Source organism: Trematomus bernacchii, unplaced genomic scaffold, assembly GCF_902827165.1.
Source record: "Trematomus bernacchii unplaced genomic scaffold, fTreBer1.1, whole genome shotgun sequence".
Classification (NCBI taxonomy): Eukaryota; Metazoa; Chordata; class Actinopteri; order Perciformes; family Nototheniidae; genus Trematomus; species Trematomus bernacchii.
This window is the reverse complement of record NW_022987532.1, coordinates 41,812-108,788: the sequence shown is the minus strand read 5'-3', so window position 1 is coordinate 108,788 and position 66,977 is coordinate 41,812. Positions and strand designations below refer to the sequence as shown.

General features: G+C 40.8%; 3 protein-coding genes and 1 long non-coding RNA gene across 5 annotated transcripts; 2 read left to right on the top strand and 2 right to left on the bottom strand.

Moving 5' to 3' along the window:
* The first annotated feature begins 19,656 nt into the window (after positions 1-19,656).
* Positions 19,657-28,295, top strand: LOC117476123. Its single transcript, XR_004555242.1, has 4 exons — positions 19,657-19,694; positions 20,130-20,173; positions 20,340-20,367; positions 27,838-28,295. It is a non-coding gene; the product is annotated as an uncharacterized LOC117476123 (long non-coding RNA).
* Positions 28,296-38,373: 10,078 nt separating this feature from the next.
* LOC117476118 (transmembrane protein 198-like) lies at positions 38,374-45,235 on the top strand. Its single transcript, XM_034122492.1, has 4 exons — positions 38,374-38,524; positions 40,397-40,969; positions 43,398-43,525; positions 45,014-45,235. Exons 1-4 carry the CDS (start codon positions 38,374-38,376, stop codon positions 45,233-45,235), a joined length of 1,074 nt encoding a protein of 357 aa, XP_033978383.1.
* Positions 45,236-47,922: 2,687 nt separating this feature from the next.
* On the bottom strand, positions 47,923-55,699 carry LOC117476124 (matrix metalloproteinase-19-like). The gene is made up of 9 exons (XM_034122501.1): positions 55,601-55,699; positions 55,119-55,207; positions 54,913-55,037; positions 53,477-53,689; positions 53,031-53,276; positions 52,331-52,423; positions 49,497-49,661; positions 48,479-48,606; positions 47,923-48,206 (listed from the first exon to the last, which is right to left on the bottom strand). Exons 1-9 carry the CDS (start codon positions 55,697-55,699, stop codon positions 47,976-47,978), a joined length of 1,389 nt encoding a protein of 462 aa, XP_033978392.1. The 3' UTR covers positions 47,923-47,975.
* Positions 55,700-58,852: 3,153 nt separating this feature from the next.
* pym1 (PYM homolog 1, exon junction complex associated factor) lies at positions 58,853-63,700 on the bottom strand. 2 transcript variants are annotated; one of them, XM_034122491.1, is made up of 3 exons: positions 63,621-63,700; positions 60,823-60,916; positions 58,853-59,711 (listed from the first exon to the last, which is right to left on the bottom strand). In XM_034122491.1, exons 1-3 carry the CDS (start codon positions 63,676-63,678, stop codon positions 59,231-59,233), a joined length of 633 nt encoding a protein of 210 aa, XP_033978382.1. In that variant the 5' UTR covers positions 63,679-63,700; the 3' UTR covers positions 58,853-59,230. The 2 variants fall into 2 exon arrangements, with proteins under 2 accessions (XP_033978382.1, XP_033978381.1); XM_034122490.1 differs by having other exon boundaries at positions 63,609-63,682.
* Positions 63,701-66,977: the final 3,277 nt, after the last annotated feature.

Below are 66,977 nucleotides of genomic sequence, written 5' to 3'. Positions count from 1 at the left end.
AATCTGTTGAATATACATCAGTAATTACATTTATATTGTGAGCCGAGGTGCGAGAAGTACTCAGATCTTGAGTAAAAGTAGAAGTACTCAGATCTTGTACTTGAGTAAAAAGAGATAAGATCTTTATTAATCCCTGTGGGGAAATTCTGGAGTTCAGGCAGAAACAGAGTGAGAGGGAAAAACAGGACAGAACAGATTCAAACAGGGATAATATGAAAGATCAAATTAAAATGATATACAGGTAAGTAACTGTTAAAACAAACTGTTAAACAAACTGTTAAACAAACTGTTAAAACAAGAAATTAATCAAATTAACCCATCAATTTTTGAATCTGGATTGTTAAATATATATATACAGTCTATGGTGCAGATACTAATGCAGGTCCAAGTCTTTTTGAAAACGTGTAGATGTCATGTGCCGTACGGGTTACAGTTGACTGAGTTACAGTCCGCTCAAAAACCATTGGAACAGCGAGGCTAGTTGCTTTATGTTTGCTGTACACTGAAAACAATTATATGTTTGACATCAAAAGATGAATATGAGACAAAAGGTCAGTATTTCAGCTTTTCATTCCAGGTATTTACATCTAGATCTGTTAAAAAACTGAAAAGATTGCACCTTTTGTTTAAACCCACCCATTTTTCATGTGAGCAAAAGTATTGTAACATGTGACTGACAGGTGTTTTTTGTTGCCCAGGTGTGTCCTGATACATTGATTATTCAAACAATAAATAGCACTGCATGTCTACTCTCAGTTTTAGCTTTAGGTGTTGGGATAAAAGCATCATACAAGTGATGTCATGTGATTTAATGTGATGTAATTAAGGAAGACAAATGTCTGTGGTGTGAAATGTTTATGAGGGCAATCTTATATTAAAACTAAGCACTCCTCTCTCCTCCAGCCGCAGATTGTGACCAATTATTGATGTTTAGCTCGGATGACGGCGCGTATTCAACTGTTCTGATAAAAACGACTCTGTAGCTCGTTGTCTACCTTGGGGAAAAAAGTCTAACTTTTATTTTGAAGGCCTGATTTTCTAACGCTGTGCATGCAGTAGGCGTTGGACTGGAAGCACCAGAGACCATAAACGGTTTAGAAAACTTCAAATCAGAATCAAGATTGTTGCCGGAAGTCCCCACGGAGAATAACTTTGCGGTAGAACTATTCTTTATACACCCATGGGTACAACTTCAGATACAAATTAACACAATGAAATATGACCCCCGGTTTGATGATTGACAGGTCACAGAACAATGGGGGCTATCTACCCTTACCCACAATTTCACACAGACTCTCTCCTCTTTGCTCTTCTCTCTGTGAGGAGCAGCAAGCTGTCAGAACAAAGTGAAAAACAAACAATGGCTTAAAATATTATTAATATGTCAGGGAGTAATAGACTTATTTTCTTCTCAGAGTGTACCAGAATGCGTAGTTTATATGTTAGTATTTCTACAAATCTCCTGGGAGAGAATCCCCCCAGACCCCCTGCTGGGGTTGGGTTTTCAGCATGTGTGCCTTTTTGTGTTATACAGTTCAACTTTGAGTCCATCATCTCATTAAACCTTTTTTAAAGCATACTTTAGTTCTGTGAAGGGATATAAGGGATGCACTGTACTTCACTTTAGTTAATAATGTATGCTGAAAAGCGTATATATTACAGCACCATTTTTTGTTGAATAGATTTGAGTGGTTCAAAATTTCGGGTCGCGATTTATTGACAAAGGAAAAAGTGAGTCCCGAGGCCTGACCAGTTGAGAACCACTGCCCTAGGGGGCTCCGTATAGTATAGTATGTTGAATATTTTAAAAATACTACATAGTATAGTGTAACCCCCGGTTACTAAAAAAATGTTAGACCCCTTTCTCTTGTTTTATGGCTTTGCAATAAAAACAGACTTATACAAATACAAATAATGTATTTGTTTTATTGATAATTAATAATTAATTTTATAACTAATAATTATTTAGAAACTAAAATACTCACTATAGATCGAATAGAATATTGTGATTTCTTCATGTAAGTCTGGAAACTAGTGTGATTAGTTAAATCATCTGTCATTCTAAAAGTCTGACTGCACCCAATCAACATTTAGCCCCGTCCCCTTTCCCCATCTACCAGGAAGTGACAATGCAGTTTTTAAAATTATATATAGCTTAAATACTAATAATTAACTAAAACCTCACTTAAAATTAATTGGAATAACTAAACATAAATAATAACAATAAATTATAGGAACAAAATATGAATACAAATTAACAGGTAAAAGCCAATGGAACCAGATACTCTCAAATATCATAACAAAAGGTACATTTATTATTATTTTGGTAAGAATTCTGTGAATTGTTGTATTTATTGCTTTTTCCTAAAAATATGCTGAATATCTTCCCAAAGAAAAGACAATAAATATGAATTGTGTGTGACCCTTTCACACGTACCTGCTGTCTTCCTTCTCCTTTGCTGCACAGTAACCATCTTCTCCTGAGCGACCTGGATCTTCTGATGCGCTGCCCAATGTTCTTTACATTTAGTGGAACTGATTGATTGATATATTTCTGTGCTCAGTACTTACTTGTTACAATAGTATATCGAACATATGCAAAAACAAATGACATAGCATAGTATGTTGAATATTTCTACGTCCCTTACTTATAGAGTTTGCTAAACCAATATCCTGATCCAACCTAGAATTAGAGTAAACCTTTGTTGTGTATTTTGGGTTTGGGATACCTTCTATAGATGCTGAAGCCATCGTTAGCATTACAGATCGCCTACCAGCAGGGTAAGATTACATAATGGGTTACACTAGCAATGCTAATTCATGCTAACTTGAAAGCTAGGTGGTGAATCTGAAATTAAAAATGTTGTTGACGGCCTGATAACATTTAAATATTGTCCTCTTGCTGGAGCTTGACCAACTTTTTATTTGAATCATTCCAGATTTGGAGGACATTCAGACGTCAGAACATTTGATTAAATTAGTTTTCTTAAAATAGTTTTCTGTATACAGTATATTTGAGAAATATCAAACCATCAAAAAATGGATCAGTCCAGCTCAGGCATCAATGGTTCACTTTTTTTTATTTTATTTGTTGCTTTTTAACAGCGCTCAATGGTGGGTTGAAATCATTAGATAATCAGTTTTAAAAAGGTCTATTAACCTCTTGATCTAACTATAATTTAAACACAGTTGTGATCTTAAGTCTTAAGTTAATTGTGAAGAATAAATATGAATGTGGTTGAAACCTCAACATGCAATGGCTCCCTGGTGCCAATAACAAAAAAGGCCATTTATACTCTGGGAAAATACAGTAATATATGCAGCAGGGTTATTCATCCAGAAACACATATATATAATAGGGAACAATTGAATGCACCGTTAACACAAGAGTCTTCAATACCTACACACTTTAACTAAAGTGAGGTATTGAATGCAGGATGTTTACTGGGTGATTTTCACACTGTGGTTTTAATATGTTTATTTAAATAACTTTGTTGAGCTTGTGTTTAGCTCTATTTCCATCTCACTGAACATAGTCCCTGTGTGTGAACTGGTTCAGCTGATAAGGCTGGTTATGAATCAGAGGAGGAGCTGCAGACAGGTGAGGGTGTTAAAGTCCAAATATTAATTCAGACTGCCAGACGCCATTTTACACCTGGACGGAGCAGGAGGAGAACAGGGTGAGTGTTAACACCAGGATCTGCTTTCTAACACATTATTTACTCTGTTTTACTGGAAGTCAGAACATCAGCGCCCTAGAGTCCAATGAGACTTCTACAAGTGGTGTAAACTGGTTTTATTTCCTGTTTTCTGATTCATCAAAGCAACATAACATGTGACAGCCCAGCGCAGTCAAAATGGGGAGCGTCCTGTCTGAAGTCTGACTGATTTGATGTGTTTGAACCACGTTTATTATTAACTGATTTAAACCAGTGTGTTATTATAATGTGTGTGTGTGTGTGTGTGTGTGTGTGTGTGTGTGTGTGTGTGTGTGTGTGTGTGTGTGTGTGTGTGTGCGTGTGTGTGTGTGTGTGTGTGTGTGTGTGTGTGTGTGTGTGTGTGTGTGTGTGTGTGTGTGTGTCTCCAGTGTTACTGGTTTATCTCTCAGACTGGAGAAGATGAGTGGTTTTAAAGATGAGGAAGAGGACACATCTTCAGTCTCCAGCTGTCTGTCTCTGAAGAGTGACCGGTCTAGAGATCAACCTATAACCTTCAGTAATGAACCTGGACCTTCAGACACAAAGTAAGAGTTTCTGCTGTAACCTGACCAGGGGTCTCATTTATAAAGGGATATACGCTCAAAAAATGGCGTACGCCAGTTTCTACGCAATGTTTGCGATTTATAAAATACTAACTTCACGTAAAATGTGCTGTCCTCCACGCAAACTCTAACCCATGCGTACGCACTAAGCACACAAACGGGAGAGACGAGAAACTGCGACACCGTTGGCAGAAGGAAGAATGGAGAGAAATATGTGGAAATAATACCAGAAATAAAATGTTACCTCTCATTTATCAAATATGAAGAATTCATTTTCAAACATTGATTAAAGCCAATCTTAAAATGATTAAACAAACGCCTGTTTGAGACTCCTCAGTGCACACAAAAACATCACTTGGAGAAATAAATAAATACGGATATGCTATTTAAAACCACCTCGAATATGTTGTGTTAATGTTATGAAATGTTTTCTCATAAATGATGCGGTAAGCAGGAGGACAGAATTATGTCTAACTGACGCCGTTTTGCATTTCTATAGGTTGTAGATACGAGCATGGTTTTATATACTATCACGTTTAATCGTGTTTTATGCCGTTTGCCAAGACTTGATAAGTCGCTCGTAAAACACAGGAGGTATGGAAACTAAGAACACCATATGTGGTAAACAGCTAATATAACACAACACATTGTATTTCCTTTAACTGGTGGATTATGGATATATAGTTGCTGATCGACAGCTGGAACACAAACCACCAAATACAACAAAATAATTCAGATCCAGTCGTCATGACTACACTCCGGAGGGATTCCCCGATCATTTCTTACAGTTTCTCATCAAGGGGGGGGTCTCCTGTCCCCGGGACAAACACACTGCCTGAGGAAGGTTATGTGTATTTTTTTTGTCCTTAACTTTTTTCGGACCACTTATTTATTTATTTTGGTGACGATCCGACCTCCATGCTGCTACTCTGGTTCAAACTGCATCCACCAAACAATATGATTTATCTCCACCTCCCCAAAATAACCTAAATCTGACACGGTGTGAGATGTCTTTTTTAGCTGTGCTGTCGTCATTTCCTGCGATCTTCTTCATGCAGTCAGAATGAATGAATGAATGGGCGTTTCTTTGACTATTTATAGGCAAATATGGGCGTTTCGAGTCGATTGTGATTTATCAAGGGAAACAGGCGTAGGGAGTGCCGTACGCACTTCCCTCGCCGGTACGCAATGTTTTGTGAATCGGAAAATGTCGGAAAATTTCTGTACCTATTTTTTTGCTTTGTACTACGTAAGCAACCTTCCTACGTCAATCCTACGCAAGGCGTTATAAATGAGGCCCCTGAAGAGGATCCAGTTTGTATGTTATCTGATAATCTAACCTGTTCTTTAATGATCGCAGTAAAGAAACTTAGTAACAGTACAGTAACAAAGTTTAAAGTCTTGATCCCTGGCGTCATCAGCGATAGTAAATAATCTACATACAGACAGAAGTCAAAATGTGCTCTCTGAATGAACTGATGATGTTTAAAACATGTGTTGTTTCCACAGACAGAGAGCAGAGTCTCCAGTCCCCAGCTGTCTGTCTCTGAAGAGTGACTGGTCTAAAGATCAACCTCTAAACTTCAGTAATGAACCTGGACCCTCAGACACAAAGTAAGAGTTTCTGCTGTAACCTGACCTGAAGAGGATCCAGTTTTTATGTTATCTGATATATCAAACTGTTCTTTAATTAGTAAGCTAACATAATTTGAGGATATTTCAACATGCATTTATATTATCATTGTATCAGTGGCATAACATAGTTTTAAATGGCACACATATTATATATATATATCCTTTATTCAACCAGGTAAAAGACTCATTGAGATTAAAATCTCTTTTACAAGAGCGACCTGGCCAAGAAGGGCAGCATGAACAAAGTTACAACAGATAAAACACAGACAAGACAGGCAGACGAATACAGCTGTAAAACACAACTGAAATGGCACATTAGCCAGTCAATATGCAAAATACAAGAAACTATTAAAAAAAAAAATTGGATATATGAGCACTCACATCTACCAATGGTGTCGTGTTCTCTGTCCTTTAAGATGGACCTGAATTCCCCAGAGGTGATAAAAAATGTTTCTGCTCCTTCTGTCCATTATTCCAAGCAGTGGGGGCAGCATATTTAAAAGCTGTTTTACCTAGTTCTGTTCTTACTTTAGGAACCAACATCTGAATAAAATCTTGGGAGCGCAGTCCATATAGACTTTCTCTTTTACACATAAATGTGCAAATGTAAAAGGGAACCAGCCGAAGCAGAGATTTATAAATAAAACCCAACCAATGGGCGAGCAGACAAAGATGGCCAATTAGCAGCAGCATATAAAGTGCAATGGTGTACCCGATATCCGCATCCAGTAATAAAACGTAAAGCACAATGGTACACAGTATCCAAGCTCTTTAGGCACTGGTCAGAGGCATTCATGTATAGCAGATCACCATAATCCAATACAGGTAAAAACGTTGCAGATATTAAATGTTTCCTTGTCTGGAAGGAGAAACAGGATTTGTTTCTATAATAGAAACCTAATTGTATTTTTAGCTTTGAAACAACATTTTCCGTGTGTAACTTGAAAGACAAGTTCTGTTCAATAAGAAATCCCAGATATTTGTAAGTAGTGACCCTCTCAATGTCAGTCCCTTGAACAGTACACATCTTGGGCAGAATAGAAGGTAACTTTTTGCCATTTGAAAATATCATCAGTTTGGATTTGTCTGCATTTAATACTAACTTGAGTTGATATAAATGGGTTTGAATAACATCAAAGGCAGACTGGAGGAAATCAGTCTGAAAGCTGAGCTCCGTGGAGGTGCTGTTTCCTTGTTAGCGATACACAGCGAAACACAGCCAAACTCATCCTGAGCACACACAAACTCACAGCCGAAGTAAAAACAATAAGTGTGGCTTGACATTGAATAAGAAAAAGGTTGATAAACGCTGTGAGAATGGGTCTGCAGAGAGAATGGGTCTGCAGAGAGAATTTCGCCGTGATCCCAACTGTCTGTTATCAGCCTGCAGCCAGGGAGGAGAAATCAGCAGAGCTGCCTGCACTGAGTGTTTGTGTGTGAGGAAGTCCGTCAATCAGCGGGGGCTTAATGTAACGGCTCCGCGGACGTAACGTAACGGCTCCACGGATTGGTCCATTTGGTTCCGGGTACCGCATGACCGTATCGTGTCATAGCTCTGGGCGTGGCTACTGGGTATCCACACGTCACAATGCCCAGTAAGAACATGAGAAAGTTCCAACGAGGCATTTTGGGGAGGTCTTTTCTGTGTTAGAGTTTTACTCGCTACAGGGTGTACTTTGAGGGTTTTTGACTCTGCAGACCGTTTACATGCATAAAAACCTTCATAACACACAAGGGGACGGGTAATAACCGGAAAAGCATGACACCTCTCCTTTAAGACTGTTCATGGATACCATGAGCAAGATTTTTGACCAGACATCACCCGGGAGAGAGTCAGCGAGAGCCCTGGTGAACATCAAGCAGTGGCAGAGGAGAGTTGCGGATTACGCAATCGAATTCCGTACCCTGGCAGCGGAGAGTGGGTGGAACTCGGCGGCTCATTATGATGCGTTCCTGCATGGGTTAACGGATCCCATAAAGGATCAGTTAGCTCCATTTTAGCTGCCTGAAGAGTTGGACTCGCTCATCGCCATGGCTATCCGGGTTGACCAACGTCTAGCTGATAGACATCGGGAAAAAGGAAGGAATGCAGTATCCACTCCACCATTCAGACGGGAGTTACAGAGGGAGCACTACGCTTGGCAGAGGAATTCCCAGACTTCATCTCCAGAGCGACCAGCGCCCCCTATCGCCGCGGAGGAACAGATGCAACTCGGAAGAGCCAAACTCACCCCGGAGGAGCGTCAGCGCCGTCTACGGGAGCGGCGGTGCTTCTACTGCGGCCAGCAAGGTCATGTTCTGGCAGCCTGTTCGGCAAAAGATCAGGCTCATCAGCAGGAAGGAGGACGCTGGTGAGCCGAGTGACTTCCTTCGACCCTCCATTCAGAAAATTAATGCAGGTACAAATAAAACTTGGTGATAATACTATGACTCAGGATGCATTAGTCGATTCTGGGGCTGATGATTCCCTCTCGCCTTCTCAGAGATGTTTTTGATTCAGTTGGAGCAAGTATTGTATTACTTTTAAACACCTCTCTTAGCTCAGGATGTGTCCCAGCTGCCTTCAAACATGCCGTGGTTAAGCCACTACTTAAAAAGAAAAATCTCGACCCCTCCATTCTCGCAAATGTTAGGCCCATCTCCCAGCTACCTTTTTTATCAAAAGCCCTGGAGCGTGTAGTCTACGCCCAGCTGCAGTCTTTTTTAACCATCCATGGAATCCATGAAAAGTTTCAGTCTGGCTTCAAACCCATGCACAGCACTGAAACAGCCCTTTTAAGAGTTTTTAATGATCTGCTCCTAGCCGCCGACTCAGGTAGCCCAGCTGTCTTGGTGCTGTTAGACCTGACAGCTGCCTTTGACACTGTGGACCATAGCATCCTGCTGTCACGGCTTGAACAGTCCGCTGGCATCACAGGCTCTGCCCTTGCATGGTTCAGGTCCTACCTGACAGACCGTAGCTTCTCAGTGCAGCTAGGTGCCTTCTCCTCTGCCAAAGCCCCTCTTACCTGTGGGGTTCCCCAAGACTGAATTCTGGGCCCCATCATTTTTCTACTGTATATACTGCCCCTAGGTTCAATTCTCACAAAACATAATATTCCCTTCCACTGCTACGCTGACGATGTACAGATCTATCTGCCTCTCAAAGCAAATGTCAAACACTCACTACAGCAGTTGATGGACTGCTTAGCAGAGATAAAATCCTGGCTGAGCAAAAACTTTCTCAACCTCAACGAGAGCAAGACTGAGGTCATCTTTTTTGGACCGCAACCTCCAGCCTCTCCGGTTGATATTCTGGGCTCTCTCAAAAAAAACATCCTCCCCTCGGTCATGAACCTTGGAGTGACCTTCACTAGCACTTTTAAATTCGACAAGCAGGTCAGCACCCTAGTCAAATCCTGCTTTTTTTAAATACGACTATTGGCCAAAACCAAGTCGTATTTATCTTTTAATGACTTAGAAAGGGTTATTAACGCCTTTGTAACCTCGAGACTGGATTACTGCGACGCTCTGTTTGTGGGTATGGACCAGGCCTCAATTAAACGCCTACAGCTAGTCCAAAACGCTGCTGCACATTTGCTGACTGGCCACAAAAAGCGTGACCACATCACCCCTATTCTGGCCTCACTACACTGGCTTCCAGTTCGGTTCAGAATTGATTTTAAAATCCTTTTATTTGTTTTCAAAGCCCTAAATGGGCTGGCTCCGGCCTATATAGCTGAACTCCTCCAGCGCTACACCCCAGCCAGAGCTTTAAGGTCTGCTGACCAGCTGCTGCTGGTAGTGCCCAAGACCAGGCTTAAAACCCGAGGGCACCGAGCCTTCGCAGCAGCTGGCCCTAGGCTCTGGAACACTCTGCCCCTCCATGTGAGGTCGGCCCAGACCCTAGGGGTTTTTAAATCTACACTAAAAACACACTTCTTCTCTCTGGCCTTCTAGTTAGAGCGGAGCACGACTCCTGACTTTTCCTTGTGTTTTTATTTTTATTTTGTTTTTTATATATATCTGTTGTAATTTATTGTCGTTTATTGTGATTGTAGTAATGTGTTTTTATTATATGTACAGCACTTTGGCTCGACCAAAAATCGCTTTTAAATGTGCTATATAAATAAAACCTGATTTGATTTGATTTGATTTGATGAGAGCTTGTTAGACTGGGAGCTGGCTAAAAGTTTGAACTTAAAGGTTGTCCTTTTAGATCAGCCATTAGAGGCTAGTGATTTGGACGGCCGCCTTTTATGTACAGTCACTCATCGCACTGAGCCCATGGTAATAGTCCTAGATCAGGAACACCGTGAGCAAATTAGTTTTCATTTATTTAACTCTGCTCAACATCCTCTCATTTTGGGGTACCCTTGGCTTGTTAAACATAACCCTCACATTGACTGGCAGACAGGAAAGGTTAAAGGGTGGGGGGATGAGTGCTCTCGTTCATGTTTAATCAGTGCTACAGATTTGAGAAGATTGCACAGATCTAGTAACATTAAGCAGGGGTCAGGTAATAACAGTGTCACTTCTTCTGAACCTTCTGACTTTCCTGACTTGTCTAAAGTTCCTGTGTGTTATTTAGACATCAAGGAGGTGTTTAACAAAACATGAGCTACTTCATTGCCTCCCCATAGACCGTACGATTGCCACATAGACCTTCTGTCGGGCTCTACTATACCCAAGGGACGGTTGTACTCTCTCTCTGGGCCAGAAAGGGAGGCCATGAAGGAATATATCGGTTATTCACTCAAAGCTGGCTTGATTCGGACGTCTTCATCCCCAGCAGCGGCAGGTTTCTTTTTCGTGGGGAAAAAGGACGGGACATTGAGGCCCTGTATTGATTACAGTCCACTTAATCAGATCACGGTTAAGAACAGATATCCCCTTCCACTCATCTCTATGGCATTTGAACTGTTACAAGGAGCTAAGATATTCACCAAACTAGACTTAAGGAATGCTTATCACCTTGTGCGCATCCGGGAGGGGGATGAGTGGAAAACAGGTTTCAATACACCTACAGGACATTACGAATATTTGGTGATGCCTTTTGGACTTTGTAATGCACCTGCTGTTTTCCAAGCTCTCATTAACACTAGAACCCCCAATCGGGTCAATTTGACCCAGAGCTGTTTTTTTATTGTGTGTAACTTTTTTTCAATAAAATATTAAAGTCTTCCAGTCCGTGACTTTTCCTGAAAGTGTGTTATGTAGCACCCTATGTTGTTAAAAATTGTCAATATGAAGTCAGATTGAAGAAATCGCCCCAAAAATTGCCATTTATACCTATTTCCGCCCAGCGGGTCATATAGACCCCACCCCTTTTCATATAAACATGACGTGTTGCTATAGCAACGCCTTTTGTCTACTGCGGTTCCTTATAGATTGAGAGATAGATTGAGAGAGAGAGAGATAGATGGATAGATATATTGATAGATAGTTATAGATAGAGAGAGAGAGAGACATAGAGACAGTCTGTAGTGAAGGAGTGCGCTCCCGCTCACGGGAGACTGCTCGCGCTGCGCTCCGCAGCAAACAGCTGTGGGGCGAGTTGAAAGTACGTTATGCTGGCCGCGGTGTCTAAATAATGCTTCCGGGCCAGCGGGCCATTTATAATGTCGAGCCCTGAGAGTCCACAGATTATATTGGTATACGTTTCATCCCTGTGCGATCAAAACTCACTGTTCAATAAAAGAACATTTGACCTTGAAAATCAATGCATTCTAATAGCGGGTCAATTTGACCCAGGTGGCGGTTTTAGGTATACAAAATCTCTGGCGGTTCTAGTGTTAATGATGTGTTAAGAGATTTCCTGAATATTTTCTGTTTTGTGTATCTCTATGATATTCTCATCTTTTCTCCAGATGAGAATACTCATGTTAACCATGTTCACCTTGTTCTTCAAAGACTCCTGGCTAACCATTTGTTTGTGAAAGCCGAAAAATGTGAGTTTCATGTCAACTCAGTGTCATTTTTGGGCTTTGTGATTTCCCCTAACAAAGTGGAAATGGACCCAGCAAAGGTCAGTGACGTGGCAAATTGGCCAACGCCAAGCTCCAGAAAGAAAGTTCAGCAATTCTTGGGGTTTGCTAACTTTTACAGACGTTTCATACGCAATTTCAGTGCCATTGCCTCTCCTCTCCATGCCCTTACCTCTCCCCATGTTCAGTTTGTGTGGAATCCACAGGCAGAGAAATCTTTCCTGGAACTGAAGAGGAGGTTCACCACAGCTCCTATCCTGACTGTACCTGATCCCAACCGACAGTTTGTGGTGGAAGTAGACGCCTCCAACGACGGCGTTGGAGCTATACTGTCCCAGAGGTCAGCGGGGGACAACAAACTTCATCCGTGTGCCTCTCTCTCCCGTAAGCTATCTTCTGCTGAGAAGAATTATGACGTGGGAAATCGGGAACTGTTGGCTGTGAAGATTGCTTTGGAGGAGTGGCGGCACTGGTTGGAGGGAGCGGAGCAGGATTTCCTGGTCTGGACAGATCACAAAAACTTGCAGTACATCAGGAGGGTCAAGCGTTTGAACTCCAGGCAAGCCAGGTGGGCTTTATTCTTTAACAGATTTAGCTTCACTCTGTCATATCGACCTGGTTCACAGAACGGAAAACCGGACGCACTCTCCAGAATGTTTGATCCTGAGCCAGTTCCCAAGACTCCAGAACCCATTCTGCGACCAGACCGGGTGATCGTTAGTGTGACCTGGCCCATTGAAGTCAAGGTAAAACAGGCTAACTGGGAGAATCCTGTCCCTAGAGGGTGTCCTCAGAATCGCTTGTTTGTTCCTGTGACACTTTGTTCTCAGGTGATTCATTGGGCCCATACATCTGTTCTTTCCTGCCATCCTGGAACCAAGAGGACCCTTTTTATGGTGAAACACAGATTCTGGTGGCCTGCTATGTGGAAGGATGTTGCAGAATATGTGGCAGCATGTCCTCTGTGTGCTAGGAACAAGACGTCTCGTCAAGCTGCGGCAGGTCTTCTCCAACCTCTGCCCATTCCCAACAGACCATGGTCGCACATTGCGTTGGACTTTGTGACAGGATTGCCTGTGTTTCGTATCCATGGTTTCCCAATCGATGTCGTTTCAGACCGAGGCCCACAATTCGTGTCACAGTTCTGGAGGGAGTTTTGTCGCCTGATCCAAGCCACTGTGAGTCTGTCATCCGGATACCATCCCCAGTCAAACGGTCAAGCGGAGAGAATGAATCAGGAAATGGAGACCTGTCTGAGATGCCTGGTGTCCCAGAAACCTACCACCTGGAGTAAACATCTGATTTGGGTTGAGTATGCACACAATACCTTACCCACATCAGCCACCGGAATCTCTCCTTTTCAATGTGTCCATGGTTACCAGCCTCCATTGTTCCCGGAGCTCGAGCAGGAAGTCACGTACCATCAGTACATGCTCTGGTTCACCGCTACCGCCAGGTCTGGGCGGGAGTTCGCCATATGCTGCAGAGAAATGCGACCCGCATGAAGATTATGGCCGACCGAAAACGACGTCCATCTCCAAGGTACAAGGCCGGACAACGAGTGTGGTTGTCCACCAAGGATCTTCCCCTTCATGTCGCCTCCAGGAAACTGGCTCCCCGGTTCGTTGGTCCATTTCCCATTTCAAAAGCTATCAATCCTGTTGCTGTTCGCCTATGTCTCCCAAAGTCCCTCAAAGTCCACCCCACGTTTCACATCAGCAAGCTGAAACCGGTCATAGAGAGCAGACTGGTCCCCGCCTCCACACCACCTCCACCTCCCCGGTTCATCGACGGAGGTATTGTCTATACAGTGGAAAAAATACTGTCTGAAAGAAAGAGGGGTAGAGGGAGACAGTTCCTGGTCGACTGGGTAGGGTATGGACTAGAGGAAAGATGTTGGATCCCAGGCAGCTTCATTGTCGACAAGTCCCTGATCGCAGATTTTGACAGACAACGGTCTCAGGCATCAGGGACGTCTGGAGCCGTCCGTAAAAGGGGGGGTACTGTAAGGTTTCAGGGTTAGTGTCCTGTTAGTTGTTGTGTTGTGTTCCTAGTGTTTGTTTAATTCTGTCTTATTTTGGTAATGACTCTACCCTCTCGTTTCAGGTGTCTGCACTTCCTGTGTGTCACCTGTCAGACTGATTGTTGTCCCCGCCCCTGATTGTGTCCACCTGTGCCCCATTACCTAATGTGTGTGTGTAAATATAGCCCTTCTCTCCCTTTGTCTTGTGTTGGTTCGTCTTGTCTCTTCATCGTGTCCATGCCTGTATACCAGAGACCTGTATGTAAAACCTAGTCAAACCTAGAGATTCTATTGAGAGTCCTAGTTGATCCTAGTGATCATTCTTGAAAACGTTGTAGTCTTTTATAATAAAGAACATTCCAAAGACAACGGAATCGTGCATCTGAGTTCCTATGAGCCCATCGTGTCAGATATTAATAAATGCTAACTAAAAACTAAATATATCGTCCAAAACATTATTTACTACGTTTATGATATGTATTATTAAGATGTTTATTAATAATAGCAATAACCTGGTGAGTTGGTTGTGTTTAGCATTAGCGAATATAACAGAGTTTTGTGTGATTACATGTAGAGTCAATGCAAAGACCCAGATCCGTGCCTGGCAACACCAATAAAGTGAAGAGGTGAAATTCATGTCACCTGCGTATTCGTGCAGCGTGACACATTTAAACTTGAGTGTGAAGTTTGTGACGCTCTGCCCATTGGTGAGAATCAGCTCCACTAATGTGACGTGCTGTAAATGATGTGTTCATCTCCACAGAGGGAAGAGGAGAAGTCCTGCCAGTCAGACCAGCTCTGTACGAGGTAAGAGGCCGAACACATGCAGCGTCTTATTCCTCTTCCTGGTTCATTTGTGTTTGAACAGGTATACTGTTGTAGAGCATAGACAGTAAGCTGTTTATAAAACATTTAAACTCAGTCTGTTTGTTGTTGTTTTATTGTTATAATTAGATTCTCAGAGCATTTCCCTCATTCTCTCACGTTTCCTTCTCTTCCAGCAGATAGTGGTCTGCAGGAGGTTTTAGATGAACATAGGCTCAGTCTGAGGAGGAGATGTGAACGTGTGACTGAAGGAACTGATCAAAGTGAAACCCTCCTCAACAGGATCTTCACTGAGCTCTACATCACACAAGGCCAGAGTGAAGAGGTTAATACCCAACATGAGGTGAGGCAGCTGGAGACAGCTTCCAAGAAGAAGACCCTCCATGACACTCCAATCAAGTGCCAGGACATCTTCAAAGCCTCACCTGACCAACAGACTCACATCAGAGCGGTCCTGACCAACGGAGTCGCTGGAGTTGGAAAAACCTTCTCAGTGCAGAAGTTCACTCTGGACTGGGCCGAGGGTTTGGGAAACCAAGATGTCAGTCTGGTGATCCCGCTCTCCTTCAGGGAGCTGAACCTGATCAAAGGTGAGCAGTACAGTCTTCTCAGGCTGCTCCATGTTTTCCATCCAACCTTACAGAAGGTCACAGCAGAGCAGCTGGCTGTCTGCAAAGTGCTGCTCATCTTTGACGGCCTGGATGAAAGCAGACTTTCTCTGGACTTCAGAAACAATGAGGTTGTGTCTGATGTCTCACAGCAGTCCTCAGTCAACGTGCTGCTGACAAACCTCATCAGGGGGAAGCTGCTTCCCTCGGCTCTCGTCTGGATAACTTCCAGACCTGCAGCGGCCAATCAGATCCCTCCTGAGTGTGTGGACAGGGTAACAGAAGTACGAGGCTTCACTGACGCCCAGAAGGAGGAGTACTTCAGGAGGAGATCGAGTGATGAAGACCTGTCCAGCAGAATCATCTCTCACATCAAGAGCTCCAGGAGCCTCCACATCATGTGTATGATCCCAGTCTTCTGCTGGATCACTGCTGCAGTTCTGGACCACATGTTGACTACAGACCAGAGAGGAGAGCTGCCCCAGACCCTCACTGACATGTACTCACACTTCCTGCTGGTCCAGACCAAGAGGAAGAAGCAGAAGTATGAAGAGGGACATGAGACGAGTCCACAGCAGCTGACGAAGGCTGACAGGGAGCTTCTTCTGAAGCTGGGGAGGCTGGCGTTTGAACATCTGGAGAAAGGAGACATCATGTTCTACCAAGAAGACCTGGAGCGCTGTGGTCTTGATGTCACCGAGGCCTTGGTGCACTCAGGAGTTTGTACAGAGATCTTCAAAAGAGAGAGTGTGATCTTCGAGAAAACAGTCTACTGCTTTGTTCATCTGAGCATTCAGGAGTTTCTGGCTGCAGTCTACATGTTGCACTGTTACACCAACAGAGACACAGAGGTACTGAAGGACTTCCTGCTGGGATACTTTAACAACAGCAGAGATCAGGATTACCCATCCCTGGATGTCTTCCTGTGGAGAGCCATGGAGAAATCCCTCAAAAGTGAAAATGGCCACCTGGACCTGTTTGTCCGCTTTCTCCACGGCCTCTCTCTGGAGTCCAACCAGAGACTGTTAGGAGGCCTGCTGGGTCGCACAGACAACAGACCAGAAACCATCCAGAGAGCCATCAACAACCTGAAGAAGATGAACAGTTATTTCTCTCCTGACAGGAAGATCAACATCTTCCACTGTCTGACAGAGATGAAGGAGATCACAGAGTTCCTGAAGTCAGAGAACAGATCAGAGAAGGAACTCTCTGATATCCACTGCTCTGCTCTGGCCTACATGCTGCAGATGTCAGAGGAGGTTCTGGATGAGTTGGACCTGAATCAGTACAACACATCAGATGAGGGACGACGGAGACTGATTCCAGCTGTGAGGAACTGCAGGAAGTTCAAGTAAGTCCAGATGTGATTAACTTTATAAACTAATGTGGATCAGGAGTTTAATTACTCAAATAAACACTATAACATTTCTGCTGTTTAAATACTGAGAGAGCAAAATAAACCAACACTGTTCTTCTATTTATTTATAATAATAGTTAAACTGAAGCGTTCCTCTCTTCATATTGAGTGATGGAGGCGACATGTCAAACACATGAAGGACTTGAGAGGTTTCTCAGCATGTGATCACACCACACAGCAGGACTTACAGTTATCACAGAAACATGTTATTATTACTTTCTTTGCTTTTTTCTTTGCTTTTTAAGAAAATATTCACAAAGCATACATAACCAAATAAACACATCTAAGTACATAGATGAACTACATAACAGATGACAAATCAGAAAAGACATAATAGGATAATTGCATTAATAATATTACAAATGAAAGAATGGATACATTATGAATACATTATGAATACTCAGGTATACATTAATTATATTCACTATATTGTTCTATACTGACCCATTCCTCCCACCTTTCCTCAAAGATATGCATTTGGTTTCTAATCTAGTTGTTTTCTCCGTTACATAGATTTCATTTACTAAGTTATTCCATTGTGAGTTTACTAAGTTATTATCTTTTAGACACTTCCTTGTCATTAGTTTGATGATGGCTTTTCTAATGACCAGAAATAGATAGGAATCTTTCTGTATCTCCTCTGGTGTTTCCCCAGTGATAGGGACAATGGGTTTTTGTTGAGAGAACAAGATATTGGACATTTCTCTTCAAACTGTTTCCCAGAAGTCTCCCAACACATCACAGGCCCAGAATATATGTGTCTGGTTTCTGCTCAGCGCATTCTCTCCAGCATTTTGAAGTGAGGGTTTGTTTGTGTTCACTTTGAATCTGGGGTGTCTTAAAGGATGGAGTTAAAAGCTTCATGTGTTTTCTTTCCAGTAGTTTGAGTTGGTTGTGTTATGAATGTTTCTGCACATTTGTTCCAAATCTGCAATCCCATAGTTTCAACATGTGGTGGTATTTGTTCAGTTTGTGAGGAGGGAAGTCTTGATCAGTTCATTTCTTTCAAGAAGATTACATCTTCATATCGTTTTTGATTACGACAGACTTCCCTCCAAACCTTAAGTGAAGCAACAACCCTTTTTTTAATGATTACTTTCTAGTAGTTTCTTTGTCATTAAACACGTTTTGATCACAATGTGTTAGAGTTTAAAATCAGATCTATATCATTTCCCACCAATAACAGAGTTATGTGTTAATGCTGATATACTGGGAACATCTGATGCTATCAAGTTGAACATATTGAAACTTTATTGGTTTGTTAATTGTGTTTGTGTGCGCAATAAATGTTCAGATGCTCAGAGAAGCCAAAGCATCCTTCATCCATCATTCACATCCACATATTAACTAACATTTAAATATGTACATCTCTAATATTGTCAAGTGATTTATTTAATTTCTGTTTCTTTTGGTAACAGTCAGTGACAGCAGGAGCACAGACATGTGATCAGATCACACTGACAACTCATTACACTCTATGATCATATATTATTATATATTATAATAAATGGACTAACAGCAAAGGTCTATCAGAACATGTCAAATCTTTTTTCATCAAATGCTTGATGTTAATATAATGTTTCCTCTTTTTAATGTTGTAATATATGTTTTATTATAGACTTGGTGGCTCTGGACTCTATGGACCCTATGAACTCTCAGACACTGTCTGTGAAGTCGTGGCCTCAGCTCTGAAGTCTGACCCCTCTCATCTGAGAGATCTGGACCTGAGTGAGAACACTCTGAAGGATTCAGATGTGGAGATGCTGAGTTCTGGACTAAAGAGTCCAAACTGCAGACTGGAGGCTCTCAGGTCAGTTCACTGACTGCACTTCATATTGATCTGTTTGTGTTTATGATTTTCTGAATTTGAACAAATACAATGTTATTGTTATTTGTTCCGTTTTTGCTAATGACTGCATATTGATCAGAGTAACAAAGAGAAGGTGAATGTGTGAGGGAGAGTGTTTGAGCTTCCACAGACTCACTCTGTGCTCCATGAGTCAGTGGAGATGCTGTCAGTACTGATGAGCTGTGAGGGAGATGAAGGAGTTGTTAAACATCTGATCAAAGTTAAAGTTCCAGATTATCAGTGGATTGTTTCTGCATCATCTCTGACATTAAAACCCTGTTTAACTCTGAACAGATTATTAAACTGTGAGTTATTTCAAACAGGAACATTGTTTTCTAAACTTACATCATGTTTTCTTTATTCAGACTGGAGCGCTGCAGTTTGTCAGAGATCAACTGGTCTGCTCTGATCTCAGCTCTGAAGTCCAACATCCATCTGAGAGATCTGGACCTGAGTAAGAACAAGCTGAAGGATTCAGGAGTGGAGCTGCTGAGAGATCTTCTGGAGAGTCCAGACTGCAGACTGGAGACTCTCAGGTCAGTTCACTGACTCTCTGTTACTGCTGGAGATCTCACATGTTCACTTTGTGATTGAACCTCATTTATATTCATTAATAACTTCCATCCATAGAGTTGTACATGTCCTTATATTCATATTTCATTTTGAAAAGTAAGAAGTAAGAACTGCAGACATACATGTTGACTGTTTCTTAAAGTAACTGTAATAGATGTTAGTTGTAAAAAGTAAATCTAAGTATTTAATATTTAGTAAACGATAACGTCTGAATAAAGGTCATCTGAAGTCATTTTAGTTTTACATGATAAAGTTCACTTTCTGAAGTAGACAGATGTTTCTGTTCAGATTCATTTAAATGTTGAGTAACATCTGATTGGATTATAAACAGATTCTTATCCTCATCATGTTTTCTTTATTCAGACTGAAGGAGTGCAGGTTGTCAGAGATCAGCTGTTCTGCTCTGGCCTCAGCTCTGAAGTCCAACATCCATCTGAGAGAGCTGGACCTGAGATGGAACTACGTTCTGCAGGATTCAGGAGAGAAGCTGCTGAGAGATCTTCTGGAGAGCCCAGACTGCAGACTGGAGACCCTCAGGTCAGTAAGGGGTCTCTGCTGGTTCAGCAGTATTGTATGAAACACAGGGAGGTGTTTCTCTCACTGGGGAATCACAACAGATCAGTGATGTTACCCACTGACTGCAGGCTCTTTCATTCTTCCATCAACTATAGAAGGCCAGCTGAAAATGCAAAGCCACATTTAGTAAGTAATCAACTTTCCACCAGACATATGGGATTTGACAGAAGAGTGGAAAAGGTAGTCTGTTTTTGATGGGATGTTTTGAGCTCCTTGACTAATGACTGTTACTTCCTGTAATGCAGCTGAGAGCTGTGGCAGTCAGTCGTAGTGTTTGCAGAGAAGATATGATGGGATGTAAAGCATGAGATCAGTCAGGACTCTGAAGCTGACTCAAAGAACAAACACTTATTTTAAACTGGATCCATAACTGTTGGATTGTGTTCATCCCTACAGGATCAGAGGTCATGAGACGATCAGAGCCAAGATCCAGAAGAACTGTGAGTACTGAATATCCTCCATTCATCAAGATATGAAACTCTTTCATGGAGCATGTCCTCAGAGGAAAACAACACTCTTGTTTCTCTCTCTTCATCATTTTGGCTGTTTCTCTCCATGTTTTATCATCATTATCATTATTCTCTCTCTCTTTCCTTCTCCTCTCAGGTGACAGGAAGTGAAGACAGACTGAAAGGTGAGAGGTCGTACCAACTGAAGTTTATTTATTGAGGTTTCACCACTGAACAACATGTAGTTATTGCTCAGTGTTTTTCTGGGATTCAAATCTGCAAACTCAGGTTTGATTTGTTCTCAGTTTATTTATAACGGGGCGAGTTTGAAGCACTCAGATCTTGTACTTGAGTAGAAGTAGAAGTACTCAGATCTGGTACTTGAGTAAAAGTAGAAGTACTCAGATCCATGGGCGTAGGAAGCATCCTGAATGTGGGGGGGACATTTTTAACGGGGGGTGTGGGGGCGAAAAAATATATAGATTTCCTGTATTCTGGTGCATTTTAACAGGTGGTTTGATACTTTTATGTGGCTATACTAGCATGAGGGAAATGATGGGTACATTTTGTAATTTCATCCAGTAGTAAAGAAAGGAAACATATTTGATTATTAATTCAGAGCTGTCTTTGAATTAATAAAAAGCAGTTTAAATGCCCATTTTTTTATACAACAATAAATATTTGTGAGTGCATTGAGAGATATTGTTGTGGAGAGTCATTTATATATAAATCGCAAAATACATTTGTGAATCCTTCTGTGAGCATTTATTAATATTGAGACTGATCTGACTCCATACAGATGTTAAGTTCACCTAGGAATGGTATCATTGACTTAAATGTTCAAATAAATGTTGCTCTTCTGTCTATATTGGTCATATGATGCCCCTTGACTGAAATGTTTCCCGTTCAATATCCCCACTGATTTCCTTAAAATCCTGGGATGAGAGTCCACATCACAATTTACTCTCAACTGTCATTTCCCTTTCATCACTCACCTCAGCAATGGACCTCTCTCCACTGTCCCTGCATTCTGCCTCTGACTCACTCTCAAGTGCCTAGATGTCAAGAGAGGTGGTGAAGTGACAATTATTTATTGAGCAGTATACTCTTTCACATTGAATCATAACAAGTCATACTGAATGTAAATACAACTGACTCTAAAGTAAGTCCCAGTCTGTGACATTGGACATTTTGAAGACTCAAAGTCCCAAGCAGTAGGTAGACTATTCTATGTAATGTGCACAGAAAATAAATAGTTAACTGAATACTGGGATGGAAATAGCCTATAAGCACTCAGTAAAACATAAACACACACAAAAAGCTTCTGAATGATAAGAAGTATAATTAAAACATAATGCACATTACCATTTTGAGAGAGAGTACCTAAGTTAAAGAACTCAGAAAAGAATCTCTTATCGAACTGAGGCTCCAGTAAAACACACTGACTGCGTCTCTACATGGACATCAGTAAGCCGTTTATGAGTATTATCCCGGTTATGATCATATTGGGGATATGGTGTTTACATGAGCACAGAGAGATCGGGTTATTCATGTTCCCTGTTTACATGATAAATACTAGTAACCTGGCATTTCGATGCCTTTTCTCATCTAAACTATTCAGTATTTGTATCTCTCTATCATGACATAAAGACGAAACTCCTCTCCAGAAGTGAGACGCCGCCATCACTGTTAACTGATTAACTGCTACCAGCTGATGACTTACTTTCCTCTTCTTTGAAAAAAATGTTCTTATGTCCATGTTGTCTGGGGGAGAAAACATATCAAACCAAGAGATCGTCAGCTTTGATTTTCGCTGTATTAACCATTTCCTGAACATTTGGTGTGTGTGCCTTACCTCCGCTACCGGCATCGCTTCATACAACAGATCTGAGCTGTCCAACTATGACAACACTCCTTGAACATGCGCGCGCTATGTGAGAATCTGCCTTGGTACAAAGTAGCAGTGAAAACATGGTACGGAGTTTCATTGATTTGGGCATTCTCTCAATAAGCAAGTGGAATGGATTTCATTTGATAGTGAAGCACTGACACAGCGCTCTACAAAGTGCGGCGAGTGGATAGACCGATTCACGGACTTTCCGATTCACGGACTTTCCGCATAGTAAAAGTGGGGGGGTCTAAACTAATCATTTGAAAAAGTGGGGGGGACTTGTCCCACCCTCATATAATGGCTGCGACGCCCATGCTCAGATCTGGTACTTGAGTAAAAGTAGAAGTACTCAGATCTGGTACTTGAGTAAAAGTAGAAGTACTCAGATCTGGTACTTGAGTAAAAGTAGAAGTACTCAGATCTGGTACTTGAGTAAAAGTAGAAGTACTCAGATCTGGTACTTGAGTAAAAGTAGAAGTACTCAGATCTGATACTTGAGTAAAAGTAGAAGTACGCAGATCTTGTACTAGAGTAAAAGTAGAAGTACTCAGATCTGGTACTTGAGTAAAAGTAGAAGTACTCAGATCTGGTACTTGAGTAAAAGTAGAAGTACTCAGATCTTGTACTTGAGTCAAAGTAGAAGTACTCAGATCTTGTACTTGAGTAAAAGTAGAAGTACTCAGATCTGGTACTTGAGTAAAAGTAGAAGTACTCAGATCTTGTACTTGAGTCAAAGTAGAAGTACTCAGATCTTGTACTTGAGTAAAAGTAGAAGTACTCAGATCTGGTACTTGAGTAAAAGTAGAAGTACTCAGATCTGATACTTGAGTAAAAGTAGAAGTACTCAGATCTGGTACTTGAGTAAAAGTAGAAGTACTCAGATCTGGTACTTGAGTAAAAGTAGAAGTACTCAGATCTGGTACTTGAGTAAAAGTAGAAGTACTCAGATCTTGTACTTGAGTCAAAGTAGAAGTACTCAGATCTTGTACTTGAGTAAAAGTAGAAGTACTCAGATCTTGTACTTGAGTAAAAGTAGAAGTACCAGAGTGTAGGAATACTCTGTTTCAGTAAAAGTCCTGCATTCAAAATGTTCCTCAAGTGAAAGTATAAAAGTATTCTCATCAAAATATAGTGAAAGTAGCGACAGTAAAAGTAGTCATTGTGCAGATTGGTCCATTTCAGAATAATATATATGATATGTTTTATAATGATTGATCATTAAAGTGTTCTCAAAGCTGGTAAAGGTGCAGCTAGTTTGAATGACTTTGTATACTGCAGGGTAGCTTGTGGATTTACTCCAGGTGGAACTAAAGTCTGATTTAACACTTGATTATATTTCACATCATTCATCCACATCTGTGAAGTAACTAAAGGTATTAAATACATGTAGTGGAGGAAAAGTACACCATGTACCTCTGAACTGTAGTGGAGTAGAAGTACACAGTAGCATAACATACTCAAGTAAAGTATAACTCAACAGCCTGATCTATGGAAAGGTTCGTTTTTAACGGATTTAACCAGTGAAAAATAAAGTTGTAAAAAATATTAAAATAAATAACAATAAAAAAGCACAAATGTGGCGAAAAAATAATGACAATGTTATTAACGTTTATTTATTTGCAAAGTGATTTTACTCTCTGCTTTGCGCTGTTTGCTCGTAAATTGCTGAGATTTTAATGAATCACATTTTTCTAAAATAATGATGAAACTCCAGAGTTTGAACACTGAACGCCGACTGGAGTGAGACTCAGTTAAATGATGATGTGTTGGAACAGCAAATCCTCCATTTATTACTGAGAATGTATTGACGGTAGGCATCATAAACCCCTCAGCATGCTGTGTTTATGGCTGATGATCTCATGCTCTTCATCAGAAAAGCAGCAGAGAGGCTCCTCATCTCAACACACACACACACACACACACACACACACACACACACACACACACACACACACACACACACACACACACACACACACACACACACACACACACACACACACACACACACACACACACACACTCTGTCACTGTAACAATAGTGTGTGTGTTTTCTGCTGCTCTATAGAATACGGTTATTATCCTCGGAGCTCCTTCAGTGTTGGAGAGGTTTCTGTGAGCTTTGATGCAGATTGAAGTGAAGCGGGATCAGATGGAGGAGACGTACTCGCTGTGATCCATTTGAATAAAAGCATCAGCTAAATGTAATGAAATATGGAGGGCTGTGCAGGAGGCAGCTATAGTCAGTGAGTCTGTCTAAGATGAGATATGCTTTACTTCTGTCTGATGTTATCATGGAAGAGGACAGGGGCCAAAAGTGATTCTATTTATTTTAATGCAGCGATCAAAGAGGCCCTTTTCTGCTTGTTGTGGTGTTTTCTCTCTTTTAGTGTTCTCTGGGTTTTTGTAAATGGTCTGCAAAGGCTACAATCCCTGTGTTCATCATAGTGACATCACAGCTCCTATAGAGTGGCAAAGTCACGCCCATCTACTTCCGGTCCATGGGACCTTATTTCGGAAAAATTATGCATTGAAGTCAATGAAGAGAGAAAACGTATCTTTCGATCCCGTTTGAATTGTGCCATGAATTACACATATGATGTTTGTCAATCTTAAAAAATCATTTCCATGTCAAAAAAGTCACAGTTTGTCGTAAAACTGTTGAAATATAAGACTATGAAAAATACGCAACTAGAAAGACTACAAATCCCAGAGTAAGTGATGTCACAATTGTTTTCCTCCACTAAGAGATACCTAAGATCAGCACCATATAGATATAATCTATCTATATGGCGCTGGCTAAGATAAGATAACTTTAACAAGATGCCTGTGTGCTTAGTACCAGGTTGTTATCATACCAGCAATGGGTCTTGCTCGTTCTTTCGCTTCCCGTCTGATGAAAGGATCAAGTTAGCTACATAGCTAGTAGCTAGCACGTTAGTTAGCATTACAGCCTTGTCATTTGTATTAGCCTTAACATGAAGTAACATTAAGTAACCCAAAATGTTAAACAGTAAGAGTAGTAGTCATATTTTGTGAACCTTTGAATAGTACTGTCACCGGTGTGATCATTCTATAATACACAATTTAAGCCCGGGGGAGAAATGCTAACGCTAACGCTAGCATCGGCGATCTTCTCTACTTCATGCTATCTGCACAAATGGTTGACATTAAACATTAAAACGACCAGGCAGTTCAGAGAGAATCAAAGGAAGGCAGGCAGGCAGCTTTGCATGACATTCTTCAGGACGTGTTTCATTGTGGTGATAGTGAGGGTAGTCAATCGTTTTGTTGACAAGACAGTAGAAGTACTCAGATCTTGTACTTCAGTAAAAGTAGAAGTACTCAGATCTTGTACTTGAGTAAAAGTAGAAGTACTCAGATCTTGGAGTAAAAGTAGAAGTACTCAGATCTTGTACTTGAGTAAAAGTAGAAGTACTCAGATCTTGGAGTAAAAGTAGAAGTACTCAGATCTTGGAGTAAAAGTAGAAGTACTCAGATCTTGTACTTGAGTAAAAGTAGAAGTACTCAGATATTGTACTTCAGTAAAAGTAGAAGTACTCAGATCTTGGAGTAAAAGTAGAAGTACTCAGATCTTGTACTTGAGTAAAAGTAGAAGTACTCAGATCTTGGAGTAAAAGTAGAAGTACTCAGATCTTGGAGTAAAAGTAGAAGTACTCAGATCTTGTACTTGAGTAAAAGTAGAAGTACTCAGATCTTGTACTTCAGTAAAAGTAGAAGTACTCAGATCTTGTACTTGAGTAAAAGTAGAAGTACTCAGATCTTGGAGTAAAAGTAGAAGTACTCAGATCTTGTACTTGAGTAAAAGTAGAAGTACTCAGATCTTGTACTTCAGTAAAAGTAGAAGTACTCAGATCTTCTACTTGAGTAAAAGTAGAAGTACTCAGATCTTGTACTTGAGTAAAAGTAGAAGTACTCAGATCTTGGAGTAAAAGTAGAAGTACTCAGATCTTGGAGTAAAAGTAGAAGTACTCAGATCTTGTACTTCAGTAAAAGTAGAAGTACTCAGATATTGTACTTGAGTAAAAGTAGAAGTACTCAGATCTTGGAGTAAAAGTAGAAGTACTCAGATCTTGTACTTGAGTAAAAGTAGAAGTACTCAGATCTTGGAGTAAAAGTAGAAGTACTCAGATCTTGTACTTGAGTAAAAGTAGAAGTACTCAGATCTTGGAGTAAAAGTAGAAGTACTCAGATCTTGTACTTGAGTAAAAGTAGAAGTACTCAGATCTTGTACTTGAGTAAAAGTAGAAGTACCAGAGTGTAGGAATACTCTGTTACAGTAAAAGTCCTGCAAAATGTTTCTGAAGTAAAAGTAGAAAAGTATTAGCATCAAAATATACTTAAAGTAACTAAGTACAGTACTTGAGTAAATGTACTTCCCACCGCTGTAACTAACAGAAAATACACCTCTCATGATTCCCTTTATAATGTATAGTTTAAATGCATGAAAGCATATCAGAGACACACTCCTAATTGAACAGGTGTTCTACACATGGTGCCAATATGAGGCTTTAACTCAGAGGACGTATGCATGGTCACCGCTGCAGGATAATACCTCTATTGTCTGCAGAAGATATTATTCAAGCAGCTCTCCTGCTCCTCTCACGCAGAGACATATAGGACACTCACACTGTTAGGAATCATTGCAGAAGCAGATGCAGACCCAAAGGCCTGCAGCTCATTTGATCTCTGAAGTTCACACTCAGGATTATTCTATACCCCTCAGGCTGGTTTCCTGTGCTCTTCATATGTTTACTGACTCACATACATATAACACCGACTGCATGTCGAGCACACTGATGACCACAGATCAATATCAGAGCTTTGTTAGAGAGAGGAAAGCTTTGCACGTCCGCTGAAGCCTTCATACATGTGTCTTTTATCAAAAGTCAAAGTCAACTTTATTGTCAATCTTTCAGTTTGTGTGTACAGACGGAGAGATCAAAATACCGTTTCCCACCATCCCGATTACAAAAATACAAATATATATAAAAATGTGTATATCCTATGTATACACAATCAACAGACACATTTATACATATGCACACATTAAGATAAAAACACAACAATCAATAAATACAAAATAACAGTCACTTCAATATCTTTGGGAATGTCTAATGACCAATGTTTATGATGTATGAATTATATTCAGCTCAGAGAGGAAGTGGAAGGAGATATTTCGTTTAAAGAGTGCACAATGAGTTTGAGCGCTAGCCAATAGGAGCGCGAGGGTTCCGTAGTGATGTCACTATGTCCCGGAAGTAAACAAAGGAGCCCGGCGGCAGATATCATTTACCATTGTTAAAAATAACATGTGGCGGGGGCACATCAGCGTAGGAGGAAGAGCTCGTTCTTCATCTTCATCTCACCTGTCCGACTCTCTGAACCTGCCTCAGAGGGCGGGCTCTTAGACGGGCAGCAGCCAATCAGAGAGCAGAGATCAAATGACGGTTATCAGTATCCGGTAGAGGCTGCTGCTCACAGAAACATCGGATCGTCCCGCTCTAAACTTCTCTGTAGCCTCGAGTCTGGGGCGTGTTCACTCCATGGATGAAGTGCGACTACAGTCAGAGAGGATTTCCCTTTAATAATAATAATAATAATAATAATAATAATAATAATAATAATAATAATAATAATAATAATAATAATAATAATAATAATAATAATAATACACTTTATTTGTATAGCACCTTTAAGTTTCTGAATGTTTTGCTCTGTATCTCCTCCCTGTCTCCAGCAGATGTCCTCCTCTCTTCCTCCTGCTGATCACCTGCTTCCTCTCAGCCACTTCCTGTGTGTCATCGTCACTTCCTGTGTGTCATCATCACTTCCTGTGTGTCATCGTCACTTCCTGCCTTGATCCTGCAACCTGTGAGCTTAATGAGTCTTCACTGTTTTAATTAATCACTGAATGAATTGAATGTAATGGTTGGTGTTTCTCGTGTTGCTCTGCGCTCCCCTTCCTGACACATGGGGACTGATGTTTTATCTCTAATGTGCTTTGTGCTAAATGCTAGCTTTAGCGTGCTAATGCATGCTCACTGTAGTGCTGATGTTTAGCAGGGTCACTGTTTAGTGTTTGAGATCCTTTCCTGCCGTTAAAGCTCTAATACTACAGTAATGTATTCAATTAACCCTCCTGTTGTGTTGGGTCAAATCTGACCGATCTACTACTTTCATCAATCATAACTTATTTTGTTTTAGATTCGATTGCATTAAGGCTTTATGATATCCTTCACAGTAGACATTTGAACATATACAATTGCTGATCACCACTTTCATTGCATTTTGGATGATTTTTTTATTTATTTTTTATTTAATCGTTTATTTGGCAGGGACAATGCACAGTAATGAACACTTAAAACATTAAAATGTGTCAAGCGTAAAGGCCCTGACACACCAGGCAGTCACCAGAGAACTCGCCGACACCCGACACCGACAGTTCCATCGACGAGTTCTCCTGCGTCTTGGCCGTGTGTCGCACTGGAAATCACCGCAAAGACTTCAGCCGAGCACGTACGAACTGCGCATGCGTGAGTGGCAATAACTCTCCTTACCAGCAGGCGGCGGTAGTGTGTATTCGTCATTCAAAATAGGCAACAACCGGAAGACAGAGAAGAAGAACAGACTGATATAAACAAACAAATAGCGTGTGCGTTCCATTTTCACTCTCGTCCATCGAAAACATGTTTTAGAATATAAAAATACATGCATGATGAAATGAGCACATAAAGTGCAGACATACTATAAACTCACAGTTAATAGACCTGCATCTGATGATCGCAGTGTTCTGGCGGGTGTGTAGTTTATTGAGTCAGCAATGTAGTAATGGCCACTTCTTGCTAAATTTACGATGAGATGAAAAACCGGACTTGACCAAACAAATCACGGAGCTCTCAGCAGAGGACAGCCGGGGACGCTCCCGCCGATATCAGAGATGTCCCTGCTATGTGTGGGAGGTAAGAGAGGACATTTAAGGGCTATGTTTGATGTCTTTAAGTATCACCTGCTGGGGTTTAGCTGCTGTCCTGTGCCTTCTTAAATCGTTTGTTTACGTCCCTCACTTCCGTTTCGCTTCTCATTTGCTAGCTGAACAGCTGATCAGAGTGGTTTCTTGGCCCGATAGCTTGTGTCCGACACCCGGCCGATTCAACATGTTGAATCGGCCGGGTGTCGATCGTGAAAGGCCAAATAAGGCGTGTCACGGCCGAGGGTTCGGGACACACCAAATTGACTTTGGGCGACAAGGAACCCGTTTTCGCCCAACAACGCAAGACGGCCGATATCGGCCTGGTGTGTAGGGGCCTTAACAGTGCCAGATTTAGCTTTGAGCTAGTTTCCATCCGCAGTCCCTCACATTAAACATTTAAGAAAATTACATTTTACAAACATGGTAAAAACAAAATACATGATATGCAAAAAGTGCAACTTTGTAACACCCATGGTGTTCCCGGTCACAAATGACCCCATAAAGAAAAGGAATTATTAACCATCCATGGATCACACCTGGCACACGCAATACATGTTCAGTGTCTATTCTTTGTATATTTACTGCAGTGTTTCATGTATACCGGTAGTCTGATACAATATGTACAGTTTGAAAGGGTGTTAAATGAAATGTGGTGATGATGATATGAGGATTAAAACAGGACCGGTCAAATTTGACCACGAACACCAAAGTAAGGGGGGGGATGAAGACAATAGGAGTTCAGTTATATTTATCACTGCAGAGGCCAGATGATGATGCAGCAGAGCCTCATGCTAAACCTGAGAACAACAGACCGTCTACCTGCAGGAATACAAGGCTAATTAGACCCTCCAGAAAAACGCGATTATGCGATCGCATAATTTACCGCATAATCAGCTAAATGGAGCAGATTTTTAAAAGGGCGCATATTTATGAAAAGGTCGCATAATCCCCACATTTTTCCACACAAAGTTGAGGGAAAAAAAAGTTAACGTGAAGTAGTGATGTCATCAGCTCGCGCAGGTAAACAACACCGTATTGAATGTGTGGAACTCACACGAGAGAGAAAACAACAAGATCAGCGCCATATAGATTATTATATACTATTATACTATTATTATTATATACTATTATACTATTATACGGCTCTGACCAAGATGAACAAATCGAATCCATCTCATTTGCCTACGAACATTTCTGCTAAAGACCGGGCAAAGCAGTACCCCGATGTCTTGCACGAAAGTGGGGGGAAACTATTCTGCACCCCGTGCAACTGTGTGTTGGAGCATAAGAGAAAATCGACGGTGACGACCCACTTTGATTCATTCAAACATTCTAAAATGCTTTCTGCTGCTGCGGACAAGAAAGCCAAACAACTCGCGTTCACCGAGGCATCAACCTCCAAAACCCTTTTGAGGGCTACAAGAAATGAGGTGAGTAGCCTACAAGATTGAAGCTGGTCAGATAACGAACGAGTAAATGAAAACAGAATGAGGCGGAGAAGAGTGTGTGTGTGTGTGTGTGTGTGTGTGTGTGTGTGTGTGTGTGTGTGTGTGTGTGTGTGTGTGTGTGTGTGTGTGTGTGTGTGTGTGTGAGAGAGAGAGAGTGATTAAAATAGCCCATATATAAATACATAAATAACACTTTGTGATGTAGCTTGCTTCTAGTATGCTTGTTTATCATAGGAACTCTTTAAAAGGGCTCACTTTCATTCAGTAGTAGCCTAGTAACAGGGTGTGGGAGAAGAATCACCTTTTTTTCCGCCTCCCGCATATTTCGCAACTTTTCGCATATTTCCGCATATTTCGCAACTTCACCGCATAAAATCACATAAAAACCCCGCATGCATAATCAAGGATTTTAGCCCGCGTTTTTCTGGAGGGTCTAGCTAATACACCTCTTATTAAGGGTAGAAGTACAAGCTTTAGTGGAGTTCACAAAGCTCCACTGCAATGGGATTGATACGAGCACCATTTACATATCTTTAGATGAGTTTTAGATACAGAGCTTGCTACTGATATATATTGAAGCCTGTACAGCTGCAGAGGCCTTTTTAAAATAAGATATACCTTTATGGATCCTTGCCGTTTTATTTTTTAAAGATAAGATGATAAAATAGTTCCCCTTCCCTGAGACAATATATGTTTTACATTTAATTAAATGCAGTGGATTTAGGACTTATAGCCGTAACTAATTTGCACACCCTGAATGAGTGCATAATGCAACAGTCTAACAGAGACCTATACTCACAATAAGAGACCTTATTTAAAGTACAGGTATATATATTTGTATGGACTTATCAATCTCCTTACTGTGGACCCTTGCAAACCCACGGCTTGTACGTTTAGTGTTTTTAAACCGTAATAAGATGTCTCTTCTTAGTCTTTTATTCTTGCAAGTAAACAGAAAGACGGTCTTACTCTGTAGTTTTCCTCTCCTCTGATTGAGCATCTCCTTCCTGCTTCTTGTGTCCATCTTCTCTGTATTTAACCTCCATGAAGACTGATGGGTGAAGATCTTTGAGTTAGGTTTTCTTTTACTTTAGAGTGCACTCAAATCTAGACAACGTGTTTGGGAACAGATGTTATTCTTACTGTCTGAAACTCTAATCATAAAACTTATCAGGGTTTTGTGATTAAACTCCAGCGTTGTAATAATGCTGACGTCAGCGGGGCGTCGTCACGTTGCGTTTCTGATGAGTCATCCAGCTCATAACTCTAATCATCTTTAATCATCTTTAAGCAAGTCATCGCTCAGAAAACAGAAGCTCCCGTGAACCTTCAGCGATGGTTTATGTCAGGGCGGCAACTAACAACTACTTTCATTAATCTGCAGATTCTTTTCTCTATTGTTTGTTTTATCAAATAAAAAAAATAGTGAATAATGTCAATCCCAATGCGATGTCTTTTAATGACTCGTTTTGTCAGAATCAAACCCAAAGATAGGAAAACGAAGACAATAGGAGGATTAAACAACGACCATGCATATAAATACATCTCAGAAAAGAGAAGAGAAATGTATGCATGTTTTAGCTAATAGATTATTTCAAGTGACTTTTTAGTTATTAATAATCTTTGATTCTGTTAAGTTTATATACCCAAGTGTACGTTTATGAAGGTGCACCCTTTCACTTGAAGTTTTGAGTATTTCATAATGAATTAATAATTTACTGCTGTTAATATACTCGTACCACACTGTAAAAAATACTCTCTTAAAATGACCTGCAAAATGTTAAACTGCTTAAAATAAAAGTATAGAGTGTGCATTAAACTGATAAAGAAATCATTGTATTGTGTTTTATTTTTATAATGATGATTAAAATGTTAATTATAAGGGCTGTAAATCAAAAATAATATTGTGTTAACCCTTATGTTGTGTTCGGGTCTCCCGTGACCCGTTTCAAGTTAAAATTATATAATAACTACGCTCTGTTTTTTTGTATCGGAACAAGGCTTCATGATATCCTCTAACAGCTACATAAACACTACAAAACTGATTTTGACCATTTTAGCCAAGTCTGAAGGTCTCTAAAAAAAAGTGTATAATTTGGTGTTGGGGTCTGGGGAGGCCCAGCAGAATTGTTTTGGGTGACTCGAGGTCAAATTTGGCCCAATCAAGATTCATCTTTGACTTTAGACACCCCCCCCCCCCCCCCCCCAACCCCCTTCATCAACTGTAACAATAATTTAAAACTTTTTTGGGGAGTTTGTATTCTAATATTAGTTTATTATAGTCAGATAACGTAATGATCCACTGTCTTCACTATAGGGAGTATAATGAGTGAATTGAATCACATGTTTTACTTAAAGTGGACCTATCATGCTATATTTGAATAATATAGTGTAGGACCATACCTATATAAGGCATATTTATATTCAAAATACCAAACAGATCATGCATTTTAGCCATTCCTCATTTCGCTCAATTTGAAAAATGTTAGCTCTGTTTTTGCAAGGGTTGATTCTGTGAGAACAGCACCACCTACAGGCCTGGCATATGTACTACAGCGTCTCCAGCGCTTTCGAACGGCAATGGCCGTGGCTGTCTCCTCCTGATTGGTGGAGTTGGCCCAATAGCCGTAGCGCCACCGTCCTGACGTCAGGACAGTGTTCAAATCTGGATCAGTTTTTATCAGATCCGTTGCAGCCCCTTTTTTAGAGATTTGGGTATGGAGGAAAATAGAGAGGGTTGTGTTTTCTGACACTTGGTGAGTTCCCTGGAACACCGGGGACACATATTCATGTAGAAAAGACGTACAAAAGTGCATTTTGCATGATAGGTCCCCTTTAAATATGTGCTGTAATGTGTTTGGGGCCATAACATTAAATTACAACAGGATTGTACGGCTATGAATGCATTATAAGTTAGTTATGATGTAGTTAAAACAATATTGGATGATAGTAATTATTTTTGAGTGTTTTGGACTGAGATAAATCATGGGTCAAAATTGACCCATGATTTAACAAGGTTAAAACATTATATTTATATAAATTAAATGACTCTATTTGTGAAGCACCTTACATTCAAGCAATGCAGCACGAAGTCATTTAGAAACAGTAAATGGACAGAATGAACATTGAAAAAGTCAAATAAAGCACATTTCAGACCAGAAATAGAAAGAATACATTTATACATAACATAACATATTAAAATCAGTGTTTGCCGTGGCATCATAAGCTGCTGGTGGAAAACAAAAATAAAGGATCTTCAGGAAAGTCCCAGAAGGGATTTGAGGGGTTAAAACGGGGTCTTATATCCGTTTACCTCCAGCCAACTTAAAGCCTAATTAAAGGCGACGTGTTAAAGACAAAGCTCTGACGGGATGATGCAGCTCCAGGTGCATCATGGGTAGTGGAGCAGCAGGTCGGCCTTGGACTTGGCAGCAGATGGTGAGAGAGCCGGACCGAGGAGCAGCAGATCCTGCTGGAAAACACTTGTTTACCTGAAGACGCTCACTTCCTGTCTGTGAAGACATGCCTCACTGCAGGTAACCCTCACACACTTCATTACTCTCACACTCCATCTGTGTTTATTGCATGTTTAGCGGGGAAATTCTTTAATTTGGTACGTGCACTTTGCAGAGAAAGTGGTATTTGAGTCATTCCAGTAAGAAGTATTTGATGATATTAGCAGTGATATGTGTGAAGGTGTCAGAAAGTGTGTTTGTGTTTTTCAGAGAGCAGATGGACTTAAATCTGCTTTAAGTCCATCTGCTGAGAGGTTAGACCTGCAGGTAAACACGTCACTGTTTCACTCAGGTTCAAATATATATTTATACAGTTTTCTACATGATGCAAACCAGTGGAGGAAAGTGACTAAGGTATCATTTTTAAGGAGAGCAATTATTTTTTCGTCATCATTCTAAAAGCTTTGGATTTATTTTACTTTATGTACCTACATTAATATTTATGTTTATGTTTATGTAGGATCCCCATTAGCTTCATTAGCTTTACCGGCAGTGGCTCAGTCAGTAGGGGCTTGGGCTGGGAGCCGTAGGGTCGCCGGTTCAAGTCCCCGACCAGACCTAAACATGGAGTGTGGACTGCTACTTGGAGAGGTCCCAGTTCACCTCCTGGGCCCTGTCGTGGTGCCCTTGAGCAAGGCACCGGACTAGACTCCTGGTGCTAGACTCCTGGAGCTAGACTCCTGGTGCTAGTCTCCTGGTGCTAGACTCCTGGTACTAGACTCCTGGTGCTAGACTCCTGGTGCTAGACTCCTGGTACTAGACTCCTGGTACTAGACTCCTGGTGCTAGACTCCTGGAGCTAGACTCCTGGTACTAGACTCCTGGTGCTAGACTCCTGGAGCTAGACTCCTGGTACTAGACTCCTGGCGCTAGACGCCTGGTTCTAGTCTCCTGGTACTAGACTCCTGGTACTAGACTCCTGGAGCTAGACTCCTGGTACTAGACTCCTGGCGCTAGACGCCTGGTACTAGACTCCTGGTGCTAGTCTCCTGGTACTAGACTCCTGGTGCTAGACTCCTGGCGCTAGACTCCTGGTACTAGACTCCTGGTACTAGACTCCTGGTACTAGAGTCCTGGAGCTAGACTCCTGGTACTAGACTCCTGGCGCTAGACGCCTGGTACTAGACTCCTGGTGCTAGTCTCCTGGTACTAGACTCCTGGTGCTAGACTCCTGGCGCTAGACTCCTGGTACTAGACTCCTGGTACTAGACTCCTGGTACTAGACTCCTGGTACTAGACTCCTGGAGCTAGACTCCTGGTACTAGACTCCTGGCGCTAGACGCCTGGTACTAGACTCCTGGTGCTAGTCTCCTGGTACTAGACTCCTGGTGCTAGACTCCTGGCGCTAGACTCCTGGTACTAGACTCCTGGTACTAGACTCCTGGTACTAGAGTCCTGGAGCTAGACTCCTGGTACTAGACTCCTGGAGCTAGACTCCTGGTACTAGTCTCCTGGTACTAGACTCCTGGTACTAGACTCCTGGTGCTAGACTCCTGGTGCTAGTCTCCTGGTACTAGACTCCTGGAGCTAGACTCCTGGTACTAGACTCCTGGTGCTAGACTCCTGGCGCTAGACTCCTGGTACTAGACTCCTGGAGCTAGACTCCTGGTACTAGACTCCTGGTGCTAGACTCCTGGTGCTAGACTCCTGGAGCTAGACTCCTGGTACTAGACTCCTGGTACTAGACTCCTGGTACTAGACTCCTGGAGCTAGACTCCTGGTACTAGACTCCTGGCGCTAGACGCCTGGTACTAGACTCCTGGTGCTAGTCTCCTGGTACTAGACTCCTGGTACTAGACTCCTGGTGCTAGACTCCTGGCGCTAGACTCCTGGTACTAGACTCCTGGAGCTAGACTCCTGGTACTAGACTCCTGGAGCTAGACTCCTGGTACTAGACTCCTGGTACTAGACTCCTGGTACTAGACTCCTGGAGCTAGACTCCTGGTACTAGACTCCTGGCGCTAGACGCCTGGTACTAGACTCCTGGTGCTAGTCTCCTGGTACTAGACTCCTGGTACTAGACTCCTGGTGCTAGACTCCTGGTGCTAGTCTCCTGGTACTAGACTCCTGGAGCTAGACTCCTGGTACTAGACTCCTGGTGCTAGACTCCTGGCGCTAGACTCCTGGTACTAGACTCCTGGTACTAGACTCCTGGTACTAGACTCCTGGTACTAGACTCCTGGTGCTAGACTCCTGGTGCTAGTCTCCTGGTACTAGACTCCTGGTGCTAGACTCCTGGTGCTAGACTCCTGGCGCTAGACTCCTGGTACTAGACTCCTGGAGCTAGACTCCTGGTACTAGACTCCTGGTACTAGACTCCTGGTACTAGACTCCTGGAGCTAGACTCCTGGTACTAGATTCCTGGCGCTAGACTCCTGGTACTAGACTCCTGGCGCTAGACTCCTGGTACTAGACTCCTGGAGCTAAACTCCTGGTACTAGACTCCTGGCGCTAGACTCCTGGTTCTAGACTCCTGGTACTAGACTCCTGGTGCTAGACTCCTGGTGCTAGACTCCTAGTACTAGACTCCTGGCGCTAGACTCCTGGCGCTAGACTCCTGGTACTAGACTCCTGGAGCTAGACTCCTGGTACTAGACTCCTGGCGCTAGACTCCTGGTACTAGACTCCTGCTAGACTCCTGGTACTAGACTCCTGGCGCTAGACTCCTGGTACTAGACTCCTGGAGCTAGACTCCTGGTACTAGACTCCTGGTGCTAGACTGGAGATAGCCTGATGTAGCTTGTCTAGTCTATGGTCATGCTCGTCTCTTGTGTAAACTATTTGATCATAAAAATATAGTGTTTTTTTGCTAAATTGGACATTTCTGAGAAAAGTGATAACACGAGATTGCAGACGTTTCTCAACCGGAAGCCAATTTGACCAATTAAACCTTTTTAAAGTATTTCAATTTCACAATATTTCTAAGGTACTTGTAGTTATCCTGGCTCTACTGTTGACATGCTTGAATGTTTTGGTACTTTTTTATGCTCATACTTTTCTACTTTTCCCAGTTGATTTATCATTTCCAATTGAGTATAAATGAGGTTTAGGTATTAGTTATTGTTTAGCAGCCAGGAGTCTGTTGTTTACATATGAGCTTTAGGTTTTGAGAAAGGTTATTTTTTTAAGTCTATACATTTAAAAATAAAATAATTGCACCGCCACATTTACACAATATTCTCCTGCAAGTTTTTGTAGTTGAACTAGATCTGATGCAAACATGCAAATTGACGAAAAGGGATTGCTTGTAAACGTGAGACCATGCCGTTATACAGTCTGTTTCTCAGTAATCCAGAGACACTGTGTAATACTGCAGATATAGAAATACATAGAAATACAGTGTAGAAATACAATGTTCATCAGTATAGGCTCAATCAGTTTTGATAGATCAGTGGCGAGCCGTCAGGGCCCTCTAGGCCCTCTGTGAGGGCCTAAGATATTCCAAAAAATAATATTTAAAAACATTAAAAAAATATATATATTTTTTAAATATATATTTTTTTAATATTATTTTTGTTATATTTTTCATTAGTTTTACCGAAAAAAAACTTGATTTAATAAAATAACATTTCCAAATAAATAAATCCTTCGAATCTGCCTGTTCAGTCTCTGTTTGAATGTGGGTTACATGAAAGAAGCTCGTCTGGCCCTCTCTGCGATTCACAGAGGGCCCGCTATAGTAACTGAACGAGAGAGTAATGTCAAATGACAGTACAATTGACCAATCATATCTTCCCTCTAAATGGGTGGGTTTTATTATCGCGGACTAGATGACAAGTTCCGCCCGCTGTGAAACTTTTCTTGTTTCCATAGCAACAACAACTTCCTGTCAACAGCGTGAACTCGCCTTCAAAATAAAAGCATGCCAAATTACACTTAAGACATACAACTGCAACGAAAGTAACAAACACAATGCAATATCATTTTCAATGTCAAAGAACACAAATGGGGTTCACAGGTGTTGTTTTGTGTGGTAGAGGGTCGCTGTCATTGATGCGTTTTGCACCCTGGGCCGTTGTTTTGATATTCCGCTGAAGTATACGCTGTGACGTAATAACTCTTTTTTTTTCTTTTTTTCGAGGGAAGGGGTGGGGGTCAGAGGGCCTAGGTATAAAGCTCACGGCTCGCCACTGTGATAGATAATGACTTAACAGATATTTGCAGGACTTTAAACTGTTGGAGAGTATTTCTGCACTGCAGTATTTCTAAAGCCCTTAATACGCCTCCTCTCTCTGCAGGTGCACAGCAGGAAGCAGCTCAGTTCCTCCGCCTGCAGGACATCCCACTTTAACCCTCTGATGAACACAGAGCGACCAAACAGGAGATAATAATAATCCTCTAAAGATGGCCGCCTGGCTGTATATCCCCCAGGAGCCCGGGGCCCTCGCTGCTGGGGGCCACATGTGTTATCTGCAGGATAACATCAAGCAGGAAGTCTTACCCATGATCCTCTGCTCCGCCGGCATCTCTGCAGGACTTGTATACCTGCTCATAGGTAACAATACTATGGTTATTATTGAATATATACACATTTTATAAGCATTAATTGTTCATTTTGAACTCATTTGACAGCCCTTATTATAGTTTTACAAAAATTATAAATACTAATAATAGTAACCATTATTATAAACAAATATTAAAGTAAATCATACAATTCAAATAATAATTTATTATAAAAAAAATAATACAACTTTTTAAGAAGAAAAAAGATCAAAATTCTGAGTAAAGTCAGAAATCTGATATAAAAGAAATTCTGAGAAAAAAGTTTAAAAAGTCGAGAAAACATTTTCATAAAAAAGAAATAATCAAAAAAAAGAAGTTCTAGGAAAAAAGTCATCATTTGGAAAAATTGTTACTTTTGAGAAAAAAAGTCAAAAAGAAAAAGGAAAATCTATGAATAGAAAAGTCAGAAATCATAAACTCATCCCCCCCCCCCCTCTCCTCAGGATACAGCTGCTTTAAGGCGGCCATCTTCCTCTGTGGCATCCAAAAAGATGTGTTCTAGGAAAAAAGTCTTAATTCGGAAAGAAGTCAAAAATCTGAGAAAATAGAAGAAACAATTGCGAAAAAAGTGATAATAAAGTTCTGCGTAAAAAAAAAGTAATTCTGAGAAAAGGTAAATTCTGAAAGACAGTCAAAGTAAGATGTCCAAAAAATGTATTGATATTAGAAAGATATTTTCTATAAATATTCTTCTATAAGTAAGAAGTAAGTGCAACAAAAATATTTTAACAAATCATATAAAACATATGTTAATAATGTGCAAATTGTAACCTACTATACAATATACAGTAAAATTACACAGATAAAGTGACAGAAATAAACTCATTTCCTATGTATATTTATCATGTATAAATCACTGAGGCCTCCTCTTACAATTCACTTCCACAGCAAAATCAGTCCTTTAAATCCCTTTGTAGAGGATTAGAACAAAATTAAGGTAGATTATGAAATGTACTGAAACCACTTCCTTTGCTCTTCTGTTCGAAGGACGCATCACTTATGGCGCATTTCCACTGCAGTGCGTAGCACGGTTTAAGCGTGCCGTGCCAAACCCGGCCCGCTTTTTTTTGCTTTTCCACTAGGGCTAGTTCCGGCTCAGGGCTACTTTTTCACCTTTTTTCTGGCCCTCCAAAATCGAGGTTCTTACCGGGCCAACAACCGGGCTGAATATGCTAAACTAGTGACGGCAAGGGGGCTACAACTACAACAAAAGGAACATATTTGACCGTGGTTTAATTGTAATACACGTTTCAAAATGATGCCGAAGTAACAACATACTGATACCGGTTAGTACAAATCATGAATTAATGCTTTGTCAAGTCTGCAGACAGACGGCAGGCGAAAAACGTTTTAAAATGCGTGTTTTCTGAATGGAGATTGGCTAAGCTAACGCAGTATATGCTCCGACCGTCCACACTCACAACAACGGCCTATACAGACATAAATAAAGCAGCGACTGTATTCACCATGACACAGGCAGTCTGTGGTTTGTACTTGTTTAACTTTTGTCTAGTTTCTGAACATATATGAGGAGCTGTGAGCTCTGAGTGCTAACAGCTAACGGCTGCTGTTGGTTTTCTGTGGTTCGCATTGAAGATGACGTCATGGCTCCGCCTACACTGCGTTACTATAGATACTACCCCAGCTCCTAAACTGTAATGGAAACGCAGCATGAAGTGAGCCTGGCCTAACAAGGCCTAACTATATCGTACTAAGCCGAGCGAGGCCCTGTAGTGGAAATGCGCCATAAGAGAAAATCCCTGGTGACACGCTGTCCCCCGGGGAGGCTTTTTATGATGCTGGTTTTAAAAACACACAGATAAAGTGACAGAAATAAACACATTTTTATTCCCCCCCTCCTCAGGATACCGCTGCTTTAAGGCAGCCATGTTCCTCTGTGGCTTCCTGTGTGGCTCCGTCTCTCTCCCGCTGCTCCACCTGGACCCTCCTCTGATGGCCGACCTCTGCCCAGGGACCAGGCTGGTTCTGGGGCTGGGGATCGGGCTCCTCACGGGGCTGATGGCCCTCCTGGTGCCTCCGCTGGGGCTCCTTCTCAGCGGCCTGCAGCTGGGGGCCCTGCTCTCCGTGGGGCCCCTGATGCTGCTCGCTCATTTCCACAGCCTGGGGCCAGTCTTGGGCCCCCTGAGCGTGGTGCTGGCTTCAGGCCTGATCGTTGCCCTGATGACTCTTCGCTGGCAGAAGGTCCTGATCATCGCCTACACGTCGGTGTTGGGATCCGCCGTCGTGCTGCTGAGCCTGGACCTCCTCCTGGGAGGGGCCACACTGCTGGATCAGCTGTTTGACGTGTTCACAGGGAACCCAGTTAAACCCCTCTGCTGGTTCAACTGGGGCATCGCTGGGCTGGGGCCAATCCTCGCTTTGATTGGTGGAGCCGTGCAGTGGAGGTTCACAGCCAGAGGATTTTCACACAAAGAAGGTGAGTTCCTCTCCTGCTGATGTTCAGGTGTATATCAGTATGTAGTGTCTCTACTTTAAAGAGTCCTCTCCTGCTGATGTTCAGGTGTATATCAGTATGTAGTGTCTCTACTTTAAAGAGTCCTCTCCTGCTGATGTTCAGGTGTATATCAGTATGTAGTGTCTCTACTTTAAAGAGTCCTCTCCTGCTGATGTTCAGGTGTATATCAGTATGTAGTGTCTCTACTTTAAAGAGTCCTCTGCTGCTGATGTTCAGGTGTATATCAGTATGTCGTGTCTCTACTTTAAAGAGTCCTCTCCTGCTGATGTTCAGGTGTATATCAGTATGTAGTGTCTCTACTTTAAAGAGTCATCTCCTGCTGATGTTCAGGTGTATATCAGTATGTAGTGTCTCTACTTTAAAGAGTCCTCTCCTGCTGATGTTCAGGTGTATATCAGTATGTAGTGTCTCTACTTTAAAGAGTCCTCTCGTGCTGATGTTCAGGTGTATATCAGTATGTAGTTTCTCTACTTTAAAGAGTCCTCTCCTGCTGATGTTCAGGTGTATATCAGTATGTAGTGTCTCTTCTTTAAAGAGTCCTCTCCTGCTGATGTCCAGGTGTATATCAGTATGTAGTGTCTCTACTTTAAAGAGTCCTCTCCTGCTGATGTTCAGGTGGATATCAGTATGTAGTGTCTCTACTTTAAAGAGTCCTCTGCTGCTGATGTTCAGGTGTATATCAGTATGTAGTGTCTCTACTTTAAAGAGTCCTCTCCTGCTGATGTCCAGGTGTATATCAGTATGTAGTGTCTCTACTTTAAAGAGTCCTCTCCTGCTGATGTTCAGGTGTATATCAGTATGTAGTGTCTCTACTTTAAAGAGTCCTCTCCTGCTGATGTTCAGGTGTATATCAGTATGTAGTATCTCTACTTTAAAGAGTCCTCTCCTGCTGATGTCCAGGTGTATATCAGTATGTAGTGTCTCTACTTTAAAGAGTCCTCTCCTGCTGATGTTCAGGTGTATATCAGTATGTAGTGTCTCTACTTTAAAGAGTCCTCTGCTGCTGATGTTCAGGTGTATATCAGTATGTAGTGTCTCTACTTTAAAGAGTCCTCTCCTGCTGATGTTCAGGTGTATATCAGTATGTAGTGTCTCTACTTTAAAGAGTCCTCTGCTGCTGATGTTCAGGTGTATATCAGTATGTAGTGTCTCTACTTTAAAGAGTCCTCTCCTGCTGATGTTCAGGTGTATATCAGTATGTAGTGTCTCTACTTTAAAGAGTCCTCTCCTGCTGATGTTCAGGTGTATATCAGTATGTAGTGCCTCTACTTTAAAGAGTCCTCTCCTGCTGATGTTCAGGTGTATGTCAGTATGTAGTGTCTCTACTTTAAAGAGTCCTCTCCTGCTGATGTTCAGGTGTATATCAGTATGTAGTGCCTCTACTTTAAAGAGTCCTCTCCTGCTGATGTTCAGGTGTATATCAGTATGTAGTGTCTCTACTTTAAAGAGTCCTCTCGTGCTGATGTTCAGGTGTATATCAGTATGTAGTTTCTCTACTTTAAAGAGTCCTCTCCTGCTGATGTTCAGGTGTATATCAGTATGTAGTGTCTCTACTTTAAAGAGTCCTCTGCTGCTGATGTTCAGGTGTATATCAGTATGTAGTGTCTCTACTTTAAAGAGTCCTCTCCTGCTGATGTTCAGGTGTATATCAGTATGTAGTGTCTCTACTTTAAAGAGTCCTCTCCTGCTGATGTTCAGGTGTATATCAGTATGTAGTGTCTCTACTTTAAAGAGTCCTCTCCTGCTGATGTCCAGGTGTATATCAGTATGTAGTGTCTCTACTTTAAAGAGTCCTCTCCTGCTGATGTTCAGGTGTATATCAGTATGTAGTGTCTCTACTTTAAAGAGTCCTCTGCTGCTGATGTTCAGGTGTATATCAGTATGTAGTGTCTCTACTTTAAAGAGTCCTCTCCTGCTGATGTCCAGGTGTATATCAGTATGTAGTGTCTCTGCTTTAAAGAGTCCTCTCCTGCTGATGTTCAGGTGTATATCAGTATGTAGTGTCTCTACTTTAAAGAGTCCTCTCCTGCTGATGTTCAGGTGTATATCAGTATGTAGTGTCTCTACTTTAAAGAGTCCTCTCCTGCTGATGTCCAGGTGTATATCAGTATGTATTGTCTCTACTTTAAAGAGTCCTCTCCTGCTGATGTTCAGGTGTATATCAGTATGTAGTGTCTCTACTTTAAAGAGTCCTCTGCTGCTGATGTTCAGGTGTATATCAGTATGTAGTGTCTCTACTTTAAAGAGTCCTCTCCTGCTGATGTTCAGGTGTATATCAGTATGTAGTGTCTCTACTTTAAAGAGTCCTCTCCTGCTGATGTTCAGCTCAAAAAGTTATCTGATGTCATACTTACACTTTATTTGTATCTCCCCTTTCAATGCTTTCCAGCTGCATACAAAAAACAGAAGAAACACGTGAAGAAGCACAAATTCAAAGAGTTACGGAGACGACCTCCACCTCACCGGCGCCGCCGCCCTCCACCTCTGAAACGCTACGCCGGAGACGTCCTGGCACCGGTCAGTTACATTCAGAGACAAAGTGTAGTTCTGTGTTGGTCCCTGAAGGCAGCATCTCCCTGGTCCAATGGGATTCCTCCATGTGTATTGGATAATGTCAGAAAATAATATCAACGTTTATGATACTTAAATGTTTAGTTCAGCAGGATAATCTCCACACATTAACACCACGTTATGATTTCTGAAGTAAAAAGCTAACGTAATGCTATACAGGAACTACAGCACGGTCACATGACTTCACGTCACCACCGCTAAGCTAAAGGTGGCTAATGTTGGGCTATAAAGGAACTACAGCACGGTCACATGACTTCACGTCACCACCGCTAAGCTAAAGGAGGCTAATGTTGGGCTGTAAAGGAACTACAGCACGGTCACATGACTTCACGTCACCACCGCTAAGCTAAAGGTGGCTAATGTTGGGCTGTAAAGGAACTACAGCACGGTCACATGACTTCACGTCACCACCGCTAAGCTAAAGGTGGCTAATGTTGGGCTGTAAAGGAACTACAGCACGGTCACATGACTTCACGTCACCGCCGCAAAGCTAAAGGTGGCTAATGTTGGGCTATAAAGGAACTACAGCACGGTCACATGACTTCACGTCACCACCGCAAAGCTAAAGGTGGCTAATGTTGGGCTGTAAAGGAACTACAGCACGGTCACATGACTTCACGTCACCACCACTAAGCTAAAGGTGGCTAATGTTGGGCTATAAAGGAACTACAGCACGGTCACATGACTTCACGTCACCGCCGCTAAGCTAAAGGTGGCTAATGTTGGGCTATAAAGGAACTACAGCACGGTCACATGACTTCACGTCACCGCCACTAAGCTAAAGGTGGCTAATGTTGGGCTATAAAGGAACTACAGCACGGTCACATGACTTCACGTCACCGCCACTAAGCTAAAGGTGGCTAATGTTGGGCTATAAAGGAACTACAGCACGGTCACATGACTTCACGTCACCGCCGCTAAGCTAAAGGTGGCTAATGTTGGGCTATAAAGGAACTACAGCACGGTCACATGACTTCACGTCACCGCCGCTAAGCTAAAGGTGGCTAATGTTGGGCTATAAAGGAACTACAGCACGGTCACATGACTTCACGTCACCGCCGCTAAGCTAAAGGTGGCTAATGTTGGGCTATAAAGGAACTACAGCACGGTCACATGACTTCACGTCACCGCCGCTAAGCTAAAGGCGGCTAATGTTGGGCGTGATGAGGTTTAGTCGTCTCATTTAGACTCTTGTTAGCAACCACCGTTTTTAAATTCACCAATGGGGTATTTACTGACGTATTTTATGTCGAAGAACAAAAAGTTAAAATCTCTTCAGCTTGTGTTAACCACAGACCTTTTTTCAGGATAAAAACACATTAAGAAAACCATTGAAGAGGGGACAGGAAGTGATGAAAGGCTGACTCTTTTCGGACTCATTCCTTCACCCTCTCATTGCATGATAATAACCCTGATCCTGTGTTTCTGTCTCAGAGTTATCTGCAGTGTCTGCAGGAGCGTCAGCAGGGAACAGCTTCCTCTTCCTCCTCCTCTTCCTCCAGCAGAAGCCTCGTCTCTGCAGCACACACTCTGATCGACTTTGACTTTGAGACGGGGTCCATGGTGTCTCTGACCTCCGCCGCCACGCCGGTCTACACGGTGGGAAGAAACACGCCTTCCAATGTCTGCAACATGCACGATTACGTTATTTACTGAGAAGACAGGAAACCGTTTCCACTGCCGCCCTGAATCCACTTCTTCTGTAATAGTTTGCTTCTAGTCGGAGATGTTTTCTGTACAGGCAGCAATAATCTGCATGTACCCTTTATAGTCATCATTTGATTTGTATGGCACTTTTCCCACTGCTCAAAGACGCTTTACATACAATCAGAACAACAAAAACACAAGTCCTGATCCAAAGGAACGTACAATGTGGGATGATGAATAGAGATTGAAAGCAAAAGTGAGTTTGACGGCTTTTTGAAGGATGCAAGAGCCTTTTGGATGTGAGGTGGGAAGTAACTAAGTACATTTACTTTTTGAGATACTTGTAGTTTACTTGAGTATTTCCATCCTATCCTACTGTGTACTTCTACTCCACTACAGTTCAGAGGTATATGGTGTACTTTTACTCCACTACATGTATTAATACCTTCAGTTACTTCACAGATGTGGATGAATGATGTGAAATATAATCAAGTGTTAAATCAGACTTTAGTTCCACCTGGAGTAAATCCACAAGCTACCCTGCAGTATACAAAGTCATTCAAACTAGCTGCACCTTTACCAGCTTTGAGAACACTTTAATGATCAATCATTATAAAACATATCATATATATTATTCTGAAATGGACCAATCTGCACAATGACTACTTTTACTGTCGCTACTTTAACTATATTTTGATGAGAATACTTTTCTACTTTCACTTGAGGAACATTTTGAATGCAGGACTTTTACTGAAACAGAGTATTCCTACACTCTGGTACTTCTACTTTTACTCAAGTACAAGATCTGAGTACTTATACTTTTACTCAAGAACAAGATCTGAGTACTTCTACTCAAGAACAAGATCTGAGTACTTCTACTTTTACTCAGGTACAAGATCTGAGTACTTCTACTTTTACTCAAGTACAAGATCTGAGTATTTCTACTTTTACTCAAGTACAAGATCTGAGTACTTCTACTTTTACTCAAGTACAAGATCTGAGTACTTCTACTTTTACTCAAGTACAAGATCTGAGTACTTCTACTTTTACTCAAGTACAAGATCTGAGTACTTCTACTTTTACTCAAGTACAAGATCTGAGTACTTCTACTTTTACTCAAGTACAAGATCTGAGTACTTCTACTTTTACTCAAGTACAAGATCTGAGTACTTCTACTTTTACTCAAGTACAAGATCTGAGTACTTCTACTTTTACTCAAGTACAAGATCTGAGTACTTCTACTTTTACTCAAGTACAAGATCTGAGTACTTCTACTTTTACTCAAGTTCAAGATCTGAGTACTTCTACTTTTACTCAAGAACAAGATCTGAGTACTTCTACTTTTACTCAGGTACAAGATCTGAGTACTTCTACTTTTACTCAAGTACCAGATCTGAGTATTTCTACTTTTACTCAAGTACAAGATCTGAGTACTTCTACTTTTACTCAAGTACAAGATCTGAGTACTTCTACTTTTACTCAAGTACAAGATCTGAGTACTTCTACTTTAAGTACATGAAAGATGCAGAGAAAGTCAATGTGATGAGACTGAGATGTATTTTTAAAGTATGAGTTTGAAGAGAAAGAGAAATGTGAAATGTTGTAAAATAAAAAATGATTGGACAGAAAAAACGACAGCTTGATTGTCCAGTTTTTGAAGTCATGTTTTATATAAATATTGGTTTGCAGAACTCAAAAAACAACAAGCGGGGCCTTTTTAAAATAATATTTACAAAGGGACTCATCACACCAAAATGTACAGTGTTGATTTGCTGCAGACTTAAAACAATCCTTTTCCTCCTCACACATTGATCAATATAGAGAGGCGAAGTCCCTCCCTTTCCGGAGGAGCTTATTTCAGAAAGATTATGTATTGAAGTCAATGGCGAGAGAAAAGTTATCTTTTGATCCCGTTTGAATTGTGCCACGAATTACACATGAAGTTTGCCAATTTAAAAGAACATTTTGCAAGTAAAACTTTGAAGTAAGACTTTTTTGTGTGAAACCGCTCAATGAACTACATCTCTGATCTCGCACAACAACACACGTCACCAAGATGGCCGTCACTACTGTCTTGCCAAACAACAAGGGATTGACTACCCTCACTATCACCACAATGAAACACGTCCTGAAGAAAGTCATGCAAAGCTGCCTGCCTGCCTTCCTTTGATTCTCCCTGAACTGCCTGATCTTTTTAATGTTCAATGTCAACCATTTGTGCAGATAGCATGACGTAGAAAAGATCACCGATGCTAATGTAGCGTTAGCATGTCTCCCTCGGGGGCATCCGGGCTTAAAGGTGTATTATAGAATGATCACACCGGTGTGACAGTACTCTTCAAAGGGTTCACGAAATATGACTACTACTCTACTGTTTAACATTTTGGGTTACTTAATGATACTTCATGTTAAGGCTAATAAAAATGACAAGGCTAAGGCTGTAATGCTAACTAACGTGCTCACTTACTCTGGGATTTGTAGTCTTTCTAGTTGCGTATTTTTCATAGTCTTATATTTCAACAGTTTTACGACAAACTGACTTTTTTTACATGGAAATTATTTTTTAAGATTGACGAACATCATATGTGTAATTCGTGGCACAATTCAAACGGGATCGAAAGATAATCTTTCTCTCTCCATTGACTTCAATACATACTTTTTCCTAAATAAGGTCCCATGGGTCGGAAGTAGATGGGCGTGACTTCGCCTCTCTATAATAAATCTCTCTCTGTGTGTGATGAGGTGTGTTTCAGTCGTCACACTTCAGCCAATCGGCTGCGAGGCTTCGAGGTTTCTCCACGCGTTTCTGCAGCTTCACGCTCCAGACCTGCGAGCCTTTGAATAGAAGGATGTTCCCGTCGGAGGAGGCGAGGGCGGCGTCGGGAGCGCCGGGAGCGCCGGGGAACAGATGGGACAACGGCCGGGGGTACGAGGAGAAGCCGGAGGTGCTGGTTTCATCCCACTGCCAGTATCCTGAGCCCTGGGACGAAACACAGTGTCACTGGGAGTCAAATCCAGCTAGGGCTGCTAATAACCAATATCTTTGTTTAGTATAATGATAATAATAATAATAATTCTTAAGAAGTACTAATAAATAACTGTAAAGTATAATAATAAAGGATTAAAAAGTAGGCCTTCGAATAAAAATAGCAGAATATTTATTCCCTTTTTTTGAGTAATTAATTGGTTGACAACGTCTCTACTTATTTTCCTAATATGTATATATTCCTACGTCCTTTGCTCTTCACTCACTTTGATGAAGATGAGTTTCTTGCTCTTGCTGAGGTAGAAGGCAGCGTCGATGTTCGCCGGGATGTTGGACAGCTTTCTGGGGAAGCCGTGGTCCAGTTTGAAGCCCGAGTACCTCCAGACTCTATTCTCTGATGAGCAGCAACATAACTCGTATTTAGAGACGTTTATATCGATTATTGTTTATTTTCTACCCTTTTTTGTTAGTCCTAATTATGTGCAATCAGAGCCGTTTCTAGCTGTTTGGGGGCCCTAGTTTTTACAGTTTTCTAACTACAATGGGGGGTTCTGAAGCCTTTAAGATGATCTGTGGAGACGCATCAATCTGTTACACTTTATGAGGAAAACAGGCTGATTTCACGAAAACCAAGCGATTGAAAGTTACTCAAAATGATATTAAAAAGGTAAACAACAAGGCTCCTCTACGTCAATACATGCAAGAGATGCAGCATTTTCTCAACGATGTATGATTTACATTTCTCATCTTCCTCAGACGTCACTCATTGGCTGACAGCCCAACGATGATTTGGACTTTATTGATCCCCACAAACACAAGCCACAGCTTTGCTATCGTTGCAGTTTAGTTGTGTTTATATCCTACATCTGATTGTTAAGCATATAATGCTTCACCGAACACAGGAGGGGCTCGGCTGTCTACACATAAAGACGGCTCATTTCAATTCTCCCCAAATATATTGAGGCTGAACCTGAACGTTCAGCTTGGGCGCCCCCTAGTGGCCACAGGGGGCCCTATGCATCTGCACAGTCCGCCTATAGGAAACGGCCCTGTGTGCAATACTTTGTTTTAATGTGGCTGCAACGAAAACATTTCCCGATGTGGGATTAATAAACTATAAAGTATTAGTATTAATAAACTATAAAGTATTAGTATTAATAAATTATAAAATGTATTAGATATAGATACAATTAAATAAAATGATAATATTTATACAATGCAGTTAAATTATGTCTTAATAAATAATATTACTGTTAATTATAACTTGTAATTTCCTGAGTGCACCTTTGAGGAAGTATGTCTTCCCGCTCCTCTGTGAGGTCACGGCGGCACTCAGCCCCCCCGGCAGCTCTCTCCAGAGGTCAGAGGTCAGGCGGGGGGGGTCGAGGCCGGATCTGGAGACCGTCCACACGAACCCCCCCTTGAACACAAAGGTCTTCTGCTGGGGGCCTAAAGGCACACAGTGGATAGCACCAAGTCATGAAGTTTAGTAGAAAGAAAAATGTGCAAAAAAAAATATATAAAAATTATTTATGTAATCATGAGATATTAATGTAAAAGAATGAATACTAAAAATACAGCAAATTAAGTTAAAGCAATATATTAATAAGATATTGAATACAAATGTGCAAAAAAACGTTAAAGTGCACCTATCATGCTATTTGTAGGTCTCAGACATATACAAATATATAAAAACATGTCTATGAAGTGTTTTGCTCAAAATACAAACAGATGATGCATTTTAGAAATCCCTCATATCCCTCTATTCCAGCTGTTAGAGAAACATGGATTCTGGGTCCTTAGATTGAAAAAATTAAAAGAGGAGGCGGAGCTAATGCCTGATCAAAATTCTACCGGAGATAAAATTAAATTCTGCTGTGATAAAACGCCATCCTGTTCTAAACCACATCAAGGATTATTTCTGAAACAGCATGGAGCTCAGATGCTTTTTCTCTTGCGGGTTTATCACAAGGCGAGTTCCTTTATTTATTTCCTGCTTTTTAAACACATGTGCTCTCCAGTACAGGTTAGCTCTGAGTGTTAGCGAGGCTTGCTAATGTAAACACAGACGAGATTACATCCAAAACACGTCAGGCATTGTTTCTGATAGCAACTCTCTGTGGGTCCACCATCTGAAATTACGTCATATCGGCAGCAAATCTGTATCCGCTCGTTGTACCCCCGTTTTTAGGGATGTGGGTACGGAGGAAAAGAGAGACGGTTTTATTTTCTGACGCTGCGTGAGTTCCCCGACACACCGGGGACACATATGTAAGGGATAATGTGCAGCGACGCGGTCATTATGGGGAAAAGAACACCTTCATGCCGATCTAGATCCCTCCGCTTCGCGTCGGGCTCCTGATCAGCCTGTCGGTGTTCTTTTCCCCATAATGACCGCGTCGCTGCACATTATCCCGCTTATTACATGGCCACATTCTCAACAAAGTAATGATATGACCCCCAATATTAATTGAAATGCTTTTATGTATTTAGAAAATGATTTTATTGATTTAAAAAATAGTTGTATGTATTGATTTAAATTGACATGCATCCGCTAAGGAAAATAGTCCGTTGTTACCGTTTGAAAAATGTAGCAACGGCAGGAAGGCGGAGCTTTTTGATTACAGATTTGAAAACATCGTTGCTTGCTTTAAAAGTAGCACAATTCATTATGTCAAACCTTGGAAAGTATCTAGATATCCCTGCCCTAATGCCAAAGTAACTGACAACTGAATATGGGTCGCCGTTTGATGTCTATGTCTGGACTGCTGCGTAAAAAGGAGGGTTTCTGCCCGTTACTTCTCCGCTGTTTCCTTGTCGCTCTTGTCTTGTCAGTTAGAAAAGCAAACTGCATGCAGTTTGCTTTTCGGCCAAACTGCATACAGTTCAATCGACCGGACTTGTTTGTGCAGATGTGAGCGTCCTTAACAACGGTCAATAAATCCTTGACAGCGGTCTGTCTGTTCTGGATTAACAACGTGTCACGTGTTCTGAATTGACCAATCAGAATCGAGTATTCAACTAAGCCATGTAATAATTATGTATAAAATACATCAAAAAGTGCATTTTGCATGATAGGTCCCCTTTAACATTAAAGATGTTAAAGTAAAAAAATGCAATAAAAGATAACATTTGAAAATATGATATAGTATAAAGACAGAACAATTAAGTAAAATGCAATAAAATATTCAATTAAATAAAAATATTATGCATCATAAATGTAAACCATAAATATGAATATAAGATTTACATAAAGATAGATATGAAATAACAAGAAAAATTGTAAAAAAACGTAGTACATTCACAGATAACCCTCTCAAGACGAGACATGGATACAATATTTTGTAAAAAAAAACATGGAGCTCAAATAATCGTGGTAATATCTATCAAACTGTAGATCCACTGGACGCAGATTCTAAAAGTACAATATAAACGTCTCGCTAGAAATGTAATTAAAAAGCATTTTAACGCCAAACTATCCGACAATTAAGGATGTTCCACTAAAAATAAATCGGGTGTCTGCCATATTTTTTTTCTCTCACGCTGGTAAAGTTTGCGATCACGTGACACGGACACTGGTCATTAGAAATTAATAGGACAACAATATTGTATCCATGTCACGTCTTGAGAGGCTTATTTGTGAATATACTACGTTTTGCCCTGTGGACAAACGTCGCTATTACACGTTGTTTTGTGAGACTGAGTTGAAATACCAGCTGTGAGTGGATACAGGGCCGCCCCTCCCTACAGGCCGATCACGCAGACTGCGTGGGGCCTCACCTCACGGAGGGGGCCTCAGCTTGCGGAGGGGGCCTCACCTCGCGGAGGGGGCCTCACCTCGCGGAAGGGGCCTCACCTCGCGGAGGGGGCCTCACCTCGCGGAAGGGGCCTCAGCTTGCGGAGGGTGCTTCATTTTTGCGGAGGGAGCCTCATCTGAAGCGCAAATGCGGCGCACCTACTATACAGTGTACGCGCACCACAGTTTTGCCGCTGCGAGGCTCCACTAGCATCGACGCTCGTGACACAGAGGGCCTCATCATATAACTTTGCGTGGGGCCACAAGTTGGCCAGGGGCGGCCCTGAGTGGTTATAACTAAAGTGTATTAAAGTGTTTGTACCCAACATCACAGCATCCACAGGAGAACCACAGGGGTCCGGAGCGACTCCTGGAGCCGAAGGACTCTTTTTGGGAGGGGGCTTCTCCGGCTTCCCTGAAAATATAAATAAAAAACACACGTTTTATTATTTCTGCTTAAAAAAGTAGATGCACGACAGAGACTGACACCACTCAAAGAGAAGAGGAAATACAATTAAAAATGAAATGTATTAAAATGAAAATATGAAAGAATTTAAGGACATTAGGACATATTATATGAAATAAATAAAAATAAAAAATGCATAAAAGAAACATTTTGATAGAAACCTTTTAAAATATATATTGACAATTAAAATATACAAAACAAAATAGAACATAATATATGAACAAAATGAAAGCTGCATCGAAGAAAATATACAAAAATATGCTAAATTAAAATATGGAAAATAATTAATTAGGACATATAAATATATATACAAAAATTAATAAAGATTTAATCCAATCCACTTTATTTCTATAGCACATTTTAAAAACAGAGGGTTTGCCAAAGTGCTTCACAACGAACATAACATTATAATAAAATATAATATTATGCTAAAAATATGCTAAATTAAAATATGGAAGAAAATGTATTAGGACATAAAAACTTTGTATAAAAATGAAATCTGTATAAAACAAATTCTGCAAAAAATATTATGAAAAACACTTATTTTTGATATTACCGTACAGAGCCTGGATGCCCTGGATGTCGTCGGGGTGCAGTTTGAAGTGGGCCCGGTACCCGCTGTAGACCGGGCCCATCACAGCGCTGTAGTGCTGCGAGTGACCCAGACCCAGAGCGTGGCCGACCTCATGGGCAGCCACGATCCTCAGGTTGGACCCCGAGCTCTTGCCCTCCGTCCAAACCTCGTCGCTGTCGAAGTGAACCATGCCCGACTCGGGGGCGTCGGCGTGGGCCAGGACTTGACCTGGAAACAAAACGGGTGTAATCTGTGTCTCTTCATGGTCATTTTGAGTATTCTTTTTCTCATTGTCTATTTGTGGTAATTCTGTGGAAACTCTCACTCAATGGAGACACATTACAAGTCCTCATAAGTCCCACAACAACATGAACAGACAGGGTCCAAGTTGTAAACACCACAGTTGATTTAAAGACCGTGTGTGGTACCTCTCCCATCGAAGGGCACGGGGCAGCTCTTGTCTTTCCGGTGGAAGGAGATCTTGATGTCGGCCCTTCCTGTCTGCGTCTCTCTGAACTTCAGCGGGGAGACGTCGCTCCAGTACCTGAACGCAGCGCTGATCGCCTGCCGAGTCTTCCCCTGCCCGAGGTGCGGGGTGAAGTTTAAGATCCGGTACGTCAGCATCTTCTTACGCCAGTGTCCTGCAACCAGGAGACAACAGAAAATCCTGAATGTCCTCTTCCAACATGAGAGTAACATGATAACAAAGGTATCCCAACTGTAGCTGTGAACATGACAGGATGTGTGATTACCTAGAAGAGCATCAGGACTGTTTGAGGCATATGATAGCTATGTGATTAACATGATGATTCAGCCTCTATGGAGATAGACATATGACAAGCATGCTCATTTCTGACGTGGAGCTAATCTGAAGTAAACATTGAATACTGCTTTCTATTCCTCCATCTTGTGACTGTGTAACTCCCTCTCTTGGATATCAGCATGTGAAGGACACTGTTCAGGAACTAGTTGATGCTCTGTATGTGATGACTCCTTCCATTCTGGAGAGGATCACAGATACATGGATCCTGAGATTGAAGCTCAAGCCGGAGACAAGGGATTATTAACATTTTTAAGTATTCAGAAAAAGTCAGAATTTTGAGATTTTTGAGAAAAAGTCAGAATTTTGAGATTTTTGAGAAAAAATCTGAATTTTGAGATTTTTGAGAAAAAGTCAGAATTTTGAGATTTTGAGAAAAAGTCAGAATTTTGAGATTTTGAGAAAAAGTCAGAATTTTGAGAAAAAGTCAAATTTTTGGAGATTGTTGTGAAAAAGTCAATTTTTTGGAGATTTTTGCGAAAAAGTCAAATGTTTTGAGATTTTTGAGAAAAAGTCAAATGTTTTGCGAAAAAGTCAAAAAAAATTAGATTTTTGAGAAAAAGTCATATTTTTTGAGAAAAGTCAGCATTTTTTAGATTTGTGTGTAAAAGTCAGATTTTTGAGAAAAAGTCAGATTTTGGAGATTTTGAGAAAAAGTCAGATTTTGGAGATTTTGAGAAAAAGTCAGATTTTGGAGATTTTGAGAAAAAGTCAGATTTTTTAGATTTTTTAGAAAAAGTCAGATTTTTTAGATTTTGACTCCTTCCATTCTGGAGAGGATCACAAATACATGGATCCTGAGATTGAAGCTCAAGCCGGGGACCAGTGAGATTTCTGGTCATTTTGTGTGTCTTTGAGGTCATTGTGTGTCTCTTTGTGTCTCTTTTGTGTCTCTTTGTGGTCAGTTAGTGTGTCTTTGTGGAGTACAATGAAGTAGCATGAAATGAATACTCAGGTATCTCACAAAGTCAAAATGTTACTCTCCATCACTGTTGATTAATAGTGTAATTCTGCTTTAACTCAGATAGTGAGACGAATTGTTACCCAGGACTCTGTATCTGTGGAACCTGAAGGAATCTTCCTCTCCACAGCGAGGTTTCCTCATCATCCTCAGCGTCGCTGCGTCCACTCTGCCTGAAACCTGCAGCTGAGTGGCTTTCTGAAACACTCTGACACACACAGACGTTTAGTGTCAACAATCAAACATGTACACTACCATTAAGAGAATTAAAATGTGAGAGTAAAGTCACCTCAGGGCGGCCTTCATCTCCTGAGGCGGAGGGCGCCTTCCTTCACTGGGCGGCGGGGCGTTCAGGTAGCCGTACTTCTTTAAATACACCTGAAGAAAAACACAACTATGAGAATTCAAGTGGTGGGAAAGCATTTGGTTGAATACAAAATACTCCAAGTCTGGCATTAAACATTGTCATTTAAGTAAATCTTTATTTGTTAAATAATTATCCTTAAAGAAGTTACTTAAAAAACAAAAAGAGCATTAGTAATAATGCTTTTTATCCAATCCCACTACCCCGACATCTAAAACATAAAAATAATAATCAAGAATATCTAATTGATTAGCAATCAAGTACATTTTGTAATAAATGAATTTGAGAGAATAGCTGCCAGCTAAGCTTTGCTTCCAATAAATATTGAACCAAAACCTGTGTTTTTTTAGCAGGATAAACGTCTCATTATATTAAAATGTCCGCCTCTCATCCCTGAGTGTTCTCACCACGGCTCCACTGAAGTCGTCTGCTCTCAGTCCAGAAGCAGCTGTGGTCATCAGAACCAGAAGCACCATCAGCTCCAGCAGGAACTCCATGTTTCCCATCACTTTATCATTAATAATAATAACTATAATAAACCAGTTCTCCCTCCTCTGATCCTCGTCCTCCCTGAGTGTGCTTCAGTTTAGACATTCAGTTTTTATAGTGTCTGCTCGAAACCACATCATAAACCTTTACAAGGAATGTGATGTGCGAAAAACAGAAAACATATTTCACACTCAGTAACGCCTCCTGACACCAGCACATCAAACCGTTTACAGAGGTTCAGAACAACATCCGAGTCTCTGTGTTTAGGTCAAAGGAAGCAGGGAAGTATCTGCACACCGTCTAATAAAGAGGATTGTTTTATAACCAATAATGTCATATAATGGGAGATAACCCCATCTTTCTTTATTTATACTTTGTAGGGTAATTAGTGCCCAGATGATTTTAGTTCAAGTGATTCGCTTATGATTTGCGACGCATGGTTACAGATCCCCGAGGAAAACAACTCACCACGCTTCCTCCGGGACACAACGGATAATTATAATGTTCACAACATAGGGAGGAAAAACAATGAGGCCCCCGGAGACCATCGTGGAATCCTGCAGAGACGAAACGCCTCTCTGTTCATTCAGAGAAACAACTGAGACTCAGACACTTTCTAAATCCAACCAGTTCAATGTTAACCCCTGATTCTTCTACTTTAAAGAGTCCTCTCCTGCTGATGTTCAGGTGTATATCAGTATGTAGTGTCTCTACTTTAAAGAGTCCTCTCCTGCTGATGTTCAGGTGTATATCAGTATGTAGTGTCTCTACTTTAAAGAGTCCTCTCCTGCTGATGTTCAGGTGTATATCAGTATGTAGTGTCTCTACTTTAAAGAGTCCTCTCCTGCTCATGTTCAGGTGTATATCAGTATGTAGTGTCTCTACTTTAAAGAGTCCTCTCCTGCTGATGTTCAGGTGTATATCAGTATGTAGTGTCTCTACTTTAAAGAGTCCTCTCCTGCTGATGTTCAGGTGTATATCAGTATGTAGTGTCTCTACTTTAAAGAGTCCTCTCCTGCTGATGTTCAGGTGTATATCAGTATGTAGTGTCTCTACTTTAAAGAGTCCTCTCCTGCTGATGTTCAGGTGTATATCAGTATGTAGTGTCTCTACTTTAAAGAGTCCTCTCCTGCTGATGTTCAGGTGTATATCAGTATGTAGTGTCTCTACTTTAAAGAGTCCTCTCCTGCTGATGTTCAGGTGTATATCAGTATGTAGTGTCTCTACTTTAAAGAGTCCTCTCCTGCTGATGTTCAGGTGTATATCAGTATGTAGTGTCTCTACTTTAAAGAGTCCTCTCCTGCTGATGTTCAGGTGTATATCAGTATGTAGTGTCTCTACTTTAAAGAGTCCTCTCCTGCTGATGTTCAGGTGTATATCAGTATGTAGTGTCTCTACTTTAAAGAGTCCTCTCCTGCTCATGTTCAGGTGTATATCAGTATGTAGTGTCTCTACTTTAAAGAGTCCTCTCCTGCTGATGTTCAGGTGTATATCAGTATGTAGTGTCTCTACTTTAAAGAGTCCTCTCCTGCTCATGTTCAGGTGCATATCAGTATGTAGTGTCTCTACTTTAAAGAGTCCTCTCCTGCTCATGTTCAGGTGTATATCAGTATGTAGTGTCTCTACTTTAAAGAGTTCTCTCCCGCTGATGTTCAGGTGTATATCAGTATGTAGTGTCTCTACTTTAAAGAGTCCTCTCCTGCTCATGTTCAGGTGCATATCAGTATGTAGTGTCTCTACTTTAAAGAGTCCTCTCCTGCTGATGTTCAGGTGCATATCAGTATGTAGTGTCTCTACTTTAAAGAGTCCTCTCCTGCTGATGTTCAGGTGTATATCAGTATGCAGTGTCTCTACTTTAAAGAGTCCTCTCCTGCTGATGTTCAGGTGCATATCAGTATGTAGTGTCTCTACTTTAAAGAGTCCTCTCCTGCTGATGTTCAGGTGTATATCAGTATGTAGTGTCTCTACTTTAAAGAGTCCTCTCCTGCTGATGTTCAGGTGTATATCAGTATGTAGTGTCTCTACTTTAAAGAGTTCTCTCCTGCTGATGTTCAGGTGTATATCAGTATGTAGTGTCTCTACTTTAAAGAGTTCTCTCCTGCTCATGTTCAGGTGTATATCAGTATGTAGTGTCTCTACTTTAAAGAGTCCTCTCCCGCTCATGTTCAGGTGTATATCAGTATGTAGTGTCTCTACTTTAAAGAGTCCTCTCCTGCTCATGTTCAGGTGTATATCAGTATGTAGTGTCTCTACTTTAAAGAGTCCTCTCCTGCTGATGTTCAGGTGTATATCAGTATGTAGTGTCTCTACTTTAAAGAGTCCTCTCCTGCTGATATTCAGGTGTATATCAGTATGTAGTGTCTCTACTTTAAAGAGTCCTCTCCTGCTGATGTTCAGGTGTATATCAGTATGTAGTGTCTCTACTTTAAAGAGTCCTCTCCTGCTCATGTTCAGGTGTATATCAGTATGTAGTGTCTACTTTAAAGAGTCCTCTCCTGCTGATGTTCAGGTGTATATCAGTATGTAGTGTCTCTACTTTAAAGAGTCCTCTCCTGCTCATGTTCAGGTGTATATCAGTATGTAGTGTCTCTACTTTAAAGAGTCCTCTCCTGCTGATGTTCAGGTGTATATCAGTATGTAGTGTCTCTACTTTAAAGAGTCCTCTCCTGCTGATGTTCAGGTGTATATCAGTATGTAGTGTCTCTACTTTAAAGAGTCCTCTCCTGCTGATGTTCAGGTGTATATCAGTATGTAGTGTCTCTACTTTAAAGAGTCCTCTCCTGCTGATGTTCAGGTGTATATCAGTATGTAGTGTCTCTACTTTAAAGAGTCCTCTCCTGCTCATGTTCAGGTGTATATCAGTATGTAGTGTCTCTACTTTAAAGAGTCCTCTCCTGCTCATGTTCAGGTGCATATCAGTATGTAGTGTCTCTACTTTAAAGAGTCCTCTCCTGCTCATGTTCAGGTGTATATCAGTATGTAGTGTCTCTACTTTAAAGAGTCCTCTCCTGCTCATGTTCAGGTGCATATCAGTATGTAGTGTCTCTACTTTAAAGAGTCCTCTCCTGCTCATGTTCAGGTGTATATCAGTATGTAGTGTCTCTACTTTAAAGAGTCCTCTCCCGCTCATGTTCAGGTGTATATCAGTATATATTTTTTCAGGAAACAGCTTTAAAAAAACAAACCACATCAAATGTGTTTATTGATTAAACTGATGAACTCGTCAGTAGGATTTATTAATAATGGTTTTGGTTTTTATATGACGTTTGTTGACAATAGAAAAATATGCAAAAAATCCCCAAATCTCCAACAATGTGTTCGAGCCGTCCAAAAGAATTCTCCAGCTCTGGAAAATCAGAATGAGATAAACACTTAATACCTGCAGTGACCGTATGGAGTGAGACGGGCAAACAGAGGGTTTCCCCGTGAAGCTTTTAAAAACACATTTATAACGGAGCGAGCGGACGTCACTCCCAGTTCATGATCAGACAGAATAATGTTTCCCAGTCTCTCACTTTTGTTATGTTCAGTCTTTGTGTGTTTCTGTTTCAGGACTCCCGCTCCAGCTGCAGGATCTCGTCTCGTAGGGTTTCCACTCGGGACAGTTTCTCCTTCTGGTCCTTGGTCACCTCGTCGATTTCTCCCGAGTCCACTTTCTGCTGCAGGTCCTCCGCCTGACGCAGTTTCTTCTTCAGGTTTTTCAGCTTCTTCGCCCTCTCCGCTGAGGCGCCGCTGTTGTCGGGCGGATTAGGAGGATTAGATTTAGACGTCGGCGTCTTCTCGTTAGCGTCCTCTGAGATGGAGACGTTTTCCACGGCGTCGCTCACAGAATCCACGTCTCCGTCTCCGTCTCCGTCTTCCTGCTGTTGTTTTCGTTTTTCTTTGCGCTTCATGTTGCGTTTCGCCGCCTTGGAGAGACCCGCGGTGTCGCCGTCGCCCGGGGGTTTCTGCTCCTGAGACTCAGGCGCACTCATCCCCGGAGGAAGGTCGGATTTAACCTTGAAGAACTTCACAAACTTGTTTTCATAGCTGCAGGAAACAGAAACGCAGGGTCAAACACTGAGGAGGACTGTCTCAAAGCACGATAGTCCTTTCTAATCAGCCACCTTTTATTGACCAGAGTATCTTCTCTGGTGGCTAACTGCTGCAAATGTCTTACATTAGTTTATAACTGTTGGGAGAATCCTGAATGTCCTCTTCCAACATGAGAGTAACATGATAACAAAGGTATCCCAACTGTAGCTGTGTACATGACAGGATGTATGATTACCTAGAAGAGCATCAGGACTGTTTGAGGCATATGATAGCTATGTGATTAACATGATGATTCAGCCTCTATGGAGATAGACATATGACAAGCATGCTCATTTCTGACGTGGAGCTAATCTGAAGTAAACATTGAATACTGCTTTCTATTCCTCCATCTTGTGACTGTGTAACTCCCTCTCTTGGATATCAGCATGTGAAGGACACTGTTCAGGAACTAGTTGATGCTCTGTATGTGATGACTACTTCCATTCTGGAGAGGATCACAGATACATGGATCCTGAGATTGAAGCTCAAACTGCTGACCGACCGGTGACATTTCTCTAACACTAACATTATGATTTCTACACATTTGAAAATAAGAGATTGTGGGCGCTGATAACAACAAATGAAAAATGCATCGATGTGTTTGTACATGTATATACATGTATTCAGACTTAATGTGTGCATGTCCCGTGCATGTTCGTATTGTAGCGTGTATAACAGCAACTGAATGATTCCCTAATGGGTAAATAAAGAGTCTTCTGACAGAGCTTTGCAGAGGGAGAAGAGAGAAGTCATTCGTTTTCACGTTTATATAATGAATAACTGATTTCTTAGAGATGAACTCAAGTACGGGAGCTTTTATTTTTATGGTAAAAACTCTCATTGCATCCCAGAAAGAAAAGTGCTACAGATCAAACCAACTCTTTGGTATCAAGGGGAGAATTTGGAGCCAGTCGTCTGCAGATACACTTATTTTAACACCTGTTTTTGCAGCGCAGTTTTAGGTGAATTTCACCCTTTGCAGACGTTTTCATTTATTTCTATTTGTGCAGGTTCTGTAGCAGCTGAGTAGAAGAAGAAGAAGAAGAAGAAGAAGTATTTTACTCACACTGGAACCTCCTCCTGGGGGGTGTACCCGTCCCTCACCTTGCGAGGTTTCCTCCACGTCCCGTCGGGTCGCTGCGTGGAGGCGATGAACTTCCCTGCAGAGAAACAGGTGACGCATGTTAGAGCATTTAAATATATATATAGATTTATTTGCATGGATAAAAGAGCACGTGTGCACCCAGCAGAACTTTAATTCCCTGTCAGCTGTTGACTTTGCTCAGGTTTGTAAAAATATTCAGGGTATATCCAGGAATCCTGAAGTCACATGTAACACCTTTTAAGACCTTTTCTAAGACCCTTTCCATACATTTTAAGACCTCATCGCCACTTTGAGTTCTAACCGGTTACCTTGGCGACACACTTCACCTCACATTTACTATATACTGTATTGATTGTCCTTCCTCCTTATCTTCCAACCATTTGGACGCAGACTTGCATTTCCCCATAACGATGTTGTTTAACAACCGGCGTAAACGGACCTTCGCGCGCTATCAAGCAGTGAGCGTGCGATGTCCTGTTCAGATGACGTCAAACCCAACAGGATGCCATAAATAAACTACACAGAATCACACTACACACCTACGCAATGATTACATTCAGGCACACTGTAGAATACAACCTCTTTGGACAATTTATATACTTATTGAAAACAAGCGACACAATGTGATACCTTGGAAAATGCCGTTTAATACTTTTTAATAGGCTTCATTTTCACTAAATTGATTTATCAACTTTTAATACTTTTTAAGACCCCGCGGACACCCTGCTATTAATGTTTACTTTGCAAGTCAAATGCATGAAACAACAGGACGAGGTGGAAGCTGCAGCTGATTTATTTCCGCATATGTCCACGTAAATATAAATATGAAACACAGTTGAAACTCCACATAACTGTGTTGATAAAAAAAGTAATCGTATTAGCTTAAAGTGCACTAAATAGCTGACCTGTTATTGAAGAGGGGTTATTTTTTGTGAATCAAATGCAGGGTTCTAACACCTTTTCCAAAGTCAAATACAATATCTTTTAAAGCTACGGATATATTAAAACTACACTAAACCTACACAGAAAACGACATATTTATATACAGTACTGTGTTTCTTCCTGTAGTTTCAGTCTCTGTCCAGCAGGGGGAGGAAGAGCCTCACTTTAAAAACACATGTTTAACTCTCCATTTCCAACTACAGCAACCTTTTAGAAATATGAATACATGTCACTTTTTGTTATTTTCTAATGACTTTGACGAACCACTAAATCTGTGAACTCTTTAAATGATCATTTGGAAATGTATTAATCCAGCGTTGCCTGTAACTGTCACTGTTTCTAACTTTTAAATATGATATTATCCTTATACATCCTGCCAAATTATGTAGTTTAAATACTTTTGTATAGAAAACAACGTCAGATATATTTCTTTATCGTGTAGGCAACAGATTTTCTCCACATCTGGATGTCACTTTTTTAAACAACCTATTTCTGTCTACTTTTTTAACCTGAGATGCTGTATTGATAACCCAGATGATGGGGCTATTAAATGTTAAATACTTTTCATTATTTGATATTCAAAATGTGGTCTCAAGCATAAATGTCAAGATCAGTTTATTAGGAATAAAAAGTATTATGTTTGTGTTTATTTCACTGCCTCTCTGTGGACATATAGTGGTTATGTTCTAATGTGTAATTTTTATGTTTGTGACTTCATTTGTTTATGTCATTGTTTGTTGTTTACCTGTCTTGCTGTTTGTACTGAATGTTAGGACCCCCCTGAAAACAAGGTGGTTCACACAAAGGGGTTTCTCCTAATAAATACACACAATATGGAACTATAAATATGTTTGTTCGTGTGTATATATGTACTACTTATTGTAAAAATAATACATGTACTGCTAATTGTTTGTATATTATCATTTGTCAATAAAAACAAATAAGTAGTAACAGCTCAGTAGCTTATACAGAAGAGTGTTTAGGCAAATTAAAATACTTATAACCCTAATTTAATAACATAAATATTAATAAAGTGGCTTCTGACAGCAGCATAATAACATTAGTTTAATATATCAGTACATTAGAAAGTAAATGAGAGGGTTTAGCTACAAGCTAAGTAGCAATGATAATTAGCTGCAAAACAAAACATCTAAAAGCTATTCTTGGCAATCAATGTCTGCAGATGATAAAATAAAGACTATTCATATCATATATAACATTCATTTAGTTTAATATCAAAGTGTTTAACAGTAATGAGTGATTGAGGTTTAGCTATGTTGGCTACAAGCTAACTAGCATCGAGCATTAGCTACAAAACAAAAACGTCTAAAAGCTATTAAATATATTGAAGCTATTAAATCAGTGGCTGCAGATGAGAAGATACAGACGATATACAGAATAAACACCATTCATAACATTAGTTTTACATCGCGTTGTTTCGTTATAACCAATGAAGTGGAGTTAGCTTCAATTTAGCTTCAAGCTACATAGCATTAGCTGCAGACCAGAAACATGAGAAGTTAAAAATCAGTGGCTTCAGATGAGGGAATAAAGACTGATTATATTATGTATAACGTTCATTTATTTTTGTATTAAATAATGTTACTTAATAATGAGTCAATGAAGTGCAAGGATGTATAAATGGGGTGTAGATGTGTTAGCTTTGATCTACCTAGCAACAAGCATCAGCTGCCAAACAGAACATCTGTTGGCAACCAATGGCTGCAGAGGAGAAAATACAGGCTGGAACCATTGAATTCTTTATGTGTATTAATACATAGGGTTTGTTTCGGTTAGACACAGACCATCTTTCTTACCGTTGTCATCCTCGAGATACGGAGTTGCCATTTTGGTGAACCGTGTAGCCCCGCTCATCTTGGAGACGAAACAGAACAAATCAAACGCACCTCTTTTCACTGGGAGGTTTTTTTCGTTCAACTTTATTTAACAATTATTGCGAAACATTAAAAAAAACGCACATAAACATCAGTGTTCACAAGCAGAGGTGTAAAGTAACAACGTAGATTTACTCTAGTACTGAGTACACTTTAGAGGTACTTGTACTTCACTTGAGTATTTCCTTATATGCTACAGTGTACTTCTACTCCACCACAGAGGTAAATGTTGTACTTTTCCTCCACTACATGTATTTAATACATTTAGTTACTTCACAGATGTGGATGAATGATGTGAAATCTAATCAAGTGTTAAATCAGACTTTAGTTCCACCTGGAGTAAATCCACAAGCTACCCTGCAGTATACAAAGTCATTCAAACTAGCTGCACCTTTACCAGCTTTGAGAACACTTTCATGATCAATCATTATAAAACATATCATATATATTATTCTGAAATGGACCAATCTGCACAATGACTACTTTTACTGTCGCTACTTTCACTATATTTTGATGAGAATACTTTTCTACTTTCACTTGAGGAACATTTTGAATGCAGGACTTTTACTGTAACAGAGTATTCCTACACTATGGTACTTCTACTTTTACTCAAGTACAATATCTGAATACTTCTACTTTAACTCAAGTACAAGATCTGAATACTTCTACTGTTACTCAAGTACCAGATATGAGTACTTCTACTTTTACTCAAGTACAAGACCTGAGTACTTCTACTTTTACTCAAGTACAAGATCTGAGTACTTCTACTTTTACTCAAGTACAAGATCTGAGTACTTCTACTTTTACTCAAGTACAAGATCTGAGTACTTCTACTTTTACTCAAGTACAAGATCTGAGTACTTCTACTTTTACTCAAGTACAAGATCTGAGTACTTCTACTTTTACTCAAGTACAAGATCTGAGTAAGCTACTTCTACTTCAACTTTACCACAGAACCTCACACTCAGGGACATTGCACTAATTTAAAATGTCTTTATTTACTATTTATTACATCTGTATTGATCTATAATAATAATAATAATAATAATAATAATAATAATAATAATAATAATAATAATAATAATAATAATAATAATAATAATAGGTTTATTTATTATAGCACTTTTGACAGAAATACAATTCACAAAGTGCTTCACAAGAAAGAACAAAAGTTCAAATGAAGACCACAGAAACATGAATACAATAACAACATCTTCAAGTCATCATTAAAACCTCACCTGTTCACCATGACCTTTGACCCCTAACCCACCACAGCTCCCTGCTTCCACTTCTACTGCTATTTATTACATGTTTTACTTTATTGTTTGCCCCTTTTGTTGGTTTGTTTGTTTGTTCACCATGTAACGCGGCCTTGGGTCCCTTGAAAGGCGCTATACAAATGTCATCTATTATTATTATTATTATTATTATTAACATGAGGCAGAAATTGAAGATTATCATAGAAACGAAAGGAACAAACATAAGAACGGAACACGACATCATCATCATCATCATCATCATCATCATCATCATCATCATCATGTGTCTAAACCATAGACTGTATATATAAAGGTCTAAACCCTGCACCTGATATTCGTTCTGTGAATGAATGCTCTTTCTTACTCTGTGCACTCTCTGGTGAGATGCAAACCGTGTTTCCTTGTTCTGTGCAAAGACTATTTGCATCTGTTCCAATGTTATGATTCCAATGAGGACGAAGCGCAGGGCGGCTCGTGTTAAAACACCTTTCTGGGATGTAGAGTTCCGGGCGGTGCGAGGATGCAAATCGAGCGAACACTATTTTTCTTCGGAAATGACGACGTGGATCGCGGGTTGCCAGGTTTGATCCGCAGCCTCTTAAATATATGTTAATTAAATAAAAACGTATTTATTTATATAGCCTAGTTCATTTAAAGCTAAATTACTTTCACTCCGAGTTTCAGAGGATGTTTAATGTAAATGTAAAACATATGTTAAGACTCCCACAATTATAAACACAACCAAAAACAATTATTATGCATAATATTAATATATTTGTATTTATATTTATATATTTTAAACATTATTGGGGTTTTTTATTCAGATATGCTTCTTTTTCTAATGGCCTTATGATCCATTATCATTATTAGTCACATACAAAAAAGACATTTTAACCTTTTTTGTATTTTTGCTGTGTTTCATTTGACTTCAGTATTTGATCTAAACACTTCCTCCAACCCTTTTGACATATACAAACATGTATACTTGTTTGTTATGTAATTCATTGCAGTAACTGACACAGCACGTTGTAAACACAGGTCAAAGGTTGAGTAGTTCAGTCTCTGCGTCACTAAAGGAATCTTATGTACTGTAAAGATGAGATGTCCCACATGTCATATATCAGGCCGCTGCACACAAAGCTTTGAGTCACTTTCCTCCTCCTGTGATCCTGAGGATTGTCCCGGAGGCAGAGAGGTGTTGGTCTGCCCCAGATCTCACAGACATCAGGGACACGTTTTACTTTATTTTTGGAGCTCACATCACCTCTGACATGTTTATCAGATACACTCTCAGGAATCCACCCTGCTGTAAAGATAGCAGCTCGGGAATTTAAAAGATTGGATCTGCTCTAATCTTTCCCCCTAAACAAAGCACGAGGCAGTCAGAGGCGACAGACGATCCTGGGAAGAAATAGAAATACTATGAACTTTAAGTACTACATGACAAGTTAAAGCCTTACAATGTAACTTAAGGAGGACATATTATCAGTATATCAGTATGTAGTGTCTCTACTTTAAAGAGTCCTCTCCTGCTGATGTTCAGGTGTATATCAGTATGTGGTGTCTCTACTTTAAAGAGTCCTCTCCTGCTGATGTTCAGGTGTATATCAGTATGTGGTGTCTCTACTTTAAAGAGTCCTCTCCTGCTGATGTTCAGGTGTATATCAGTATGTAGTGTCTCTACTTTAAAGAGTCCTCTCCTGCTGATGTTCAGGTGTATATCAGTATGTAGTGTCTCTACTTTAAAGAGTCCTCTCCTGCTGATGTTCAGGTGTATATCAGTATGTAGTGTCTCTTCTTTAAAGAGTCCTCTCCTGCTGATGTTCAGGTGTATATCAGTATGTGGTGTCTCTACTTTAAAGAGTCCTCTCCTGCTGATGTTCAGGTGTATATCAGTATGTAGTGTCTCTACTTTAAAGAGTCCTCTCCTGCTGATGTTCAGGTGTATATCAGTATGTAGTGTCTCTACTTTAAAGAGTCCTCTCCTGCTGATGTTCAGGTGTATATCAGTATGTAGTGT

What these genes read in the sequence shown, in the direction of transcription:
- LOC117476118 (XM_034122492.1), top strand. Translation starts at nt 38,374, where the DNA reads ATGGCCGCCTGGCTGTATATCCCCCAGGAGCCCGGGGCCCTCGCTGCT. An exon ending in ACTTGTATACCTGCTCATAG is followed by an intron (nt 38,525 to 40,396) that starts GTAACAATACTA and finishes CCCCCTCCTCAG; the next exon opens with GATACCGCTGCTTTAAGGCA. An exon ending in CCGGAGACGTCCTGGCACCG is followed by an intron (nt 43,526 to 45,013) that starts GTCAGTTACATT and finishes TTTCTGTCTCAG; the next exon opens with AGTTATCTGCAGTGTCTGCA.
- LOC117476124 (XM_034122501.1), bottom strand. Translation starts at nt 55,699, where the DNA reads ATGGGAAACATGGAGTTCCTGCTGGAGCTGATGGTGCTTCTGGTTCTG. An exon ending in GGGCATCCAGGCTCTGTACG is followed by an intron (nt 52,424 to 53,030) that starts GTAATATCAAAA and finishes TTATATTTTCAG; the next exon opens with GGAAGCCGGAGAAGCCCCCT. An exon ending in TGTGGATGCTGTGATGTTGG is followed by an intron (nt 49,662 to 52,330) that starts GTACAAACACTT and finishes GTGTGCCTTTAG; the next exon opens with GCCCCCAGCAGAAGACCTTT.
- pym1 (XM_034122490.1), bottom strand. Translation starts at nt 63,678, where the DNA reads ATGAGCGGGGCTACACGGTTCACCAAAATGGCAACTCCGTATCTCGAG. An exon ending in TGACAACGGTAAGAAAGATG is followed by an intron (nt 60,917 to 63,608) that starts GTCTGTGTCTAA and finishes GTTTCTCTGCAG; the next exon opens with GGAAGTTCATCGCCTCCACG. An exon ending in CCCCAGGAGGAGGTTCCAGT is followed by an intron (nt 59,712 to 60,822) that starts GTGAGTAAAATA and finishes TGTTTCCTGCAG; the next exon opens with CTATGAAAACAAGTTTGTGA.